This window comes from Triturus cristatus, chromosome 9 (assembly GCF_964204655.1).
Source record: "Triturus cristatus chromosome 9, aTriCri1.1, whole genome shotgun sequence".
Lineage (NCBI taxonomy): Eukaryota > Metazoa > Chordata > Amphibia > Caudata > Salamandridae > Triturus > Triturus cristatus.
In genome coordinates this window covers 736,955,817-737,027,905 of record NC_140592.1, presented here as the reverse complement: position 1 = coordinate 737,027,905, position 72,089 = coordinate 736,955,817, and the positions used below count along the sequence as shown (strand labels likewise).

The 72,089-nt window shown below is 44.7% G+C and overlaps 2 protein-coding genes across 2 annotated transcripts; one reads left to right on the top strand and one right to left on the bottom strand.

The window, feature by feature from the left end:
* Positions 1-17,362: 17,362 nt before the first annotated feature.
* On the bottom strand, positions 17,363-32,882 carry TRMT112 (tRNA methyltransferase activator subunit 11-2). The gene is made up of 4 exons (XM_085625979.1): positions 32,684-32,882; positions 25,458-25,559; positions 21,230-21,322; positions 17,363-17,677 (listed from the first exon to the last, which is right to left on the bottom strand). Exons 1-4 carry the CDS (start codon positions 32,756-32,758, stop codon positions 17,576-17,578), a joined length of 372 nt encoding a protein of 123 aa, XP_085482105.1. The 5' UTR covers positions 32,759-32,882; the 3' UTR covers positions 17,363-17,575.
* Positions 32,883-32,972: 90 nt separating this feature from the next.
* LOC146798679 (peroxiredoxin-5, mitochondrial-like) lies at positions 32,973-68,023 on the top strand. Its single transcript, XM_085625978.1, has 6 exons — positions 32,973-33,144; positions 52,049-52,189; positions 55,136-55,267; positions 65,227-65,265; positions 65,933-65,994; positions 66,749-68,023. Exons 1-6 carry the CDS (start codon positions 33,046-33,048, stop codon positions 66,849-66,851), a joined length of 576 nt encoding a protein of 191 aa, XP_085482104.1. The 5' UTR covers positions 32,973-33,045; the 3' UTR covers positions 66,852-68,023.
* The last annotated feature ends 4,066 nt before the right edge of the window (positions 68,024-72,089 follow it).

The window sequence follows — 72,089 nt, the reverse complement described above, 5'->3', positions numbered from 1 at the left end:
AACAGCATGCCATATATAGTATTTTAATTTTTCAGCTTTTTTTTTTTTTCCAAACGACCCTCTGTTCTGTGACTGGGAAACTCGTGCACACATTAGGATGGAACAGTCAAAGAAAGAGGAATGTAGAAGTGAAGCAGGATGCTATATTGATTTTTTTTTTTTTTTTTTTTAAATACAGGCCATTTTAAAGTGCATGGTCTAGATTTTCTGAACTGACTGAAGTTCCTACGGACATTTTATTGATTTCTATCAGCAAACTGTACTGTGAATTGTATCATTTTGCTTCGTTGTCAATTAAAGTGAAAATTGTACTGTGAAGTGCACCATTCGACATATTTTCCTTTTTAAAGTTCTCTCAGGGAAACACCCCTCTCGATTTCCCACAATAAGTAGGATTCTCCTGCCTGATACAAATCACGCCAGTTTAATTATGCCACACTGCTTTAAAAGATCACACAAGTCTACTTTCCAAAGCTTAGTCACGTGGTAGATTTTCAGAGCGCTGGAAACATTTCGAACAAGTGTAGTGTGGTCTTGTAATGCTTGTGCTTTTGATGTGGGTGCCATTATTGCAATGCACACACTGACTCGAAACTTCCGCTCACCCGTTTCTTCCCATGAAATGACAGATCAGGCTGAAAATAATGGTTTTTGAGTTAACAGTGCTGTCTTCTGGTCACTTTGAAATAGGCACTGCAACATGTGGATTGAAGTCAACATTTATCAGTTAAAATTAGATTGCCTTGGATTCAATGTTCGTTAAACTTTAACATGGGAATCAGTGGCTGGGCCGGGGTAGGCTAGCAGAGAAGCTGGAATTCTGCTACTTCTCCTGTATTAGTTATTTTTTTGAGGAAAGGCTTACACTGCTGCTGACCTGCAGTATCTGTCGTGTAGAAGCAGGTTGGAGCAGACCCGAAGGTAAGAATAATTGTGCTTACGACCAGCCAAGTGGGAGGTCACCCACAGAACCTGGAAATTGATATCACAACTGATAATGGTAGTTTTTGTCCATTTTTAAAGTGCAGCCTTGTAATAATATAGGACAGCACGCTATTTACAGCAAAAAGAAATAGTAAAAATGTGAAACGAAGCAGTACATTAAAAACAAAAGATGAACCACGTTAAAATCTGGAATTTTGCACAATTTAGGCCATGTCTTCAATTATTTATTTTTTTACAATTTCTGGTGCGTTATTTCATTTTCATGTTGCACCACGTTCTCCGGGTCCCATCTCCGGTAATGGGGTAAAAAACAACTTAAAATATTGTCAATTAACAAAAGTAGCAGCAGTGAAGAAAATGAGCCAACAAATATCAAGGTAATTTATTGTTTCTAACCAAAAGAAGGCTGGGTGCAGAAACTAAACACATTTGTTATAAGCACATTGGCTTGCCCTTCTAATTGATTCAATATTAGGGCTGCACGTAACTTACGATGATAACGATATTTCCAGCTCGCTGCCCTATGGTGCCATGATACAAATTTAGCAGCTTGAATACAATGTTAACAGAGAACCTAAGTTCTCCTGGGCAACATGCAGAGAGGAACAAAGATCGCAGAGCACGTGCTCACCAAAAAGCATTAACTTTCCACTCCTAATTAAGTCTAAACGAGTAGGTTTTTCTGACGTGTATGCGTCTATCTGTCAATGGTACCAAGATACATTCTCTGAGTGAACGTGCATTCAACAGAAAACTGTTCATTGAAAGAGATATTTTATTAAACAGAAGTTTAACTATTGTGTGGTTAAAAAAAAGTTGCATGGAAACATATGGCCATTAATCTTGTAGCATTGTTTTATTAAACAACTGTTATCTTTTTATTTTGTTACAAATATCATTGCAATACCTTCATTGCATCCCAATTACTTTAAGGAAGCCAACAGGAAGTACTCCTGAGGTCATGCTTCCCCACCAGTAAACAAATGGTGGGGAGCCACAGCCAACTTCCAATTAGGTCAAGGGAGCCACGGGTCAAAAAAGTTTGGGAACCACTGCCCTAAACAATTCAAGGCTTGGAGAAGTATCTCCCCTCCTGCTCTCAAGTCACACCTTCTTTCCACTCAACAAGACCCACCACATGAATCTGAGCTTGCAGCCAAGCAATACACCCAATGGCTCCTCTCAGCCTTCAACACCTTAGTGCCACTAAAAAATACCTCTAGAAAAAGACCATCAGCTCCATGGTTCTCAGAGGCACTCACACACTCGAAAAACAAACATGCAGAAACATAGAAAGACAGTGGCGTTGGAACTACGACCAAACTGAGAAAACACGCTATAAGGTAGCTCTCACCAAATATAAACGCCTCATAATCACAGAAAAAAGTAAATACTATCTCAATCAAATGGAAACAGCACAAAACTCCACCAAACAGCTGTTCTAGGTCGTAACCAGACTGGCAGGCCCTAAACCTAACCCTTCCATAACTCCCACCCAAACACTCTGTGACTCCCTAGCCACATTCTTTCAAGAAAAAGTTAGCCATATCTATACTACCTTTGCTGCCCATTCATTTACCAACAACCACATCATTGTTCCCATCGAGAACATTAACCCACCCATTTCCACTGAGCCAGGCCTCACCAAGGATACAACTTCCCCTACCCTCCTGGAATTCACCCAAGTCACGCCCCAACAAATCATAGACCACATTTCCTCCATTAAATCAGGATCTCCCAACAACCTATGCCCCCCCCAACATACTAAAACGGATACCAGACATCATTGCCCCAGTACTAGCCAACATCTGCAACTCAATGTTCACCTCAGGAATATACCCATCCATCTGGAAAAACACTGTCATTAAGCCACTACTAAAGAAACACAACCTCGACCCCACAGAAACCAAGAATTACAGACCAATCGCCTGCCTCCCTTTCCCAGCCAAAATCTTCGAAAAAGTGAAAAACTCAGTTGTCACACTATATCAACGAAAACAACCTCTTAGACGACACCCAATTTGGCTTCAGGAAGGGCCACGGCACCGAAACAGCCCTTATCAAGGCCTCCGACGAGATCAGAATGATACTCAATCGGGGAGGAGCCGTGGCTCTGGTGCTGCTGGATATCTCAGCAGCAATTTGACACGGTCGATCATACAACCCTAATCGACTGTGTCTCTGCCATAGGGGTCATAAACAAAGCCAAGGCCCTCCTAACTTCCTTCCTCTCTAACCGCTCCCAATTAGTAACGTTAGGCGACTTCAAATCCCCATCCTTCACCTTCCCTTGCGGTGATCCGCAAGGATCCTCGCTGAGCCCGACCTTATTCAACATATAGGTGTCTGATTTAGCGAGGGTCATCAAGTCTCATTGCATGCGACTCACCACATATGCTGATGACACACAGCTAGTACTAGAGACCAACATTGATAGAAATAAAGTCACGGCAAACTTTCAAACTGGAATGCTCGCAATAAGCACATGGATTGCAAACAACTGCGGGGGCGTGGCTACGACTGGGATGGAGGAAGATGTGTCCGGGTAGAGCTCTGCTGGAGGCTCCCCAAACAGGCTCACACTCCGCTCGCGGGCACCGGAGGCAGCCCTCATCGGGCATCACCTTATCAGGAATATGGCCCTAGCCCCCGAGGTTGTTTTTGTTCTTCCCAGGCCTCGCTCCATGGACTTTGTCTGAGCGGACCGCTCAGAGCCCGATCCCTATGGCAGGAACAAACTAAGCGAGCCCGGGGATTGGCTCCACCCACAAGGCCTCGCAAGATGGTGAAGCACTTTATCTGGATGGCCTCGAGCAGTGGCTCAAACCCTGCTGCTCACTAATGAGTCGCCAGCTGATGGACGACGAACGGTGATGGAAACCCCGGCCTGGTCGCCTACCTACCCTCGCCAGCTGTGGCCCTCAGGTCGGTAATTTTCCGATGAACCGGGCGGGAGTGCCCTGTAGAGGGCGACACTGACTGGTCTGCTGGCACTGCCGTTGCCCTCACCGCGCGACTGTGCTCCATGTGCCCCCGGCAGCGGAGGACACCGGAGGCGGATTTCACCGCAGCTGTGGAGGAGAGTGACGGTGGACGGCTCGACGCCACCGGAGCCCCTGCTGGGCCGGTTCTACCTTTCCCCTGCGAGATGCCCCTACAATCGGCTGCTGTCTGCCGCGACGAGAGGGACGGGCGGATGGCTGCAAATACCACCTGAACTGCATACACTGCCCCCGCATCCATTTCGTAGCGGAGGAGGCCCGTAATTTGCCCGGCCGTTCTCCTACATGTCTCCTGCAGCTGTGTGTTGAGGAGTTGCTGGGGCTTCCGCCTGGAGGTGGTTGCCGTGGACGAGTCCCCCGGCTGAGCAGGCGCTGGTGGAGAGTAATGAACATTGAGGACATTGTTGCTGCCCTGATTACTGGAGGGGAACAAACTGCCTATGCCCATGTGAAAGCTGTGTGGAGGTAACTGTCGAGGGCCTGTGTCTGTCCTGCCTGAAGCCCGAGAGAGACGGAGTTGGCGAACCCTTCTGTGCCACCACCACGCAGTAACACCAATGCCCGTCAGGTATTTGACATTCTGGAACCTGCGCTGGCGCAGAGACGCGCACAGCTGATTTGGCAATTATTGATCTACCGTGAGAGGGCATTTCCGCACCGGCATGCCACGCTCACACGGCACTGTGTAAATCACCTGGGGGGGTGCCCGAAGGAAGGTATTTTGCTGACTTTCGCGGAAAGCTGCGCCACAGGCGTGGGAGAGATCTACCCCTCCCCGAGACAAACATTGAAGCCATCACCTAAAGCAACCCATGTGACTGAGGGATGTGAATGTTAATAGCGTCACTGTGGTGACACCTGTGCACGGTGAGGGTCCCACACCATTAAAAGCCACAGGCTATGAAACAGTTGCTGCTGCTGCTAGCGTCTAACTGCCGTCGCTGCGGGCCCCGTCGTAAGATACATATTCAGAGACATAGTCTCCACATCTCACCATATGCAGAGTGGCACAGGAGTGCACCGACAACTAATGTCGGGAGGTACCCGGGCGCGAACGGGAGTGGCGCAGATCCAGCAGCTTCCATCTAAGACTAAAACAGGCAAAATGACGGAACATAGCCATGCGGACCAAACTGTGAATAAATTAGATGCGGTGCTCGCTGCAGTGGAACGAATGGAAGAAGCCCTCAATCAAACCCGCACCTCCCTGGAAACCAAGATCGACAAGGTGGCCATCGACCTCACTCATCTCCGAGCAGATCACCGGAAGCTGACGGATCGCACTACCGTTCTGGAAACCACTATCGCAGACATTAAACCACAGGTGACCCAGACAGACAAACATGTAAAGGACTTGCTCAATCGAGTGGAGTCTCTGGAAGACAAGGCTGAGGACGCCGAAGGACGGGCGCGAAGAAATAACGTACACATAGTAGGTGTGCCGGAACGCTGGGAGGGAAGGGAGCCGGCCCTACGCATGGAAAGTTGGCTTAAAGACTTGCTACCGGAAGGAATCCTCTCGCCTCACTTTGTCATAGAACGTGCGCACGGGGTCCCTGCAAGACCCCCTCCCACAGGCTCGAACCCACAGCCCATGCTCCTCCGACTTCTCAACTACCGATATCGAGACATTATCCTACAGGAAACCAGGAAGCTGCAAGATATTCAAATAGACAATCATAAAATAATGTTCTTTCAAGACTATACTATCCAGGTGCAGAGGCAAAGGTTTTCATTTATGGCAGTGAAGAAGCGGCTCCGACAGCACAACCTGAAATGTTAGCTGCTCTTCCCGGCGCGCCTGCGGGTGGTGGTAAGTGATAAAACGCACTTTTTCGCTACACCAGAAGAGGCAGAGGACTGGCTAGACACCTTTATTACTGCGGAATCTCGGGATGTCACTGCGACGGTGAATCTGCCGAAACTGAGAGGCCCCTTCCGCCGCCGCCGGAGGGAGAGAAGATAGTCGGGGACACGGACGCCGCCCTCGCCTGCGGTGGGACCACACACGGATTGGATTGTTAGTGGCCAACGGGACGCCCTACAGGCAGTGGCAGAGATCAGTGGCTCTCTGGTGGCCGAGAACGCATCCAATTCCAGTCAGCGGGACCTATCCAGCGATGATGAGAGAATATATGGCCTGCAAAACTCACAGGATTCGACTGACCAGCCGGACGTTACTCCGCAGACAGCTGACTTAATCATATGAACACTGCGAGATTCTATCCTTGATTGAACTGTAACCTGAGGTAATACGGTTTGTAGGTGGGAGTACGCAATAGTTAATGTTACAGTAACATGTGCTAGCCACTGCTGTGATACCGAGCACCACATGGAACGGTGAGAGACTTCATGATACTGGAGGGGTGGGCGGGACTATATTGCGGGCTTTGACGCTACGTTGCCACTGGATTCAAGCAAGCCTGGCTGAAGACGGCTGTAATGCCAGAAACCGGTCCTAGGAAGCTTGTTTCCGGTCCAGGGAAGGCATGGCTTGGCAGTTCGGGGCTGGACTGTTCCCATGAGGCACAGGGTCAGACTGATTTGCATATGGCCATGTCTGAACTGGGGTGGCAGAGTGGGCTAAAGAACGGTGATGGATCAAACCCAGATCTGTTGACTGGGTGTGAGTGTTTGATTGGTTCTGATGCTCCGTCCAACACCACCCCCTTTTGTACCGCTTTGTTCGCCATAAGTTGGCAGGGTATGCTCAGACGTGAGTCCCTTGCTCACTTTGTCACCGGATTCAAGCAAGCCTGGCTGAAGACGGCTGAAATGCCAGAAACCGGTCCTAGGAAGCTTGTTTCCTGTCCAGGGAAGGCATGGCTTGGCAGTTCGGGCTGGACTGTTCCCATGAGGCACAGGGTCAGACTGATTTGCATATGGCCATGTCTGAACTGGGGTGGCAGAGTGGGCTAAAGAACGGTGATGGATCAAACCCAGATCTGTTGACTGGGTGTGAGTGTTTGATTGGTTCTGATGCTCCGTCCAACACCACCCCCTTTTGTACCACTGCGCAAGCATCAGCACAAATGGTTCGCCTTGAGGGTGTCCCTGAGCTGGGGTGCACAGTTTGTTTCCATTATACTGCATTATGCCTGTGGACGGGGCGCCTCCACAATATTGGACACATATCTTGTAAGTTATTTGTACGTAATATGCATCGCATCCCCCTAGATCGTTCTTTTTGACTGTTGCCTCTATTGAGGGTTTGGACGATTGCCAGTTGCATTATCGCCCTTTTGGAATTCTTCTTGTTTAGGTCCCTGTTTTGGTTTTATTATGAGATGCGTTTTATCATAAGCCGCACTCACACAGCGCAAAATGTAGCGAGTCGCTATGCTGGGGAAGCTGTACATCATTGGACTATGTACGCTGTCTATTTTTGCTGGACTGTTGCAAATGCAGAGCCGCTCAATACATTATCCAAACTATGTCTGCATTTAAAATAGGTACATGGAATGTATGGGGCATGCACACACCGTCACGCAGGTATCAGATATACTCATACCTCAAACGACATCACATACAAATTTGCAGGACATACACCTGGCCAAATCAGAAATCCAACGCTTGCACCGCCGCTGGCGTGGCCAGCTATATGCCACGGGGTATTCAGCTTATGCGCGAGGCACGCTGATTTGGGTGCGGCCAGGGGTCCCACTTAAAATTACACAATCACTGGTAGACACGGAGGGCAGATATGTGGTGGTTAAGGGCACATTGGATGGCCGGCAGGTTGTAATTGCATCACTATATGCTCCCAACACGGACCAGGCCCCTTTTTTTTTTTATGAACTGTCGCGCGTCATGGCATGATATACCTATGGTCTTGGGGGGAGATTATAACAGCGTACTTGATGTCTCACTGGACCGCTCCTTTCCATCCCTTCCGGGCACAAACACATACAGTGCCATGAAGGCATTGACTAACTGGGCCAGGCAATGGCGACTTAGGGATATCTGGAGTCACCGTCACCCTCACGAAAGGGTGTACACCTACTACTCCGGTGCTCAGGACCTACATGTACGATTAGACCGATACATGCTTTCGGAAGACCTACGCCCACATATATCCGAAGTTTATTATTTAGGCAGGACACATTCCGACCACAACCCACATATTTTGGAGGTAACATGGGAACACCCTCAGCCACCGATTCCTACCTGGCAGCTGCAGCCAGATCTGTTATTGGATGCACCCTTCCGGGGCCTACTAGCCACGAACATTACACAATATTTTGAAGACAACACTGGCACAGCCGCGACGCCTCAAATAGAATGGGACACGTTTAAAGTAGTGGTCAGGGGAGAATGCCTCTGCGCACACGCGGGCATGCGGAGGCAGTTGGAGACTGACCTCACACATCTTGAAAACGATCTGCTCCAAAGGGTAGCAGAGGAATTAGAAGGCGATGATGGATCCTTGGTGCGAATTAGAGGGGAGCATTCTAGATTGCTAGACCGGCTCCGTAATTTGAATTATACTGCACACTCGGCGCGCACCCTGAATATGGGAGACAAACCTGGAAAGCTGCTATCATGGCTGATACGACAGGATGCAGTCACTACACCTGTGATGGCTATACGAAGTACACACGGCGACATGGTATATACCCAGAGGGCTATACACAATGCCTTCGTAGAACACTATTCCACGATGTACAGGTCTTGTTTGCTGGTTACCGACGCGGTCATATGCGAGTTTCTTTCTGCCTTGACACTGCTGCAATTAACAGAGCACCAGCGGGAAGAACTAGGTGCTCCTCTGCTACAGGACGAAATACGTTAGTATTTTTTCCCTATCAAATGGCAAATCGCCGGGTCCGGACGGGCTACCGGCTGAGTTTTATAAGGCCTATTCAGATATATTAAAACCGAAACTGCTGCGAGTGTATGCGGCGGTCCTTGACGATTCAGCCCTCACGCCTACGCAAAATGAGGAGACACTGATCTCCCTCCTAAAGCCGGGTAGAGACCCTGAAACCCTTGGCTCTTACCGTCCACTAGCCCTACTAAACACAGATATAAAATACTCGCCTTTGCCCTAGCTAAACGAATAGCCCCGTTTGTGCCGGATCTGGTCCTTAGTGATCAAAACTAATTTGTCCCAGCCAGGAGCACCTCTCTCAATATCCGCCGATTATTCAGAATTCAGAAATGCGCAACGACGACCAGGCCGCGATCCGGATGCTTAGTGTTCGACCTAGAGAAAGCCTTCGACTCGTTGGAATGGCCCTATCTTGCGGCAGTTCTACGCAAATATGAACTAGGAGATGGGTACCTGCAGCTGGTACAGTTACTATATCAGCGGCCCACAGTACGAGCCCGCACTGGCAGGCTCACCTCTGACACAATCAGCGTCAGACGTGGAACAAGGCAGGGATGCCCTTTGTCCCCATTGCTTTTCTCTCTTGCCATGGAACCCTTAGCAGCTCTGCTCCGAGAGAGCGGCGTGAACTGGGGTATTCCCTTGGATGATGGTCTTCACACGGTGTCCCTATATGCTGATGACCTACTGCTATACATAAGGGATTTGCATGCTATACCGCCAGCCATACCCGTGATATTTCGTAAATTTGAGGAAGTGTCGGGCCTTCGGGTAAATTGGGCTAAATCGGGAGTCTATTCCTTCCACGAGGATGTGGTCGCAACAGACGTAGTTATCAATGGAGCTGTGCTTGCCTGGTACCCGACCACGTTCAGGTATTTGGGCATATATATTTACAGATCCCCAGCAGACATACTGGAGGGTAACTTGGTGCGTGCCATCTCCTCTATAAGGGCGCAGATACAATTCAGGAAGACCCTGCCGCTTAATGTGATGAGCCGCATCACCTTAACCAAGATGATAGTATTGCCAAGACTGTTATATCATTTGCGAACCTGCCAGTATATGTTCCGGTGCGACTATTTCGTGAGCTGGAGGGATTAGTAAGAGGTATAATCTGGAATGCGAGATGGCCCAGGATAGCACTGCAGAAACTATATGCACCACCGGAAAAGGGGGGCTTAACAGTTCCTCATTTAGAATTATATTACCTAGCTGCACAGCTACAGTGGGTTGCGAAATGGCTGAGTGGCAGGCGACTGAGACAGCATCCTGGACACAGACTCAAATCTACAGTTTTCCACCCACTGGCGAAACACCCTCGCCCGACACAGATCCATATCTAATAGGCTCACAGATGTTACCGGAGGAGCCTTCAACTCACGAAAGACACCATCCCTTACGCTCCGATACTGCCACTTGTCGGGACGCCCAGAGGTCGAGCTTTTGTAACAGATGCAGTGCTGACCCCCTGGGCCGAAGCAGGGGTGGGGACGCTAGGGGACCTGTATGCAGACGGTGCCCTGTTGTCTTTTGTGACCCTAACGGCAGATATCGGTCTGCCGGTGGGTCAGTTCCTCCTGCATGCGGCTATCACGCGAACGCTGACACTAGCATGGGGAGACTTGGGTAGTGAGCCACCGACACATCAGTTGTTGCAATACCTGCATGTAATGGGGGAGGGGTCACATGTGATTCATTGGCTGGTGCAGGCCCTGCTCACGCACGTGTTAAAACCAACACAGAGAATCCGTGCACGGTGGACTGAGGACAGAGGACGACCCTGGACCGATAAAGATTGGGAATGTGTCTTAGCTGGTGCCACATACATACCACGCAATATACGGTTTAAACTCATACAAACATTCATACTACACAGAGTGTATCTCTCGCCAGACAAGATCAATAGATTCTTTAATATCACCTCCTCGGATTGTCCAAGATGCCATCTTCTGGATGCTGACCTATTGCATATGCTGTGGTCCTGCCCCCTTTTACTGTCCTACTGGCACACGATAACAGAGACACTCACTAGTAGTACTAACTCCGAGGTACCGAACATGTGGGAGGTTTGTATATTGGGATTGTACAAGCGTACAAAAGCTAACAAAGTGAGCTCTAGATTTCGCGATTTAGGCCTAATCACGGCAAAAAGATTGATAACCAAGAGATGGAAACATAAAGACCCTCCGAAGGTACCACAATGGTTGAAATCCCTAGAGAACTGGGTGCAGGCAGAGAGCACCACTCTCCATAGGGAAGAAACGGCTGGGCTGCGCAAGTTTCCCATCGCGCAGGCCTGGGATGACATCTTGAAAGCCCTTCTACAGACTAGTGCTGTGTCACACACACCTCCCATGCAGCAGGCGGGAACTGATACCTAACGTGATGATTGGGTGGAGCTGATGGTATGTATATACCTATGAGATGTCTTGACTGTAGCTGCTGAATGGAACAATGGCCCCACAGTCCATCATGATACTTCATAGACATAATTTCAAACATGAGATACCTTAGTGGCCATGCGACTATGCACAGTCCAAGACAAGCAACCTGCATCCAACATGTACACACAGCCCTCGACATGACCTCGCTCGAAAAGCGCATAGTGCGTTAACAGTGCGGTCCTTCAAGTATTGGACATCTCCTTTTTTGTATTTATTTTATCCTTCCTTTGTTATAATTTGGTTGTGGTTAAAAGGTTAAACATGTAGATATCTTGCAATCAGTTGTGATATTCACCTCCAATCGCCTATGCACCACTGTCTACTACGATCCCACTACTAAAACCTAGTACGGACCTTGCATCTCTGTAACACTTGTAATGACTGCAATTGGTTAATTACTGATGAAAAGAGTCACATGTGAGATAAAAGCCGAGCTCCTCAGTTAGAGGAAACAGAATGCGTGGGATGTGGACACCCATGCGAATATGCAATAGCACGCCTGCTCCTAAGATACAGATGTTGCTTGCGTTGCAGATATAAGATGTTAATACCCGGACGTATGGATGTAGCGACACGGTAAAAACACTCTGGTAAGAAGTGCTTCATACACAAATGCTTAGATTGTTTGTATCAGGGTATTAATAAAAAATGAAATAAAGATATTTTTTTTTAAAATGGATGGCAAACAACTGCCTTAAGCTAAACTCTGAGAAAACGGAGGTGATGATCTTTGGCAACCTCTCCCCCAGCTGGTCTCCATCCTGGTGGCCAGCAGAGTTAGACCCACCGCATTCCCCTGTAACAAAAGTCTTGGGTATCATCTTCGACAAGCTATTATTTTTACAACACGCCAACAATGTTGTCTCCTCGGCCTTTTACACCATCAAAATGATAAAGAAACTTCTACCCTACCTTCCATCAAGTGCCGGCAGGACTCTCATGAGCACGCTGGTCATGTCCAGGGTAGACTATTGTAATGGTCTATTCCTTAATGCACAGCAAAAAATCCTAAACAAACTACAAATGGTGCAAAACGCAGCAGCAAGGATCCTGAAAAAGCACCCCCAAATTAAACCCTATATCCAACTTAATACGTCAGCTCCACTGGCTGCCCATCAGGAGCCGTACAAAGTTCAAGGCCCTATGTATTGCCTACAAGGCAGTCCACAACACAGGACCAGAGTTCCTAATAAACACGTTATGCCCTTACAAGCCAACTAGACCCCTACGCTCATCAGCAGCAAATCTGATAAATGTCCCCAGAACAAAAAAAGCATCTTGGGGCGACAGGAGATTCATAGTCGCCACTGCCAGACTCTGGAACACACTTCCCCTTCACATCAAGACCACCCCCTCTCTCCTTGCCTTCCGTAAACAACTTAAAACTTGGTTATTTGACCAATAACTCACTAGCTCCCACTCTCTTTCTTCCTAGCCGTCCGTAGCGCCGAGACACCCAAGGGTATTTGTGCGCTTAACAAATTGCCTAAATAAATAAAATAAATAAATCATCTCGGTCAGTCTTCTCAATACTAAATAGATTTTAGTTCCCGTATTTAAACAAATATGAGGTGATTACAGCGAGAAACATCCTTTATAACTAAGCCGGAATCATACTGTGCCTTTGCAAAGCAGGCAATAGAACAAACATGTCATTATCACACATTTGTTTAGCACGCAAGTTGTAACAACGACTTGCTTTAAAAGGGGTGCATTTGTGGAGTGGTGTTGAATTTAAGTCCAACACCTTCCCTACTGTTGCGCAGACTGGAGTTGGAATAGTAAATTATACTATTCCAAAGTCCAGCCCCCCATCCCCCCCTCCCCGAAGGATAGTCGTTGTGATGACTTGCATACTAATAAAAACACGCTGTAACAATGCATTTGTTCTAATGCTGGCATTGTAAAGGCATGTGTGCTAAATGCATACTGGATTCCGTCATACAACCGATTACAGCAGGGAAGAAGAGGAGATTTACCCAGTTGAGCAAAAAACAAAAATCTTAGTGTCTGCTCAGGGAGTCACCTTGCCATACACACTTGATTAGGGAAATGCTGCAGATGTTTAAAGCAAAAAATGAAGGGGGGGGGGATCATTTGTCAATCAGTAATCTCTGGGCTTATACCAGATTTCTGGTGTTACCAATCTCAATGGTACTATATTTATCAATCTGTGAACATTGACGTACTGGATAGACTCACAAGGAATTGAACATGTGAGAAAAAAATTGCTTACTTTCATATATAGTGCTTCATACTGAACTTCGAAAGGATCGAAATATCATGGTACCATTATCCAATTAGACTTCAAAAGGATGAAAGACCAGGTCAGTCTTCTCTGGATATGAAACTGGGTGTGGGTGGGTTCTTTATCAGACTTCACACTTTTGCACGACACGCACACATATAAATATTATGCTATCCCTAGCCCAAACTCCTGTGATAAAGCACAGCCCTGGCGAAGCACATAGGCCTCACCTTTGGAATCCGGTGTGATAGTTATTTTTAGGTTTCATCTACACTGCGCGAGCGAAATCTGCTGTAAACCAACAAACAAAAAATATATAACATGCTTAGAGCCCACCTATTACTCACCATTGATTGGCTTCTTTGTCACTCTTGTTTTCTTGATTCTTGCTGGTCAGAGTCACTGCATCGCCATCGACCTGGGGCTTCAAGTGTGTCCCTGCCGTGCAGCAAGGACCAAGTACAGCTTCCCGTCTGCGACCAGTCTCCTTCCACTGGTGGCAGATTCCTCCAGATACTCTTTTTTTCCACTTTTTAACATGCACTCTTGCAGAGTGCATGTATCTGCAGTCTGCCATCTTCTCACTGTTACTGCTCCCTCATTTTGCTAATTGGTAATTCTTGTAATAGATAAATAACCTAAAAGAGCTTTGCAACATTATATTCTCAATTGAGTTTAAGCACGGTGTAATCACATAGTGTCACAAAACAAACCTGACTTCAACAATAATATACAACTACCTGACTGGCCAGCTTCCAGGTGACAGCGATGTGTCTATGGGCTTAGGCCAAGGTCAATCTCTAGTGAGTACCGATTTACTCTTGAGGGGCTTGCTGTTTGGAGAACAGCCAAGATCTGATCTTAAACTGCAGACTCCTGTAACCCAAAATTAAACAGCAATCTGGACTGTCTTAATATGAATTAAAAATGTTTTTTTTTTAGTACTAAGTTTTTTTTAATTAAATGCCTCGATGGGCAAGCTTCCATTTCTCTAACCCAGCCTGACGTTTGTACTGTAATTGTGCAGTGGCCACCGTTAGTTTTTGTTCACAGAACGTAACCTAAAAACGTAACCTAACAAATATGTTTGTCTTTTGTCCACATTTCTAATCAACAGTAGAAGTTACAGTTGTGCAACACAGACAGTTAGGGTGAGCAGGTCATGAGGCAATGCAAAAAAAACAAGAAGCTAGTATGCATCTGTAGTGAGTAAAATGACAACAAACCACACAGAGATACACGCTTCACTACATAAAAATAGCTCGATATTAAGAAACATATCGTAGTTCACTGCTAAACCTACCACAGATGTATCCCCTTTTTAAAAAAAGACTTCAATATACACTATCTGCATTTAGTTACTCTCTTGCCAGCCCCGAAATGCGAACGTGCACTGAGCAGCGCCAGCTGGAAAGGCCATTTCCATTTGAATTTGGAGTTCTGCCTTGCAGATGCGTTTAATGAACACAGAGGTTAGCAAGAGCAGCCATTTTACATTTACTATGCCCATGACCATTAATACACAAATTACTAGACATTTCCTACTGGCAAGCAGCAGTAATGCTTAGCAGGACAGAGTTCAGTCGCAAAAGGACTGCACTTTGTATATTCCAATTGGCAAGCGCGATAACACCGCGAGTTGAGCATCCAACTGGCAAAAGGGTCTACTCAGATTTTCATCTGTACATCATGAGCATCATTCAGATGGGCAATCTTAACAGTATTACCATGCCTCAGTTCAGCAGTGTTTGCTCTGGGCGCTAACCAGTTTACTTTGACAGTGTGACCTGTGATAGAGTCTGCATCTGATATAGGCTAGTAAATCTGTATTTTACACAAGCGATCACCCGGAATTCGAATAGAAGAGCGGAGATTTCTGAAGATATTGCCTTTCATTTGACAGTCGGATGTGCAGAGTGCCAATTGCTTGAGTGTGTACACGTGCTATAGATGAAGTTGTGTGTGATGTGTGCTGCTTGACAGTCAAGGACTGTTGTAATCGGCATTCAACCACAACTGTATTCATGCTCTATTTCATGTATAACAACATCTGTCACCATGAAGCAGTATTCAGTAAACGACCGTGTTCTGCGATAAATCTGTGCTTGAGGGCACTGGGCAGAGCTAATGAACTCTAAAGCCGCTCAGAGATAGTTTCAGGCTACATTATTTGGTGCCATGAGACCTTCCCACCCAATCCATCTTAAAAATTTTTTTTTTTTAAACACGCATTAGCAAAGCCAATAGGGTTTGCCTATACGAGATATATTGGCTTTGTCAATGTTTCTGAAATTGCCATTTTAACAGAACAGTGAGTGCTTCCTAGCAGGCAGAAGTACTAGAGCAGGTTTAGAAACACTTTAGTTTTATAGAACACCTCTGGAAAAGTTAATTCTTATCGGTACAAAGAAAATATACTATTGGCCTATAATTATTTTAACAGGAAGTCATAGATTAAACACACTAGGATGCATAAAAATATAAAGAAGGATACAGAATGAGAATAAAATAGCAGTGGGCAAAGTAAAGCATTGGCCACCAGGCCTGGCACTGAAGTGCACTCCTTTGCAAGAAGAAGCATACATTTTATCAGGCAAAATGCCATCAATCACAGTGCAAAAGAGACAACGATTGAAATAAGCTGCCCCATGCAGTGGTGGGTGGAAGCCAAGTGTGAGTCATAGTTAAACACACTAATGGATGCAAAGGGCTGATCCGAAGACCCTCCCTATGTGTATGCATTTTTATTTATTCTTTTTTTTATTGCATGACGCTGGCAAGACAACCAACGCTGTCTCTAAGCCGGACTTAAAAAAACAATGTAGTAAATGGTTAATCATTATTGTGCAAAGCGATGTGCATAATGAAATTTCTATGTTCTTAGTCCAGTTAGCTTATAAATATGTAGATGTGGCTAACCCCTAGTCCAGTGATTTTTAACCTGTAGTCTGGTGACCCCTGAGAGTCTGTGACTGCTTAGATAATTAAACAATATTAGCAGATTAATAATGTGTATATAAATAAAGAAGCAAAAAGTAAAATTGCAAATGTTAAACGTTCTGCGAGTATAAAGGTAGTTCAAATTGGTGGCTAATAATTAAGTCTGGGTCCTCAGATTGACTTGTGGACATGCATCTAAGAGAATATAGTATAGAAAATGGATGGCCTCAGCTGAATTTAGAAAAGCCCCAACCTTTTCATTAAAATGAAAACGTATATCTCTTTATATTTGTCTGTGAATTAAATGAAATATTTTGTCGTTTGTTTGTGTATTTGTTTGATGAATGCTTGTTTCTGTGTTTTGTGGCTCAAATCATCAAAATTTCTTGAGCCGATGCCCCCCTGGCTCCTGTGATGATTAAGTGGCAGTCCACCAAAGTCAAAAGGTTAAGAACCGCTGCCCAGGTCCAAAAACCAGTCACAGGCCCGGCAAAGGCTCTGGATAGTTGGCAACCGCTATAGAGAGCAGCACTCTTGATGGAGATTCACACACTTGGTGTGCAGGAGAAAACTGGACTATGGGACCTTCTGAGGTGATTGGTGTCCAGACAATATTTACCGCAATCACTGCGTCTCGGGCATTTTAAAAGAAGCTTAATGTGATACTAAATAAACACTGCTGTATTGCAAAGCATTATTGGGACTACTGTATAATACTTTAAGTTACCAGAAGTCCCAATACTGGTAACTGAAATGATTCACATATGGGAATCTGAAATATCAAACCGTAGAGAGAAAAAATCTATGAAATAAAATTTAATTAGAGGTGCACTAGGTACACTGAGCGGTAGGTCACGATAATGTCAGGATTGATGTATTGACAGAGTAAAATTCAGGAAGATTATTCCAACCAGAAATCAGTACGGAGTGAAAAATAATTAAGAAACTGTACTCATTACCTTTTTTAATTTATAAAAATGAAACATCTTTACAAAATAAACAAAACAGAAATGGCAATAACCATCAGCAGAAAATGGCAAATATTTAGAACAATGCTCAACTACAGCGTGGCCACTGACTTTGACCAGTCCACGGATGGCTGCACAATGGGGGCAACACTAGCCCGTGCACCTGTAAACCCAAGGGCAAGTTCTCCTGTCCCTCAGCTCTCGTCTTCATTGAGCAGCATGTTTGGGATACCCTTGGTGATTGGAAATTCCCGTCCAGATTCAGGGCACTTCAGTATCCCCTCGATAACCTCCACCTATGCCCCAAGGAAAAAACAAAGGGTTTAACCATAGACATACACCATTCAGCTCAATTCAAAGCAGTGAACATTACAGAGCACTTTCCCTTCATCTGGCTAATCGTTTTCCCTCCACACCAGAGCATCTATGTTTCTGCCTGACTTTCACCTTTTATTTTAAAACAGCATCCATTTAAGGGGCATTTTCCCGGGTTACTAAGGAAGAAGTGTAGTTTACAAACAATGACCAACCTGCCTGCAATTAAGCAAAGAATGATTAGCTGCGGACTAAAATAGAGAGAGCATGTCCATGTTTATTATAAATTCTGGAACAAGCCTCGTAAGAGGGGAATCTCTTCAAAATGTGGTATAATAAAATCAAAAAGAACGTAAAACAGTGTGAACTATGTAAGAAGCATGTCAGTGAGATTAATCTACCCATGGAAGATTACTTCCTCACCCTTAACACCACAAAACTTCTGCTATTGCAGGTGGTTGTTTAGGTCAGGATAGTAAAAAGAAATGTGGTCTCTGCTATTATAATGAGGTATCCATATCCGTGCTGGCAAGGATATTCAATGAGGAGCCTTTCAAGTGAAAAACTACCTTCCTTGTTATTCTTGTACTCTTCGTTCTGGTCTCCCTCTTTAACAGCTAGTTGGAAATTGCCTGCACTGGATTGCACAAACAGATAAACCATTCACTACAACAAATGCAGCCAGCAACCACGTTCCAGTATCCTTCCGCGAATTTGAGGGGCACAGTCACTTGTGCATCACGAATCGCCAAACCCAGTACCCATGGATTTTTACAGTATGCATTATAGCAAATCATATGCTGACTGGGGACGGGGTGGTTTATTAAAAAGGATAGGAAAATTGCAATGAAAGTAATTGTGTGCCTTACTCAGTCGCCCTGCTCTTCTTTCTTCCCACTTTAACTCTGGAGGTCTGACAGCACATATCTCAACCATGCTTAAATATGGGCACTTCACAAACTGTACTGCACAAAAGCTGCTTCTTTCCTGAGAAGATGGGTCCAGTCAAGTAATGCTTTGAAAAAAAAGATGCAGTTGTCCATGTAACTGCCATACAAATGCTGCAATGGGGACGCCCGCGCATGCGCATTTCTTGCGAGAAATGCGCATGCGCGGGCGTCCACGCATGCGCATTTGTCAGAAGAAGTTGGAAACCAGGAAGAGGGAGCCCCGGAGACGCCGCGCTTCAGGTAAGTGTCTTTACTTTTATTTAATTTACAATTAGGGTATGTTTTAAAAGGAGGGCGGGCGGGAGGTGGGTGGCAGGCAGCTACGCTTCGCCCTGGCGTGTGCGTAGCGCTGCCTGCTTCGCCTACTTTGAAAACTGCGAAGCAGGCAGCGCTACGTACACTACGTGGGCGAAGCGTAGTGTCACGCCCAGGGTTACTATGTAGGTAGGATCAGATAAGCAAGTGCACCTTTACTGGTTAATGGAAAATACCAGATTCGAAAGAGGTTAAAAAAAAATCTGACAAAAGCTATCCCCAAGGGAAGTTTGACACTGCATTTTATTCAGCCAATCATCCAAGTGGGAAAAAAAATGTGTCGCCTGATGGTGAAGATATAAAACTGCACTTCTAGAACTCTTATTAACACCTGGAGAACAGAATTCATGCTGAAGCGCAAACACCAGTATTGATAGTAATTATATCATACTCTAATCTTCAAATCATGGTGTCAGCACTATTCCTTTATTAAAACCGAAGCATGACTGACACTTGCCAAAGTCATCCAGTCCCTTATCCACATGGCCTCCAGAATCTGAGTTTGTGCCAACATGTGGAAAGGCTCCATAAGAGAAGCTTATTCAAGTCATCAAGTTCTGTCACAAGCATATTGGCCCCACCGTTTTAGGCTCAAAAAACATACCCGGAATATAATCTGAGTCCTTTTTCATTCTCCAGGACTAAGTCAACAGCTCCAAGAAGCACCTATTCTGTATGTAGGACGTGAAAGAAGGATTACGACGCCTTTGTCCTAGATGATAGCACGTAGGGATCTGTCCCAAGTCATATCTATTCACTAAAGGTGAAAGGACAACAGTGATACTCCAACCAGAGATGCATTCCAAGGATATTCACATAAACCTCATGCACACTCAATATTTTTCAAAGCTAGTTTGTAGCTCCTGAAGAAGCTATTAGAATCTAATAAGCTATTATGCTTGATTAGATATCAACACTTTTTGCCTGATGGAAGGTTTCATTAAACTAATGCTTAGGGGCCTGACTAAGATCTCGTTAGGAAAGGCTCCAAACGGGATTCGGAATCAACAAATCTGATTTGGAGCCTAGGTTTCCGACCGAATCGTCCAACTTTCCAGATAACCAATGCGAGAAAGCCGTCCTAAGTGACCGAATCGGTTCCGAATGTGATTCAGGCAGTCCAACTCGCTCGGAGCCGAATCGTGCAGCTCAATAGGGACGGCTTCCAAACGAGCGAGTACGAAGACCGATTACGACAGCTGAACTGACTTGGTTTTGCCGAGATGAAACGGCTGTGGGAATCAGACTAGTCTCCCCCCCCCCTTTCACCTGGGGCCCTCCGAATCGGTCGCAGGGGGGTATCCATGGACAGGGTTGGATTGGGATCAAAATTCGGCCCGGGCACACCAAAAAAAAAAAAAAAAAAAAAAAAAAAAGAGTGGCCCACATTTGCATATTGCCTTTCCACAAAGCACTGCTTCAGCAAAGTTTTGTGAAAAGAAAGAGGGTGGGGGGCATGTTTTATTAACTTCACATCGATCAAAAAAAATGCACAGATTAGTTCACACTACTGAGCCACACATGAATGCAAGTGAGACCACTTCTGCTCAAGCCCCTTGCCCCCGCTCAATCAGCATACATTAATGGGTCGGCCCAGCAAGAGAAAGGGAGTGATACCTACACCCATCTGCCTCTAGAAAGGCCACTCAGACACCCACTGGGCCGCTGGCAGCATCCGAACAGCACAGACAGCCCCCAGGCTGCCCAAAAATGCAGCCCACAGCTGGAACTAGGCTACCGGCCCTTCGAGTGCCCACGTTACCAATCCGACCCTGCCCATGGGCCCCCCCTTTCCATGCATGCGCAGTGTGGCGGACACCATGGGGTGCCCGCCACAGGGTGCACACATTTTCTCACCCACCCCTTTTTCAATGGGAGCATGTGTTCACGTTGTACACAGGCTCCCATTGTATTCAATGTGAGTCCGACTAAACTGAGTCCGTACACATACAGACGCATCGTAATCAGTCGGTGTGACTCCCGGAGTGCGATTTGTACGGAAAGCATTCCTATCCCGATTCGGTAGGACTAACGAGATCGTAATCGGCCCCTTAGTCTTGAGGGCATTAAAGGCGTGTAATATAAGAATCTGGTCTCTTATATGTGGTGGCGATTATGTGAAAAAATGTGACTGCAACTACCAAAGTTTTACATTTCCCTAATACTCCATCTGTTGAAGGTGAAAATATTATTTTCTTTGAAGACCACTGGACTAGACTGGCAAGAGCACAAGGGGTAGAGCGCTGCCTGTTGATTTGTTAACATTACCTCCAGGAGAACGTGATGTACTTTCCGCAGGAAGTCTTCGTTGCTTTCATAGTCAGTGATCAGATCGCTAGGGAGATCTGACAGGTGGCCCAGCTGTAGAGTGAAAGAAAGAATGAAACTGTGAAAAGCAAAGACATGGTATAAGCGGAATGTTCATGCTGTAGGGCATAGTAGGGATCGCTTTTCACTGAATTATCAAATATGTTAAATGGTTTATGCACAGCCATATTGGAACCCAGAGCCAGTGCATGGGACCTAGTAATGTTGCTAGCTATTGCCTCTGGTTTCTCTAAATTGCTCATTACTCCATTTCCACATAAAATAATGAACTGGATGATGGTAAAAAAAATACAACCATTGCGTGCCTAATATCACTTTCCATAAGACCAGACACCTCCCTTGGTTTACTCACACTACCAAACAATTGAAAGGAAGTGAAAAAAATCTGCTTTGGCGAGAGAGAGATGCACTGAGCCATAATCACTTTATTGCCCCAATTCAATTCCATGGGGGAACGCCATAGACTTGAAGGAGAGTTGGAGGGCGGAACTGAAGGGAGATCGCAGATAGAGGCGCAGCCCTGCCCTACAGCACCTAAGACATTAAATCGTGCTTTGCCTATGTTTGTGTGCAGTATTCAGTTCTAACCTACATTAAAGTATTTCCCTTCTTGTAACATAAGCACTAAGTTGGACATTCAGTTACTGCGCTGCTGTGTGACTGTTTAGTCCTGAGCTCGAGTTCCTCCAGACTACCTCCCTGAGAAGTCTGTCACTGCTCACCACTGCTATCACTAAGAGTCAAGTGCTGAAGCGATTGTACTTGAGTCAGTTTGCAGTGCCATAGTAGGACAGACCCTGGGACAATTGGGGCACATGACCTCTACGAATGAGACCCTGTAGTACCAGTTGACTCCTTGCCCCCCCCCCCCGGGTCTGTCAGCCCCTTCAGTGCTCATGAATATTGGTGCAGCTGCACCAGGACGTTTTGGGAGAGAATGTGGGTACTGGGGTGGATAGCTGGGGCAAGAGTGGAGGATTGGAGCTGGGATGAGGTAGAGGATGAGAGGGGTTGGAAGTCTGGCAACAGGTGGTAGTGTCCTTGTTTGTGTTTAACATGAAAACGAAATTTTAAAAACTGCTGTATGTGAAAAGGAAGAGAGTTTGGGATATAGTAACACTAAAGGATGCCACCTATGACTTTTCGAGCACTCATACAGACCATGAGGGATGTGATTAGATTCACCTTTAAACAGAGGACTACAGCAAATCTCATTTGACTCAAGCAAGGCTTGTGCTGTTCACTCTAGCAAGCCTTAGTGTCTTGTCTGCCACAGATACTAGTGTTCTTAGATATGCTCACTTACGACCGGTCTGGTCACACACATCAGGATTTTATATGAACTGTCCCTGTATAACCCTGCATGCTCCCACAAGCTACTCAAGGTAACGTGTTGGTTGGCAACTTTGCCATTGTTTGTCCCCAGTTCATTTGCCACTGTTGTTTGGTCCACTGGACTTAAGCAAAGATTTTGCAGTGATTTCCACATACTTATGGATGTGTCACATTTGCCACATAAATTGCTGCATTCGAATTACCCTTTTTCACTGCGTAATTTAGTCAACCCTACAGCGTAATTTGATCCTTCAATGCAGCATAATTCCAATGGCCCTGGATTAATGGGAGGGACTAACACACACCTAGTACTGCCTCACTACATATCTCTTGCTTATAACTACTTGGACTTTACTGCTGTACCACTTCCTACCGCCTTTGACAATTCACCCACACATGAAATCTGAATCTTCTGTCCCTAAAGCAAAACATCTTTGTTTCACTACCAAAAGGTTGGTCACTAACAGCACCTTCCTACGCTTTTTTGGCACACCTCTGCAAACTGGACATGATATATAGCATCCACTTTGCTTGAAGGAGAATGCAACACGGAGTTTATGATCAATAAGATCTACTGGCATTGTGTTTGAGTAAGGGCAACCCTGTAGAGTGCATTAATTTTAATTGTGTTTTCTTTAGAGTTGCAAATGAGGTTCTTTCATTACATGCAGGAAGCTAAATGACACACCCATTATCAAAGTTTATTTGTAAGACTAGATGGACTCTGTACATTACAGGGTGCCAATTGAATTTCATCTTGCAAGCATCACTAAACTCCTGTAAATTCTTACACCGTATGACGACTGGGTGTTGCACACTTTGTGAACTAAATCCACCTTCTCTCCTGCCAAGCGATTAACCAGCTCTCTGGCAAACAGCTGCACTCCATACCCTTACAAGGACAAAGCTCCACCTAGGCTATACAGAGGTGCTGCCCTCTTCCTGTCTATGCAAAAACATGCAACCTCTGACACCATAAATTCGAATTTTAATTATAATCCAGGTGAATTTATTATTTTTCCCTGGATTGTAACTTAATACATTCAGACACTTTATGAAATTGTTTTACTCCAAGACATGAAAGCCCTGAGTGAGCTTAATTAGACAATACCTTTCTTGTCTAAATTCTTCTGTAGATTATATAACAAGAACATAATCAATACATAAATGACAAATTTACAATAGAAACACATATGTACAATTTACAGACATAAAACATATTGGTGCTATTTACAAACGTAACTTACTCAGTTCAGAAAAAGTCGAAGCCGCACTCCTATCTAAATAGACATTACAGGGACTTCATTCATTGATGTCCTCACAATGTGTTGATATTGTAAGCCAAAGAGGAGGGTCGCACTACAAACAAGATCCTAGTTTAGGGCCATATGTCATGGGCTCTAAAAATGTCTAAATCCGGGACCAACTTTACTACTAGGCTCTTTTTGCAATTCTCTCTAAGGGGTAGTACCAATGCGTTTCAACTTTCTAGCTGGCACCTCTTGTGATGAAGTTCTTCATCAGGGTGGTATTTTGTCAGAAAGGATCTTTAGAAAAGGAGGACTTGTGGTACCATGTCTGGAGTTTTCAAATCAGCTTGAGCATTCTTTATGCCACAATTAGACCGGCACGTAGCCTGTGGGCACCCGCAGCCTGTGCGTATGAGTGCTGCCTAGGGTCTTCTTGGTTCGGGAAAGAGCAATGCTTCTGGAGCTTTGTTCAAAGACAGAACGCGGTGCTGCTTGTGTAAACACTAACGGTTGCGGGCAGAGACACTGTTTGTCCCGTTAATAATGCCCAGGACTGTTTGTCAGTGCACGCGAGGGCCGTTGTTCCTGGGCATTATTAGCGGGACAAACAGTGTGTCTGCCCGCAACCGTTAGTGTTTACACAAGCAGCACCGCGTTCTGTCTTTGAACAAAGCTCCAGAAGCATTGCTCTTTCCCGAACCAAGAAGACCCTAGGCAGCACTCATACGCACAGGCTGCGGGTGCCCACAGGCTACGTGCCGGTCTAATTGTGGCATAAAGAAGGCTCAAGCTGATTTGAAAACTCCAGACTTGGTAACACAAGTCCTCCTTTTCTAAAGATCCTTTCTGACAAAATACCACCCTGATGAAGATCTTCATCACAAGAGGTGCCAGCTAGAAGGTCGGAACGCGTTGGTACTACCCCTTAGAGAGGATTGCAAAAAGAACCTAGAAGTAAAGTTGGTCCCGGATTTAGACATTTTAGAGCCCACAATGTATGGCCCTAAACTAGGATCTGGTTTGTAGTGCGACCCTCTTCTTTGGCTTACAATATCAACTCATCGTGAGGACATCAATGATAGAAGTCCCTGTAATGTCTATTTAGATAGGAGTGCGGCTTCGACTTTTTCTGAACGGAATAAGTTACGTTTGTAAATAGCACCAATATGTTTTATGTCTGTAAATTGTACATATGTGTGTCTATTGTAAATTTGTCATTTATGTATTGATTATGTTCTTGTTATACAATCTACAGAAGAATTTAGACAAGAAAGGTATTCTCTAATTAGGCTCACACAGGCCTTTCATGTCTTGGAGTAAAACAATTTCATAAAAGTGTCTGAATGTATTAAGTTACAATCCAGGTAAAAATAATAAATTCACCTGGATTATAACTAAAATTCGAATTTATGGTGTCAGAGCTTACATGTTTTTGGATATACTTTTGGATTCCTACCTCTGTACCCCTGAACAGAATCATTCCCCTGTTTTTTTTTTTTTTTTTTTAATAGGCCCTCTTCCTGTCTGGCATTTTCCCAAAGGTGACCATTTGATGCCAATAAGACTATGTCCCAGATACGTACATTGTCCGCAGCCTCCACTAGCGCTTTCCACTCCAGCTTAGGGATCATCCGTGCCACAAACTCTTGATTGAAATCCACAGAGTTCACTTTCACCTCAGTGGCCTGTGTGGGAGAGAAAGGGAAGGGTTTGTTTGTGGAGAATCAATACATTTTATAATTAGAGCGCCCAATTTTATGGTATTTATTTTCGTCTGTATTTATCCACATTTATTTTTTTGTCATCTTATTGGAATTTATCCATATTTATTTTGAGTTGTGGGAATAAAGAGTGTCGTAATGTCGTAGATTTACACATTTAACTAATAAACATGTACTCATATTTCAAAGACTGTTGCATTTTAGTAATTAGCAGCCGAATATAACATAACACTACGCCCACTTGTAAATATTAGCATGATATACAAATATATCTTAACATATGCCTGTATTTAAAGAAATGATCTCATCCTGTTTTTAAATCTCCAAGCTGCCTATCTGCTCAGCTGATGGTGTGGAATTCATGAAGGACAGCATTGAGGTACACTCACAATAAGCTCAATATTCTGCATATTTCCACTTTTAAAAACTAAATACAGACAGGAAAAATATTGTTTTCGGTCTGTATTTCTATGTAAAATTCAGTACAAAAGGAAAACTGGGTGCCTTATTTATAATACATATAGCTATGTCATGACATCATGCTGGGTGACTTGTCACTGTGACGGGGGCTGTATGTGAGGCAAAGAAATCTTCTGGAGCAGTGGTGACAGATACTGCCAGGCAAGCAAGGGAGCGCCATATATGTGGGTGGCTTTAAAAAAACAAGCATTGGCACAGCCAATAGGTCTCACCTTTTGGATCTTGTAAGTGTTTAGTCAGAGCTATTGGCTTTCCCAGTGTATTTAAGCTATGCTGTAGAGTAGTGTGGCTGTTGTGCATTATGTTGCAAAGTTATAATAAAAAGCGTTATAAGCATTTTTGTTACCTTATATATAATTAAAAAGATAATATGAATAACTCAATGACCCTATAAAAAAAATATATTAACATAAGTGTTTTTGAATATATATGAGTAAAAGTGATTTTAAGGCCAAAATGCGACTTCACAAGCAACATTAATTTTTATACAGCGGAATAGCGCAAACAGTTTCATATTTCATATAAACCTGCCGTGGTTATGTTTTCCTTGAGGTTAGAGAAGCTCTGTGCCTTTTAATCAAGAAAGAGCCTTGCACCTCTGCTTAAGGTGTTAATTGGCGGAGGAGAGCCTGTAGAGTCTCCTGCAAAGCAGCGGGCTGAGGAATGTCTGCATTTTACAGCCCATTTAAACCAGTCCTATCTAGTTTAAGAGGAAGGTAAAAGTTGGACCCTGGCTTACAGACTAGTGGTCCCTCAACATTACTGTAAAGAAATGGAAGCAACAAAGCAAAGCTGCTTAGCATGAGAAGAGGCTCAGCAGCTGCTCCGACGGGGTATAGGACATTGGCCTCTTTCTATCTTCCTCCAAAGCCTTGGATGGGTTCACCGTTCCGCCAACCCCATATCCCACACGACGTCAAAAGCCTCCTTTAGATGATTTCCTCCTTCGCATGAAGCCATCCACCAACAATAAACACTATTTCCTAGCCAGTTGCTTTTGGCACGCCAAGGGCACGCCGGTGTATACATGGCACCAAGGAGGCACCAGACAGCCTTCAGCAGGGCAGCTCAGAGCATCAGCTGCATTTATTCACGGGTCAGTTTTAAAAATGAAGGCCTACAATGGGGTTACTGCTTCCCCGCTTGTATGTGGGAATGCTTTATCTCCTGGTACAAGATGGCAAACGACCAAATTCTGAAAATAACAACTGTGCCGAGGTACTCAGGGTGCACTGCACCCTCAATGTAATGTAACAATAATAGTATAGAGGAAATCATGAGTGTGTGAAGCTTCCCTTAAATTCATATCCCCCACAACCGTATCACAAAAGGAAGAGAGAAAGAGAGAGAATAAACATTTCTACTATAGAGTACTGGATGTGGACCTTTCTATCGGAAATCCCCCTGAAACCGAATGCAACAATCTGCCCCACTAGCACCAAGAGGCCAATGAATTAGCGAAATTGGCGCTACCTAAACGCTTAGCAGATGTGTGCTTCCTAACCCCTCCAATACCATTTTGCAGAAGCCTTTGGCTGCTCCCAGGCTCGGGTGCCTGTGCGCGATGATCTGGGTGAAACGATGCCAATGGCTCCCGGAGCTGCAGAAGGTCTCGCTCGTCCATCCATGGAAAGAGACGTCTCCCCGAGCACTCATTAACCGGCCAGCACAGCCCCCGCCCAGCCATCCTCAAAAGCCGAGATTGCCTTGCTGCGCACGCAGCCCTGCTGTTTCAGCAGCGTGCCTGCTTGTTGTGTGATAAACCCCGGGATCTGCTGTGGCGCTGGAAGGTGTGCTCACATTATCTGTAAAATAGATATGAAAAGTATATATCTTTTCAGCACGGTACTTAAACCGGCCCAATAAACTCGGGGAAAGAACATACACTCTGGCTTTAAAGCGCACTGCCAGGCATTACCGAAATATGTATATAAAACACAAAACTGCAAAGAGTGCGGCATGCAATAATGGCCTTAACCACCCTCAGCCAATCGATGAGAATGCTACAAAGATGAAAGGACATGAAAAGAGCAGGAGAGAAGAAAAACAAGCGCGTCCGCATAAGTGAAAGCGACCTCGCTAATTTGTAACATGACACACAACAGATGGCACCCTGCGCGCCGCTGCTCGCTCCAGACAGCTGTAGGCCATGGGAGTGAACATTTACAGAAAAGGTGGGACATGCACCCCGCCTTTGGCCAATTGCTTGCTTTCATTTTTAAAAGCCACACGCAAAGGCCAATGGAATGTGTGGGAGGAGTACGACCCACGCAGAGAAGTCTCTGGGAAGTCTGAAGTGATTTCAGAAGGCCCACTCTAGGCTCGACATAAACATGGTTTCGCTTACACCCAGGCTCTGGGACGAGTGCCTGCTTGGCATTAAAACCAGCCACGTTGGTGCTGAACCCATCGATGGAGAAGCATTTTTAAGGACGCTTGACAGGACTGCGTTACCCGCAGTGTTTGTGGACAACCTGCTTGTTACAGTAAGTGATATTGGGCATAATTTTGTTCATTGTTGAGGTGGCCACAAGCGGTTAATGGGAGAAGGCACGAGAGCAGCCCGTAAGGGAGAGCAGCACACAAGTCTCACAGCATTCTTCGACCAGCGTGCGTGTCTTGTGTGCATCCGATCTCATGCCGGGAAGAGTCACGTGCGCACCGCAGCGCTCATCACCTGTGGCGCCACTGATTGATTTACCGCTATGTTTCTTTGTACCTTTGTTATTTCCAATGTGTGTAAGTGATAGAGGCAGAGTAAGGGGTTGTGGTCTTCTCATAATGTAGGATACGGAAAGAGAGGAAGGACAAATGTCTTAGGGCCCTATTTAGATGTCAACAGACCGGTTACTCCTTCACAACGGTGACGGCTATCTGATCTGCCAAAATATAAAGATTTAAATTTCGGCAGATGGGATATCCGTCACCGTTGTGACAGAGTAACTAGTCCGCCGAAATCTAAATCAGGCCCTTAGTTCCTAAACATCGAAAGAGATATCATCAAGAAATGTGGTGTCAAAAGTGTGTCTTTACTCCCCTCAAAATTCAAAATAAAGTTGTTAAAGAAAAACATTGAACGAGGACTACCTTTCTGTTCTTGTACAGCCGTTTCGTGGGCATAGAAACAAGACTATTATAGTGAAAATAAAAATAACATTTCTGAACTTTACCTTTCAAAGTTACTTGCATTTGTTTATGAATTTTCGATACATAGTCTGAGAACGGTTACCCAAACATTGCACTCAGCAGCTGCACCTTCAATGTTTCTAGCCCAAGCGGGGTCGCCTCAAATTGAATGGGAGGAGTGGATTGCAAATTCGGAAAATTATTTGGAGGCCATGGACAGGTTACAGTTTCGCCCACCGAGGAAAAGAGAATTATTGATGAATGCATTGGGAAAGGAAAACCAACAAATTTTCAAGTTTTTACTGACAGCTAAAGGAGCAGATAATGAAGAAATAACAGATGCTTACGTGGAAACTAAAAAAATACTAGAAGTGTATTTTGGTCAACAAGCAAATATAGTTATGCAGAGGCATACATTTTATACTCAGCCCCAGAAAAGCTATGAAACAGTGGATCAGTTTGTGACTAAATTACAGGAATTGGCTTTCAAGTGCAACTTCAGAAACATGACTTATCAGATAAGAGACCAGTAGATTGTGAAATGTAGGAAAAGATGATGTAGGAAAAGTTGTGGGTCACAAGAATCCCATTCATCAAGAGGCGATAGGGATTACAAAGATATTGGAAGATTCTGACTTGTATGAGGGAAATGCAACAAACTGAACTCGTTAAAATGGAGGAGGTTAATATAGTTAACAGGAAGAAGTGTGGGGTTCTTAAAAAAAAACTGACATCAGAGAGAAGTTTTTTGTTGAGAAAGGAAAAGACAAGTCGAACAGGAATTACAAACAGAACAGGATACAAGGGTTGTTACAGTATGTCATACTCTGCAGACTACAAAGGATGTTATGCACAAGAGAAGGATTTTCACAAATGTGGGAAGAAGGGGCATTTAGCCAAGGTGTACAAAGACATGTCAAAAAATTGTGTAGCCTGTATAAAAGAGAAGATGATATGCCGGAAAGGGTGCTGTACATTTAAAGTAGGGAAAATATGAGAAGGAATAGATCAAGAGCAGAATTTTTAGTGAATGGGGTAGCGATTGAACTAATGGTGGATCCAGGATTCCTAAAGCTTTATTTGACAAGATATGGACTGGGATACAGTTACAATCGAGTAATATACAACCCAAGGGATATAGTGGAGAAGTTGTAAATATCTTGGATTTTGTAGAGTCCACATTCTCATTCAAAGGGAGAGTGGCAGAAGGGAATTTATATATCAAAAGATGGTCCCATCACTCTGGTTTGGGTGCAGCAGTATTTCTTATATGTTTTCCTGGTTCCTAGGTCCAGTGAACAAGTGTTGGTTATACAAGGTGAGGAGGTCTAGAAGTTATAGTTATACTAGACAAATTCACTGATGTTTTCAAGGAACAGGTGAGGACTGTAGAAGGTTATGTGCACAAAATAAAACATGACGAGGGTACTAGGCCAGTAAAGCATAATCAACAGAAAGTTCCCATAGCAGTCCGTGACAAAGTGAAAAGGATACTGCTAGACAAGCAGAATGATGAAATCATAAGAGCTGTAGAGGCAACAGAGTGGCTTTAGCTTGTTGTGGTTACAAAAAAAAGGGGATGGTTGCCTGGATTTGAGGGCCCTCAATAAATGTATTGTGATGGACAATCCCCCCCCCCCTCCAAAGATATTGGAAATGATGTTGTTGCTCAATAATGCCAGATACTTTACCAGGTTAGACTTGAAGTCGACATATCATCAAATTAAACTTCACCCCAAATCTAAGCATCTCACAGCTTTTATCACCATGGAGGGGGTATTCCAATTTACCAGGCTTCCCTCTGGCTTGGCATCAGTTTCTAGCGTTTTCTAGCATATGATGAGTAGATTATTTAAAGGTATGGCTATTCCCCCGCCCCCGGACAACATTCTTGTCCTTGGTTCCACGAAGGAGGAACACAACTATGTCCTAATTAAAGTATTGGAGATCGAGAGTAGCAAGTTTAGCGCTGCATGAAAAGTAACACTATTTTTCTTGAAATAAATTGAATACTTGGGGTATACCATTTCAGAATTATGTTTTACGCCCAAAGAAGACTTTGTCAAAGCCATTAGTTTAGCCCCTACACTTCAGGGGAAAGGTCATCTGCGCTTTTTCATGGGGTTAATAGAATGTTAGGCCAAGTTTGTCAAGGATTTTACTGAAAGACTTACGCTTTGAGGGAGTTATTTTGGAAGGGGTGAGAGGCAAGAGAAGGTGTTTGTGAATATCAAATCGGGAATAGCCAAGTCAGTTATCACCTTTTGATCCAAGAGGGGTGAGCATTCTAACTATTGATGCCAGTGCTCATAGGTTAGGAGCTATGTTGTCACAATGTAAGGATGGGGTAGAACACAAACCTTGTGGCATTTGCATCAAGGTCACTGAATCAGACAGAGTGTAACTACGCTGTTTATGAGCTAGAAGCATTAGCCGCTGCAAGGAGCACCGATTATTTCTGTACATAACTACTAGAGCGTATTTTACGCTATACACAAATCACAAACCATTTTTGAAGGTTTTGCAACCCGGGGGTGTTGACAATGTTCCTGGCAGGTTAGCTAGATTTGCATCTCGCTTGTAAAAGCATTGGTATGATGAAGATTATGTTGCTTGGTGGAGAAATTTACAGGCCAATTGCTTGTTGAGAATGCTGTTGATGTGGGTAACAAACGCAAAACATCACAGGAGTCTGGTGAGATGGTGTGTATAGTGACGAGTGTTGAGGATGCGTTGGCGTTCTGACAAGTTAGGAGGCTGCAGAGATGAGTTTTTACGTGGAGAACCTACAAGTCAGTGGAAGCCTTAGCCTGATGTAACAGCGGAGCATTTCCGTAAACTAACTGAGATCCGCAACTGTACAACTAACAAACCCGTTTGGGTGGAATATGAACTTTATAATGCAACAAATAAATGAATATTTTCGTCTGGGACTTGATATGAGCGATGTAGTGTGAAAGAAGAGGGAGGAGTTTTCCTGCGGGTTGGTGTGTCTTCACTGAACGTTGTGATTTATGGCGGGTGTTTAGCCCTGAAGGGTTGGGTGGTGTGCCGTTGGTTAAGACTTTTATGTATTGGAGTGGGATATCACTTTCTATGAGTGGGCTGTGTCATCCTGGTGTGCAACGACTGGGACGTTGGGTTAAGTTATTGGAGATGATGGATGTGAATGAAGCAAGGCTCTAAAGCTTCCCAGTTTCATGCGCGAGTAACTCGGTCAGTCCAGGTGTTTCTCTTTGCATTCTTCTATGTGTTTTCTTTTATAAAACTGGGACAGTGTTGAAAGAGGGTTCTTGTGTAGAAATGATGGACAACTTGTGACTATAACAGACAGGAACGTAAATAAAAAAAATTAGCAGGAATATGTTACTTAAAAAACTGGTACTAAAAAAAACCTAAGAGCTGTGGCGTCATTCTGACATGCGGTCTCCAGGGTGGGTTACTTACATCTCTTCACCTAGCTCTCTTCTTTGGTACTTTACCTTCAGTCCCAACGGGAAGCCCTGCTTCACACCCCGCACGTGCGAGCTCAGCATGTTGTGCGTTAACAGCTTCATCGTAGCGCCAAACTGCGCTTCTGAGCGTGACCTCTGATCCGGACCTGCTACGAACGGAAGCGGTTATTCTGTAAACATCCCAGCCCGGAAGCAAGAGGCACGGACTACGCATCATCTGCCTGACTAGCGTCTTTGGGCGGGGATAGTGGTAGGGAGTGGTCTAATGAGTGGGCAATGCCTATTGGCATATGTTACATAAATATTTTAGTAGAACAGGGAGGAGTTATTTGGGGGTAGTGTTACGTATAGGGGTGTGGTGTAGAGAAAGCGCATGCCCAATCTCCCCCATGGCTCCGTTAATAAGCGCTCACCGGTCACTCTTTGTACTGAGAGCGGTCAGAGCAGTCAGCAGAAGCTTCATAGCATCCAGAACTATGTCTGCGCAGGTAAATATGACCGAAAAGAGCTTTTTCTGACGGCGGGGAATGGGTGCCGGAGAAGGCACAGGAGAGTAGCTAGAACAGCAGCTGGTATTGTCCTAGTGGGAATCCGAGCAGACGCAGGAGAGATTTGGACGAAACCATTTATAGGGGGTTGTTTCATAAATTTCCCCATGTATACATTCAAATTAATATCACCAGACGTATATTCTATATGATCAAATATATGCTATATTTCAGAATCCCCTGATATGTTAAATAAAAGCTCATGGGGTTCCCCCTACATAGAGCCATTTGGCAAACCATGGGGAATGAGTGAAGCAGAGTCCATTTGGGTGAGGGAGACAGTAGGGAGTTGAAGAGTTTCAGATTCAGTGCGCAGGTAACTTAGCAAAGAGTGTATTAAGGGAGGTGCCTGCAGAGGGAGGGGGAGAGAAATCCTTAGTTGGGGACAAAGCGGGAGTAATAAAGCCACATGTCTTTTAGTACAGGTGCAAGAGAAGAACCTGTATTAGTAGGGAAGGAGAAGAAGCCTAACGACCAGAGCTGCCAACTTTGGAATTAGGGAACCAGGTTCGAGTCACGGCGTCCGCTCAACATCCTGTGATTCTTGGCAAATCACTTAATTTCTCCTGCCTTTAAAAAAAATTCTGCCCTTGTGTAATGTAATCTCATTCACATGCAAAGCACTTTAATTCCTTTGGTTAGTGCTAGCGCTATATAAAACTGCACTGTAAAATACATTACAAGCTGTTAGGATTTGGAGCCACATCTCCGGAAGGGGAACATTGGGACAGTGTCTCTCCCAGTAAAGGTATTTAGTCCAAAAATGGGATGGGGGGGGGGGGTGCTTGTATACCTGTTAATTGTAAAATGAGAGTGACGTTAGAGGTTTGAGAGGGAGATTCCAATAAGGCGAATAAACTGTTTCTTTGGAGGGAGATATAGGTTTGAAAAGGTGAGCACATTAATTCCCATGGAGTTAATTTGTTGTACAGGAGGTTGACTGTGAGCGTAAAGAGGGTGTTACCTGCAAAATGTGGGTGAGTTGACCTTTGTGTGCTTTCTTAAAATATATTGAAGCAGAGACTCAGCATACGGAGGGTTGTGTGTTACCGGGGTCGTGAATATCCCAGTGATCTGGCTGACCCATAAGTATTTACGTATGTCTTCGGTAAATAAATGCATGCCCCGCTTTGTTGTAAAGTAGATTCGTCTTTATTAGTGAACAGACCAGAAACACGCCAACAGTCAGGCGGGTCTCGTCAGGTCCGCTCGGGTTAGGAACCCGTGTACTAAATGTAAAGCGGTTCTGCAATTTAGCAATTATGTAATAACTGCCAGGATTCACACCCTCTGCATTCCAAACATTATCCCATTCTCTATGACCGCACTTCCTTTTCAAATACAGCACGCACATTCATTCTCAAGCCAGGGCTCCGTGTCAAAGCTATGCCGGTACAGGAAAGATCTTTCACATGGGGTGGGGAGATTATCATATTCTGAATGGGTTTGACTGCGGCGAGTAAAACACGAGCAACGCCTGTACCTCAAGAAGGGATGCTCAATTTGGAGAGAGGTGATAAAACCGTTGGAATGAGAAGTTTTGGAGGGAGATAGGTAAATGTTAGGGGGTAGTTCCCATGCAGTCCATGAGAGGAATGGATGCAGTCAGCTGTGAACCGGTTCATGGTGGAGATCTCATTCCTAGACTGGGCAGAATGTCTGCAGGTACAGAAGATATCCTCGGCAGTTAAGACTTAATGTAGAAATAATTTTATATAATCTATTTTTATATAGTCCTCTTTCTTAAAAAAACTTGGTTGTTGTTTCAAGTGTAACCTCGTTCTAAATTATATTCTGATTTTATTAACGTGACACTTAATTCCCTTGATGAGGTGCTGAAGCACACTTGCTGGTGGGTAGCATGCTACCCTAGGATTACTATGAAATGGGTCTCTGGGCTACATGGGTAGTTATATAGGGTGCTTGAGGGTACAAGTTGTAAACAAATTGTACTTATGTTAGCGACCAATGTACATGCCTGAAGCAAAAATGAATTAGAAATAGGGGATTTAAGCTTTAGGTGCTAGTGCATGGATGTCATTTATGCTCCCCTCACCTTACAGTTCAAATCACTACCTGGGCACCATCCGTTCAGTTTGGAACAGGGTGATCTGTCCAAGTCGAATGCTATTGATCTTGCTCAAGCCAGTGGTAGAAAGTTGGATATCTTTTTAGTAAAACATAAGTTTCTATATTTAGCCGGTATTAATACGGCAGCCCTTCTATATGAGCATACATGCTTTAAAATGTAATCTAGGTTACATGACAGTCATAACAAGTAGAATTACAACTGTAGCAATAAAATGCAAACTGCTAATGTAGCAATAGTTTCACACTTCAATTCCCTTTACTGTACGAGTTGCTTTTAGATACCAAGTATGTATTGGGTGCAGTGCATTTGGCATTAGTCATGCCGGATCACTTGCATGCATGTCTATGTAGTTGTAAAAATTAAGTATTGCACTTTTTCTTATAATTATAGCCACACTCGCGCAGTACTCTGTTGCCCCATGTGAAGGTGATCTCTGTGGAGGATATCTGATACGAGGCTGTAATGACCCACATATATTTAAGGGTTCATTGCGACATTTAACTTGTTATATCCTACTGTGTCTTTGTGTTTCTAGTACGGAGACCTCCTGACTCGGGGTCATTATGCTCACTGTCTTAAGTCAAACTTTTCACCTACAAGTCATTGAGTTCAGATGTGTTAGTCAAATTAGTTAAAAGGCAGCAAAACAAGATCACAACATCCAGAATGCCTTAGACTGTCGCTGAAACTGAAGACTGGAAACTGTCCGTAAGGACCCGAAGGTGGTCACGCTAGTTTTTGTCATGAAAATGACAGCTTTCTGGCCAAGCTCCCCAACTTTCAAAAGTAATAGAACACGCACTACATGGTGAGTGAAGTTTTAGCGTTCTTCAGAGGTATCACTCTCTGGTCGTTGAGTGACGAGAGTAATACAAGAAAGTAGCGTCTCCTGAGTTAGGAGGCATCCACCCCTGAGCACTGCGTTTCGCGACTAGCAGTGCTTAGGGGATGCCGCCTAACTCAGGAGACGCTACCTTCTTGAAGTGTGCCTGTGTCCCTGCGCCTCCTAATAGAAAAGTATTGGGGTGGTAAACAGCCCAGCTCTCCTCTGCTATCAGTAGCAGGAATACCCAGGTACTGCCAAGTGTGCCTGTTGCAACAATCTCAGCCACTGGTTTGGAACCTGCAACTTAACTGCCCTGGTTTTTTTTTTTTTTTGCTAAATTACTTTGTCAGCAAAAGCGCCCTGAGGTGTTCAATACTTTCTGCAATCTAATATAGCAGTTTTAGAGGTGGGTGAGCCACTGAAAGCTCTAGCATGAAACCTGGCTCAGTTTTGGGTCCTGTTGGAACGTTGAGTCCATAGCTACCTGAGCTTTCATGTGGTTTCTACCTGCTGCACTCGCTGTACCTAGAATGTATCGTTACGGCCAGAGCTTTCCAGTTTGAAACCAGGTTCGAGTCTCCTCAAACGCTCAAATTACTGTGATTCTGGGCATTCAATCACCCCGTGCCTTAACATCCAGTTTGAACTATATAAAAACTGAAGTAAAACGGTCAAACAGGTAGAAGCAATGGACAGATACTCATTTAGTGGCTGACTTGTACAAAGTGAAACAAGAAAACCTGGATAAATAGTGGCTTCCTTGCTAAAATTGTGTGATCTTGGTCAATTTTATTTCACCCAAACGACTTTTTCTTTATAATCCCATATGAAAGCACTTTCAATTGCTTAATTTCACAATACAGCTGTCCAAAAACGTTGTTTCCTTTAATAGACTATGTTTCTCTAATAATCCGGGAACACATACAGGGTTTACATGTCAACTATTTTGCCTCTTGGTTCACTAATGGCACTGCCATGTTGAGACTGGGGCAGGAATGGTTTTAAGTTAATGTTTAAAAAGTATTACTTTTAATTAGTTCTTCCACGGTACTATGTGACATATTACTGTCCAAGCTTCCAATGTTAAAGAAATACACTTTTTGAGTTTCGAAGAGACATTATCATATTTTACGTGATATTTGTTGTATGATTTACATAGCAAACATTTTCAAGGCCCAACTTGTACATTGGCTCTAAGAGCCAAGCCAGACCCATGGCTTGGCTCTCCCTTCTAGTTTGTTTGCTCGCCTATCTAAGCAGTTCATTGCTAGCCAGACTGTCTTGGCACAAAGTTCAGTAGTGGAAATTGTAGCCCTAAAAAACCACTGAAGTGTTGGAAGAAACGCTTGATTTAATCTCTGCAATTGGCGATCTTTTGGGGCGCATTCCAGTCCATTTTCTTTGCCCACTATGCCGTTCTAGACCGAGACAAACCATATGTAAATCTGTATCAATCCTGCTCTAGTAGGAACAGTGCAGCCCAAACGGTCAGGCCATGTCCCTTCCAGACAAGAGCACAATCAACCCTCAGAACAAGAGTGCCACACACCATCCTCTGCATGTCTCTAGAAATCGATTTACCAGTTTAAAATGCTTTTATCAGAGTAGCAGCATACACAACTAATAAAAAATATTTGACTTTTCCCCACTCACTGAGCCATTACAGAGTTTAGTAATTGAAGACTGGTTTTAGAAAGAAAGCTGTATTCAACAGCACAAAAGCTGAGACTAGGACGTACACACAATCGTTTTTGTGACAACTGAAGGTTCAGTTAAAATTGAGTTGACAGATGTGTAGTTACAGTTCACATATCTGGTCACCTCTAACACTACCAATGCTTCTTCCGCATTACATTCCCCACTCTTACGTTAGCGGGTTAATCTATAAGGGGCAATCCCTGAAAGCCTCTTGTCTCAGTCATAAAGTATGTTTCCAAGGGAATCTGCAGTTCTAACAGCTCTCCCCATGGGGTGACTAGTCCTTTATGCTTTCGTAAAGTTTGCCACACTTAATTTCAATTGTCATTGAATTCCCGCTTCTAGTCTGATCATGATACATATCCGTTGTGAAGCTAAGCTGAACTGTTTTCCGCAATCCTTTTGTAGACACAGTTTCCAGGTAGCCACCTTTTTTAATTTCTTTGCTTCCTTGTAGCTGGGAAAGTACGTCCATTTAGCAATTCTACCTAATTTAATCTCGCAGGGCGTTTTTTTTTTTTTTTTGTTTTTTTTTTTGTTTCCTTCATACGGTTTCACTTCCTTCAAACTCTATTTCTACCTTAGATTCTCTCTCTGGGGAGACTCCTTTGCCTATATATTATTTTAGGTACAAGGTGGGGTTCAGATCTGTTACTGTGCTCAGTAGGACTTACTCAGTTTCACACCTATGGATGAGAGCTGAACTTGCCTCGCGGAGGGAAAAACATGTTTTGCTGGGTTAGAGAAGCACAAATCCTAGATTTGCTTAGAAAAGCAGTGGCATCCCCTCCCTGTTTTCTGATGGCATCCAACGGCAGAGTGTAATCTCTGCTTGTAAAGGAATGCACCCATACCTGTACCACCCCTCCTACTACACCAGGGTTGCTGGCAGCTAACAGATAGTACAGGGAAGCAATCTTTTTACCTGCACCCTGGGTGGGAATAATCAGTTACCAAATAATATCCTACTTCCCCATTACGCCCCACCTATCTCTAAACTGCGTTGTGTAGTGTTTTGTTACAGGGTTCGCTTTTGGGGAACCAGGAGACCATGTTCTCGGAATCATCGGAGTCCATAGATGGCATAGTTTGTGAGTCTGCAAAGGAGCGCATTCCCAGAGGGTTACCTTTGTCCTCAGAGTCTGGCAACCTTCATGTCCTTAGTTCCTGTGTCCCTGTAGCCAGGCGGGAGCGGTTTAGTTCGCTGGGGTGAGTTATTCATTCCTTTCAAGACTAGTTTCTGGCCACTGTTCTGAAACCTACACTCCTTTAATGTGCTGTATTGGGGAGAAAGCATAGCAGTGATGGGATTAGTCCAAGGCTTTCTGGGCCCAATAATCAGAACTCCTTCAAGTATGGGACAGGCTGCCTTCCTGCCTGCAAAGCCCAGGAAACTATTTGATACAGGAATTTGCGGCCCCTCTGTTAGGAGTGCTCGGAATTTCAAAAGCGGCCTGGAATATTTTGACTCTGGAGGGCTTCCCACCAATGACCCAAATAAGCATTAATGTTTCTTAGCCTTGAGCCGGTACTTTGTACTTAATGTGCCTTTTAAAGAGATTGTGCACCAGCTCTATCGGGTCTCACCAGCAGGTGACGCTGATATGCCATTAGAGAGGAGATCAAACCCCTGCCCAGAAGAGGCCAGTACAAGGGTGTGTTGTGCTAGTTCAGTGGCTGATACCATGTGTGGACGGTATCTCCAGAGTGAAACTCTTGTAAACCACAAGGATCTTTCTGGCCAGTGTTGAAAGAGGAACCCACAAACAGTAGTTGAAGAGGGGCAAATATGCTTGATATGGCGCGAAGTATGACCTGTGGAAGGTATGTGGTGACAAGATTGCATCTGCTTACTCGGAGGTAGAAACATTTAGGGTCGCTACTCAAAGGTGGAATGTCCCGGAGTGACTGGGAGGTAAAAAAAAACAAAAAAAACCCTTCTTTCCTTTGAGATTCTGTGGACACCACAGGAAGGAAATGGGAGGTTATGCAGCTGTGCGCTGACAGTGGCTCCCTGTACCAATGTTGTGACTCTTGCCATCCCTTTCTTGGGCCTCCTCAGTTTGGTCACTTTCTGCGCACATTTCACCTAACCTTCATCCTCTTCCCCTGTACCCGCCCCTCAAACTTGCGCCATAGAAGTAGTGATTCTAGTATTGTGCTGTAATGTTGTTAATCCCTGACCACCTTTAAACTCCTCGGGCTCCAATCCCTTTTCAGTTGCTGTATCCAGGACCTGTTGCTGCTTTTTAGGTCTCACTGGCTATCGCGTAAGCGATAGCTCAGCGAGACTATAGTAAGGGGCTCCCAAAAGTGGATTGCATGACGAGCACGCGCACAATGGCGAGCACGCGCACAATCGCGTGCATCGTGCCGCCATGCAATCCATTTGGCAATCTAACTTCAAAGGGTCCGCTCCCCCGCCTGGATTGCGCTCCCCCCCCCCCCCCCCCCCCCCCCCCACCAAGCGCGCCACGCTCCGCCGGGCTTGTCTTGTTTTTTTTTTTGTTGCATATTTATATAGCGCCAACTCGAACCGAAGGTATTGGAGCGCTTTACATAGCACCGTATTTACATTACACATTCAGGAGGCGGCAGCGCAGCAGACGGACCACATTCTCTCTCTCTCTCTCTCCTGCCACGTATTCCATTACATGCATTGCCCTCTTCTTCCTCTCGTTCCACTTTGTTTGTTTGTACCATTCGTTCTCTGGCCTCTCTCTCTCGCAGCTTTTTTTTTCATATTTCCCTCCATTTCTTTCTCTCTCAATCTTTCTGTCCATCTCTCTGTTTCTCCCAACCACGGTCTATTAATTCTACTTTTTTTTTTTTTTTTTTTTATACTCATTCTTTCCATTTCCTCCCCAGCTGTCTGTCTGCACATATTTCTTCCTCTGTGTATATTCTTTCTTCTATGTGCTGTCTGTCTCGCTGTCCACCTCTCTCTCTCCGTCTTACTTAGCCCCCTCTTCTCCATTGTGTTTCCGCTTCCCCCGTACCCCCTGCTCTACTGGCCCCCCCCCTCCCTCCATCTGTACAAGGGGGTAGGGGATCAGATAAGCCCCTACAGACACTAAGGACGCAATAGGTCACCAGGGTCAAAGGGGAGCCAGCCTTTCCAGGGAAGAGAACAAGCGACTAAAATACAGATTCCAGGTTGCCTTTGAGATAGATGGCGCCTTGTTGCATCCTCACCAGGATATTTTCGATATCGGAAAGTATCGGAGCATCAGCAAGGCCCTGCAAGCCTCTTCGCCACTCAATATCACTTTCATATTTAGCCCCAAAGACAACATATAACTTGGTAACGAACAATGTTTAACTCTGCAAAACAACGTTGGCATAGATGTAAGCACAACATCTTTCAAACTCTTGAAAAGATAACTTTTTAGTACTTATATATACAATGAACTTGACCCGGTATCAGAGCGCTTTACATAGCACCAGTTACGTTACATGAGGACACATTCATTTTTGTTAGGCACAGAGAGTTTAAGTGATTTGCCCAAAATAACAGGATGTTCAGCGTCATTGCCGAGACTCGAACTCGGTTCCCCGATTCGAGGTCGACCGCCCTAGCTGTTAGGCCAACTCCTCTCCCGTTTTAGAAAGATAAAGCAAGAGTGATACGCTACAATAAAAAACTACTCTGGCAAATGAGGACATATGGTTGGACTACTTCACCTAGAAGCAATATCTGCTTACAGACGAGCTGGTCCGGGTTTTAGACTCACCAGTATGTCTTCTGTTAGGGATAAGGGGGTAAATCCATCAGCATCTTTTAGCCCAAAAACACTCCTAGATGTGGCTTGAGTGAGTTGTGAAAAATGAAATCTACTTAAAACTCAGAGAAAGCTTAAAGAGTTTGCCTTCATCTTACCACACCTGTCACCCTGGGACCAATTGTTGCTCTTTTAAAAATACAGAATATTTCTTATTTGATGGCTGTCTGAGGGGAAAAAAGCAAAAACTGTATTTGGTTTCTCATAGAATGGCAAAACACACTGTGCAATGAAGTGAGTTGTTTTTCTAGAAATGTCATCAACGAAAGTACAATTGCAGGCTTAAAGAGAAAATAACTGTTCACTCTTATGATTTGCTTTTTTATATCTGGCCTAAAGATAGCTTTAGCTGTCTTGCTGGTCTTTGCTTTTCCCAAAAAATAATGATGCTCCCTCCACACAGTACAAGATATTGGGTCGTCCAGCTCCAGCCATTGGATAACTTCAATTTGAGAGACTGCATTTAGCTTTTCACAACACAGCCGCTGAAAAAGAAATCCCCCTTTGTTAAACAACTGCAGGGACTTGTATTCCCCAGTGGCTACTAGTATCTATGTATAGTAGGGTGTCATCACTTTAATAAAATATTTGTTTCTTAAATTGAAGCCTATGATATCGACTCACTATCTTAAACCAGCTTTGGCATATTTATATTGGATGGAAAACAAGTATAGATTAAGATCTTAAAAAACAAACGCGTATTGAGCCATGACATGCAGTCTTTTAAATTTTGAGACATCATCAAACTTATCGCCGATCCTTTCTGCCGAACTTGAGTAAGTCTCTTCGTGCCCAACTTGCTCTTCTTTCTGTGATTTTTATTTACTATATTATTTATTGTTGCATAGGCGAGGAGATGTGAGCCGCTTGTCGAGCCTAGGTTTCTGCATTCTTTGTAGTTTTGCCGTGAACGGCATATGTGCATTCTTTTTGTGGCGAGGCGCATGCCTTTGGTTTCAGCTTTACATAGTACCAGAGTGTTTGCGATTTTGTCTGTGTCGCTCTTCGGCAGTGTATACGTTTGTTTCCATCTGCATTCATTTTTGAGTGGCACATCCCTCCGCTTCAAATTACGGACTGCAGCAGAACCGCGCACGCTAAAATATATGGCTCTGATAAACCACACTGTATTCAGCTAGGCTTTGGTTGGGTTGCATATCACACAAACCACATGTCTTTGTCTCTGCAGACAGCATACGTTATAGCCCGGGTGTCCTACTGCGTCATTTGGTGGAGGCAGAATGTTTAAAATGTGTGCAGTAAACGTCACATTTTGTAACGCGCACTTGCAATGCAATAGGTCTCGCAATTGCGAGATTTAGAGCTATTGGCATTGTAAATTACAAGGCCTTTTATTTATGTTTTAAAAACCAAAACATAAAAGTAATTGTCAATTACAATGCCAATAGCTCAAACTCGCGTGAATGCGAGACCTATTGCATTGCAAATGCTTGTTTGACTTGCTCCAAGCCTCCTAGGTTGGCCAGCTTAACTTCTTTCTTGCGCCCTCCACTATCAGCAGTTTAATGACTTCACCACTTACCAAAGTCGGGCTCATTTTGAATCACAACTGGGCATGCACTTGCAAAGTCCTTAATTGCAGGTGTGGTGGTGGTCCTTGTGGCACTGTGCCCATGCTCCAACCCAGCACTGGAAACGTGATCTAGAGTTGCATGTTCTGAGGACTGATGGGTATGAGTTGTGAAATACTAGACTTTCACCATAAATATTTTCAAAACATTTAAATCTTTCCTTGTCTCGCCTCAGTCATCCTGATGCACTTTGAAAAGAAAAAAAAAATCCAATTTGACGTTGGCCTGGTCCATCTTGAGTTTAAAAAAAATTGTATGTATGATAAAACTACTAGGACTTTTAACCCAACCCTCTTCAGCCATTTTGTTGTCATTTACATTTTTAGGTCTCTCCTGCGCACGCGCTGCTAGTGCATGCACTCTCACTTGCGAGATGTATTGTATACACAAGGGGCCTGCAGCCCGCCCATTACTTGCCAATGGCTGGCTTGATTCTCTCCCATTTTCTTGCTTCTCTTTGGTAAGTGCATGGGAGCTTCACTTCCTTTTTCTATTCGCTAGATGATAGACCAAGTATAGATTAAGTTTACTTGCACTGATACCTCTACAATTGAGGCCCTTTAAAAAATATATTTTTAAAATTCTTTATTGTTGCTTACACCTGTCCTCCCCATCATTGATTGCGTTTCCCCCCCCCCCCCCCCATTCCTTCCCGCATCCCTGCTAGACCTATCCCACGCTACCTCCCACTTTGCTGATGCTACTTTTTTTTTTTTTTTTAGGCCTCGCCAGGCGTTGCAGTGCAAAGCGCTACTCGCTTGGCTAGAGATATGGTGAGAGCAGATTTCAGAAGGGGGCTTGGAAGCCCCGCCCATCATTTTCATTGGGTTGCGTCAGCATTTGTGCTAAACGCTGGCTTCCCATTGAAAAGGATGCTTTTTGGCCACTGCCCTTTCTCCCTTTCGTCCGGACTGGATTGTTTGCTTCACTGCTGGTGTGAAACAATTTCTCGCCTGCCATGCTCTCCACCCCCTCCTGCTCCTCACACTGGCTCTCCTAACCCAGGCTGCTGCAGGCACAGATTTGTCAGCCGTTCAGTTGACTGATTATGATTGTCACTGGTTGTTGTGAATCACAGGGGGGCTGGGAGGGGGGGGGGAATCACTGCCATAAGCTCTATATATTATATTTTATTATTTATGTGTTTGTTTGTTTTTTTGTTTTTTACCCCTTCGCTGCGGCGCAAATTCCGCCGCGGCGCTGGGGGGGTGCGGTGTGAGCGCGGCGCCGCCATGCTTGTGACGGAACCACGCCGTCATGAGTCACGGGCGAGCTGTGCTCATGACGGCATGGTTCCGTCACGACTCCGCCCACTCGTTATTTCGCCCGCACAGGGAATCAGCGACGCGTGGGCGGAGCGGCGACAGCATGACGGAACCACGCCGTCATGAGCACACACCGCCCGTGGCTCATGACTGCGTGGTTCCGTCATGCGCACGCAAGGGGTTAATCCACATCACATCTGGAGGTCAGTCGAGGGGGCCGTGGCCGGTGCGGAGGTGAAAGCTGTAATCACAAATTTGCCATTATCCCCCAACACGCCGACTCTTGGAAGTCGCTCCGAGTGAGCTCGGCGCACTGAGTGATGGCCTGGGGTTCCCACGGCTCCCCCGTGGGCAGGAGGAGAACGCGCAGCGCAGTCTGCTTATGCAACAAGTTTGTATATTACTGCAACTGCTGACCAATCATTGAGTCGGACAATTAACTTAAACATTTTACAATTTGGGCACGCAATGGTCTTCGTTTCCCTCAACTATTAAATCATGTCATTCCATTAAATTAGTCCGAAACTACAGCCACAGGCAACTCTGCCCCCAGCAGCAAACACTCTCTTTGCTTCAAAAGAAGCCCTGAACTAGTCTCCCCACCTGGTCCTGAGCTGCACCCCAACCCCTTGCACGCCCATTTAGCCGTTAATTGTGTCTGTTATGCAAACGCGGCCTGGGTTGGTTTAATCCATGGAGACTGAGGGGTGTCAATAGCCCCCGGCTCTCCTTTGCCACGGAGTGGGATTTGACTCTCTGGGTGGAGGTTTGTACAACCTTTAGGCCTCAGCCTTCCAAAGCCACGCTGGATTTGTGTTCCAGGAAGTAATGCTCCCAGTGTCCATTACACTTTCGGCAGAGACAGCAGCCTTCGATTACCACAGAGAGCAAGCAATGCTGTACAGTGTGAGAACAGGATTTTTGCTAAGTGCTCATTTTTTGTTTTAACTCTGATGCAAATTAACAACCTGAGGATGGAGTAATTCATTCATTCTTCAGCAGGGGTGTGGGAATTTGTCAAGCTTCATGTTTTTGGGCAAAATGTTGTAATTTCGTCTAGTGCGCACATGTTTTGGCTTACGACCTGCTGCACAAAAATCGCCACTTTTACTAGAACTTACGTAGGATACTTTAATGTTTAACACCAAAAATGGTTCTGCAGAAATCAATTTTGCAGAGAACAAGCCCTAGTTCTTAAGGCCTCACTACAAGTTCAGGGCTAAACTCTAAACCCTCTACAAACAGAGGTCTGCATAACCCCAGTTTTTCCCTTACATAGTCAATCCGGCTTATAGTTAGCTGAGAAAAGGTCTGGAAAAACAGGTGCAACATGCAGAAATCGGTGTGCTACATACCAATTCGAAATGTTGTGCCTCATCTCCCAGATAAAATCTTGGACCCCTCCACACTTGGGGACAAGGGATTTCCTCGGTGTTGTCCATACCCCACTGTATTCCGCACAACTTTTAATGAAGGCCAAAGCGCTATAGAACTCGAATATCCGATGCAAAGAACATTACAGCCATAGAAATTGTTTTCCACGAGCACCGTAGATAATATTTTTATCAAATTTGTATTTTCAGTGTTATGACCGCCAAAGGCCCTGATTCTATATTAAAAAAAAAACAACGCAGCTTTTGACTATACCATTTCCTTCTAAAAGGCAATATTTCTCTCCATGTGTTCCCATACCTGGAGTGTCACACAGTTTGGTGCTCACTTTCACTCCATATTAAAGAACAGTAAATGTTTCAGCAACCAGGCTAATATGCTGCATTGCTAAATACATATAAGGTCCCAAAGGCCCGATGCATTGCAAATGCTTGTTTTACTTCTGTTTTTGCTTTGCAGTTTTCCATGGTACAAACACAATCCATAGATATTTGAGCGCTTTACGTGCTCAACAGTTAAATTACATAATGACACTAATTTTTGTAGGCAGGGGAAGGGTAACTGATTTGCTCAGAATAACAAGATGTTGAGCCAACGACAACACAAGAACCTGAGTCCCCCAGCACCAGACTTGGCAGTTCTGGCCATTACGCCACCACCTCTCCTCTAACCATTACTGCAGAAGATCGCCACTTTTAGTTATGCTGAAAGTAAAGGCAAAACTACTATGTTTTTTACACTGTAATTACCTCTAATATACACAGCATATATTTATCTCTAAAACCTCCTGTATCGTCTTTGAGCTAATTGGCAACAAACCTTCAGACTACACTCTTTGCTAAAAAATTGCATTGCATTTAAGAGCTGAATGACTCTTAACACTTTACTTTTAGCCTCGCCACACTGCTCATAAAATGGCTAAAAGACATTGGGAAAGCCAAAAGCTCACGTAGGTGGAACCTATTGGCTTTGCCAGTGCTTGTTCTTCCTCCCACTACAGCATGGGGCAGTGGGTCAAGCCCACTTCAGCCTTTTACAAAGTCTGCTGTTAGTGACATCTTTGCCCTTTCACAAGAATATTCACACGCACACTAGTCCCCTCGGGGTGGGGTTTTTGTTAACTGAGGTTTCAGCAGCTCCCCCAAACAAAGATGTAGAAAGTCAAAACTAAATAAGCATTGACAAAGCCAAGAGACTAGCTGATAACACCAGACCTATGGGCTTCGCAAATACTTTTTTTTTGCCCGTCTTTCTTCTACCCCTATATAGGTTTTTTAACTTCCTTAAAAAGAGATGATTTCACTTTTTTGTCAAGGCATCAATATCAACCCAATTGCTTTTCTGATATTTTTCCTAGGATTTTTGAGGTTTCCTTCAGGTCTCTTGGTGGTTTAAGGAAGAGACTTGTCTAGCTTTTTCATATTCCTTCCATTCGCCAGCGTTTCTTCCACCCATATCCAGTTCACCTTGGCTCATCCCCCTTTTGATTTAGCTTCACAACATAATGAAAATAGTCTTCTGCTGTTCTTTGTGTGAGGGAGAAACTGGATCATCCAAATCAAAAGGACGAAGTTTATTTGAGTGAATTAAACAAGAATACGAACCCCAAGGGTGGTGATAACTTGGTTTATTGAAACAGAGATCATACAATTTATCGGGTACCAAGGATTTTTTTTAAGGTCGCTACATTGCCCCACCTATATTTAGTGCCCCCAACAGTAGAATTAAATCTTGACTTAGTCAAATCGCATAGCGGCTTGACAATCTTGTGTGGTGTATTATCTTGGCACATGTGCATCTTGGTCTCTGTGCTGTTATGTTCCTCTGTTGTGCAATACACTGGAACAGCTGCTCTCCATTACACAAGCAGTCCCTGGACGAAACGGATGTGTAGTGTGATGTGCTGTCTAATAATTTAGACTGACAGCTAGTGACTTCCTAGTGGACTACTGGCCTAAAAAGCCCACCTAATTTAAAAATAAAAAAAGTTCCCATCCTTGTGTCTTGCAGTAACATTATCTTAACCGATGAATGTTGCCTCTATGGTAAATTTGCTAGTGGTTTGATTATTACTTTTTAACTGCCACAAGCAAATGGGGACAACCTGTCAAATGAAGTTTGCCCTACAGTAGAAGGGAGATAGTGTTAATAATTTTCAACCTATTGCTAAATATTTACATTACACCGTGGCATAACGGACTTTACTGCCTAGTAACCACTTGGAAAACAATATGAACTTTTCTCTTCTAATGCACTTAGCCGAAACATACATCAAAGGCTTCGTTTATTGGTTTGTTAGACTACTCTGGGCGAAGCAGAACACACAGTAACTTCTTTGAACGCATCTGTTCACTTCCTTGTGAATTCTGCCTTTTTCTGTTGGGCGTGTGCAAGATTTGAGTGTCGCCATAGATGTGATGTATTGTGAAATAAACTTTCAGTAACAGTATGCCATATCCACAAGTCCTGAACTGTACAATGGTCGAAGCTGAAGTCACTCACTGATTACCTAAGGTTGGCTGACTCTTGTTTAATTTTCGTCTGCTTACTGCTGGACTTAAGTGGATCGTGCCATGAAGCAGCTTTTGGCCTCCCATCACACGCCTGAACACATCCCCAAGTTGTCATAAATCTTTCTCTCATGAGCGAATGTTCACTTCCGCGTTTTCTGGTTTTTTTTGGTAAGCAGATGTATAACCTTCAGATCCCATTGGCTGGTATTTGGAATGCCTTTGGGATATATTCAGGCACAAAGGTTTGACAGTGAATCCAAACATTTACTGAAGAACAGTGCGGTGGCCATTAATGGTTCACCAAGCAGGACTTCTTAATTGTATCAATGTGTTTTTCAGTGGCTTCAGTGTGTCAAAAGTTTGAAGAATGTCTGGGCGTCTAAACGAATGTCCTTCATTTGCCCCAATTCACCAACACCCGCAAATGTTACAAAAACTGTGGGATATCTGAATAGTTCCCGGCCTTCCTGAACTTTTGAGACCTATTCTAGTGAGTGATAATTAGACCTTTTATGCGAGGGTAGTTTACCTTGTCAACATCATTTCCACATTTGTATTTTTTGTGTGCCAAATGTTCACATAGTTCTGTACAGATTTAGAAGCTGCACATTAACCCCTCTGAAGGCAGGATTTATCATTTGGTGCACCAGCGTCTGCATCTACTCTGAACAGACACCAGTTAACTGTTTTGAATTATTATGTGGTAAAATGTCAGTGTTGCCATTGTCTGGGGCAAATACATCATATTTTAGTGGTTTATCTCGGGTATTTCCGTGTGACCTGGCTAATGCTTTTTCTGGATTAATGACTGTCTGGTATTAATGACAGAATCCCTTGATTATCGGAAATAAAATCATACCTTTCTTTCTGAAGCATCATATCTGCTCTAGGGTATTAACCCATGTAAGTTGTCTTGAGCATAGTATGAATGGTAAATTCACATCTCCTGCGATCATAGAGTAAAAACTCCTCTCCAGTACAGCAACATGAAGTGAATATACTGCTTTCATACAGTTCTCCTTTAGGTGTGCTATATCTAAGGGGCTGCTTTTCACCTACCTCTGTTGATGCCTTTCCGAAAAGGTCTGCTTCAGCTTTGTAAGTCCTGGTTGCTTTTTATGGTCGGGCTTGACAGTGCAGCTGTTACTAGACAATTATGTGAGGACCACCAGTAGAGGGCTTTTAATTCTGTCCCAATATTGGGAGCCAGGTGTGCATGTTTTGATTGGTCAGAAGTTGTGTGCTTCCACAAAAAAGTTCTCGCCCTCTTAACTGCTATGATCACTTTGTTTTTCCAGCTCCCTGAGCTTGAACTTTAATAGCATTACAATGGTGTGTGTGCCCCTAAAGAGTCTTCGATAACGAGACAATGTGCAACGTTTCTCTCTTGCAGCAGCGCAGATAGGCCGTAATTAATGTCCATGGGATTTTAGGTCTCGCTTGACCGTGCAATCCTAATCTTGACCTTCCGGCATTGACGATGCTTGTTTAAATCTTGCAGTACACCGCTTCAGTAAATACCTCGTGTCACCAGTTCGTCCACAAAGTACAATAAGCAATTCATGGGGGGGGGGGGTGTATCTGTGTGTCTTTCGGCCAGCCAGTGTCTGCTCCTTGATGTGACTCCATTGCTTACACAACATGTTAATTGTTAGTTTATTTATTTTATTGCTTGGGGAGTGCTTGCTGTTTGGATGACTAGCCTGTCATTAAGACACCAAGCTACTCACTAATCACCACCCTTGCCTGTATTTGTTTTTCAGTATTGCTCCGATACCATGGTCTTAGATTTGCCTTATTTATTTATTTTGTTCACAAATTAGAGATGTGCAATACACGGAATTTAAACCGCAACGAAAACACTGCCACCTTTGTCAAATGTATCTACTATGTAATAGCTTTTAATTTTTTTTTGTGCGTCTTCAGTTTAACACTTAAATGCAAACTTCATCGTCTGGCTCCTTGTTTCTTAACCCCGTTTTTGGAGAATACATCTTAACTCTACTACCTAGTCTGTTCAGCAGAGGGGCACAACACCCATCTTTCATACTGTTGTACCCAAGAGGTTGCTTCATTATGGGCCTTTCTTTATGGGACACCTGTAGGCAACACACAGATTTGCCAAACCACTACCAACCACGTTCGATAACGAACCATAACGCCGATTAGATTTACTAACACTTGTTTTCCTAAGTGCCTTTAACTGCAAATTGTCTCCGAAGGGGCTCAAAGTGTTTGCTATGGTTGTTTGTGATCTTTGCCATAAAATTCAAATCCTTATTGTTTTGTTCGAGAATATGATCCTTGAGTATACCCAGCAGGGCATCGGAGGCACAAACTGTGGTGGACTGTCACTCCTTGGGCTCCTGATAGTGTGACAATCATCCCCCTTTAAAATTACTTTTTGTGTTCAATCTTAGGGGGCTGGTTACATTTTATCTCGTATTTTCAGGTTGAAGACCAGTTAGAGGATTTTCATCTAATTGTGCCTTTTGTGCTGGCTTGTTGTAAAGGACTTTGCATGGTCCTCCTATATTCTGTGGGTTGAACAGGTTGAGAAGTCTAACCTCGAGTTTCTCATTCATTTTTGCTATATCTTGCAAAACACATACGCTCATTTTTCTGGGTTAAGCATGCTTAATACCGAATTGCTGCACACAATACATGACACAAGCCGTTTCCACAAACAAGAGGCACCCCTCCCTCTAGCACGCTTATAGAATTCAAATATCTAATGTGAGACTCCGACTGCTGCAAGCCAAAAGAACGGCCTATTGTTAAAGCTAAAGAAAGGCAGTGGACCAGTTTGTTCGACCCTCATTGTGAAGATAGTTATCACCTGACTTACCTGTTTGTCCCCTCCCACTCCTATGTCTGGACTCATATGCCCAGCAATCTCTTGGTGCATGGTTATAATGAGGTATAAGGCATATCACTCAGTAGCGACATTGTAAGCTTGGTGTTTATTAGCACAGCAATATAAAGTATTTCTTCAGACATTGTCAGGGGTTCTTGCCGTTCCCAATATGACATGAACATCACAATTTAGCAGTAAAGCCCACACTAGTTTGATTATATGCCAGAGAGATTGCATAGTGAATTAGTTTTAGTACTTAATCTGGCAGCTTCTCTGCCAATGGATATGCCTTACTCCAATATGCTTCTCAATGGTCTGTGACAATTGACTCTGGGAAGAAGGGTGCAAGGGGTATTGCCACATACTGTGCAGCATACTAGGTTTCCCAGAAAGTCTGTTTACTTCTTCATACCGTTTCTCCATTAATGTTTGTAAACTGTCCACCCCAGCCCTGCTGCCACTCGGAGCCACCACCTCCACCCAGTTGACTCCTTACGCTTTCTGCCCCATCAACTGGCATCCTCGCCCCACTGCCTCTTCGTAGAATGCCAGCCTTGCCCTCCACCACAACTCTCTGCCCTCCTTGCTGCCTCAATCGATTGCTGTCCATGCTAATTTCCCCAGATAAATTCACTGCCTATCGCCCTTTCCTACATGTTGGGGCCAGAGTGGTCTCCTCTTGGCAGCAGGGCCGGTGTGAACTCTTTGGCTGTGTGATGTTCTGTAAATGAAAGCACTGAAGTAGCTAACGTTTTACTTGTGGATTGCAGCCGCCCCCCTCTGTGGATCCACATGCCACATCCTCATGCTCACACTTTTCCCTCCAGTTGCAGGTTGGAGATTCGGTGCCTGATGTAGAGGTCTTCGAGGGCGAGCCGGGCAACAAAGTCAGCGTGACAGAAGTTTTCAAGGGCAAAAAGGGAATCCTCTTTGGCGTGCCTGGAGCTTTCACCCCTGGCTGCTCCAAGGTGAGTGAGGGCCTGATGTGTCTGCCACGGAGTGTTGTGGTGAATGCTGAGTTTGTCATCCGAGGGGCCTTGGAAGTTGGCAGCGTGTGTGAGGGCTAGTCTAACAGTGGTTTCAGAGAACTTCTTGGGTGACCACTGCGATCATTCCCAGTTTGATGGGAACATGAGATATAAACCAATTGCTATCCCATCCTACCAACCCCGTGGTTATTTTTCATCATTTAGTGACGGAAAACTGTCCTGTTTCAGTGGTGGTGCTTTAGCTGTCTCTGTGAGCAGAAACCTCTTCAGTCCTTCCGCTTCCAGGCCACAGGCTTCTGAATGTCACTAGGTCTGCCCTATTTAGGAAGCGACTCTTCGCCATTCTTTTTTCCTGCCTGGGTCACAATCCAATCCCGACTTGAGGTGTTTTTTTTTTTTTCCTGAAATGAGCGGTCTGCGTGACATGATGGCCCACTCGGCATGCACTTTTGGTGAAAATGCACTCCCAAAATCGACAGAGCTGACGAATATGGCGGGCAGACCACGAAGTTGAGTACTGGGCATACAGATGGGGAAAGGGGGAGACTCCACCTTCAGATCCTATTCGCTCTCTCTCAGCTGTTTTATTGTTCGAGCTCGATAGACGTATAGATGTGTATCTTTTTGGTGCTTCCAAAGCACTCCTCTGTCCTAGGTATGCGCAATATAAATGCAAGAGTAAACAGATGAACAAATAACTTGTACCTGGCACAGCGTGCCAGGCGTGTCTACCTTATCCGTAAGGTAGCGTCTTCCAGTCAGACAGGTCTCACAGTTTATAAATTATGAAACTCTCGGGGAGGGGGTTGGGAGGACTGGGTGAGGTTGTGGCACAGAGGCAGTTTCGTCTCACCTTGAGATAGCAAAGTGCTCCCAGACTGTAAGCTGCTTTACGAAAGCAGGAAACAGTTCTCAAATTATTTCATAACGCCCCAGGAGAGTGTCGAAAACCAGTCTTTTCCTCTGCCCACGGGTTCCAGTAATCTGCTACAGACTCCACCCTGTTACTCCAGTGAGTTTATTCTGATTTTCCTGTTCCTCTTTGCGGCCGCTTTTAGTAACCTTATTACAGGTGTTTTGTCGCTTTACATGAATTCTTTTTATTTCCTTCCTTGAAAGATTTGTAAAGAGACTAACAGTCACAAACAAACGTTCATGTTCTGGCGCTGCTGGCTGCCTGTCCCCTCCAATTCTCTTTGGTCTCTAATTGCCCTAATACTCATTATTTGCAAATAATCTCCAATCCCTTAATGGGCATGGCAGTTTTATGAAAAGTCAGACCTTACCGTTCACTGGCCCATGGTAAGGCTTTAGCTCCAGTATGTACAGGAATTGGTTGTGCTGCAAGTTGCTGTTCTCCAGCTTCTTTGCCCTCATAGGTTGGAGAAGGTTATGGGTGGTTGCATCTTCCAGATGCCTTTAGGGCGTGGTTGATGTGCAAGCAATGCCCACTTTTCTCTGAACGAGTGGGGTAGCCACACTTATTCCCTTTCATCTGTAAATGAAGCAAGGCTTTGCGTATAGAATTGGGATGCTTGTTCCAGTGGGTTACATGTCGCAATTGGATAGACTACCTGACACCAGATCGAGGTAGCCATCTTTACTCCTCCCTGCATCGGAGTGGTTAAGTGTAGAAAGGAGTTTCACACTTACCTCCTCTGCTTTGTGTTGGGTCTTAGTCCATGGAGTTTTGGGATTTCCATTGGTAGGGAATGTTGGGGGGTTTCCAAAGGGCTACAATCTTCTGCTGAAGGATCAGTTAGAGCTGGACAGTGGTGGTTTTTGATTCGTCCTGATATATATTTTTTTTTAATAAAGTTTTACCTGGACTGACCACATCCTTTTAGTGGCAACGAGGATGCAATAGGAACCCACACGTGCAAATTACAATAGATTACATGTGGAAGAAGGTTAGGGTGTCAGTTGGAGATTATGTGAGGATTAAGAATTCAAGAATTTTACCCAAGGGGAGTCTAGTTTCAATACCTACGAAGGTTTTGGAAGTAAGGAACAGTGTGGTGAGATTAGAAGACGGTAAAAAGAGAAATTAAGGTAAGATCTCGGTTGCACATGTGGGGTGTGAGATTTGATGGAGGAGGGCGAAGGTGTGGTGAATGATGAAATTGATAATGAAGGGGTGCGTAGGGTTTCGCAGAGAAGGGAGTTGCCGAACAAATTTCATGATTATGTTTTAAGTTAATGGAAGTGCATTGCCATATTGGTGTCATGAATATTTATTTTCTGTTTGCAAATCTCATGATTGTTTTGTTAAGATGTGCATTGTCGTGCTACTGTCATGACTGTTCCATTCCGGTTTTGTTTGTTTTGTCTTTTTGTATCTTTGGGTCAGGCGGGCACACATGTTCAGAGTTCTTCTTGGTGGTTTTTGGCACTCTGGTCAGGTGTGCACTATTTGTTCAGAGTTTCCAGTAGTGTATTGTAATTTATTAAGTCTTTTTTGGTGATATTCTTAGTTTTAGTTTTAAGCTAATGTATCAGTCTCCTCATTGTTCATGTTCTCATTTAACATGAACGTTGCTGTTAAATGTTCTAAGAGGGAGGATGTGTTGGGTCTCAATCCATGGAGTGTTGGGATTTCCATGGGGACAGAATCTCCTGCTGAAGGATCAATGTGGAGGTGGCGGTTGCTGTTTCTGATTCGCCTTGCTAGATGCATTCAATCTTAATAAAGCTTCACCTGGACAGACTGCGGCCTTTGACTTTCCTGGCTGATACTCGAAGGCAGGTGGGGCTGATGCCAGGTTGAGGAATGTGGAGCCCGTGACAATGGAGTGAATGAGTGTGGTCCTGATGCGTTTCCTGGTGCTGAAGCCCTTCTTATGAACCTGAGAGGGAGGAAAAGAATCTCTGATCTCTATTTTTCCATCTTAACTTCCACCCCATTCTTTCTGTCCTATGGACTAGACTCACCTCCCTGGTTATGTGGAGAAAGCTGAAGAGTTGAAGGGGAAGGGCATTGCCGTCATCGCCTGCATCTCTGTCAATGACGTCTTCGTGATGACTGAATGGGGCAAGGTACAGCATTCTGAAGGCAAGGTGAGTGTGACATAAGTGCTCCACGTAAAGTAATATATGCCTCTTACAATTGAAATGTGTTTCAGAATAGCAACGAAGGAGGAAAATAAGGTCTGAAAAGAGTAATGTTTCAGTTTTTAAAGGTGAAAAAGTGGTGAAAGTTGTAGTGGAAAAAAAGAATTACATGATTTTGGGATTTTGTATTGTGTTCAAGGCACAAAGTGTTGGGCAGAAATTCTTCTTTAATAAAACCTTGCAGCATACCGAGCCCATACTAGGTGCTTATTTTTTGGGTCCAGACGCTCAGAGGGTTGATCACTCCAGAGCTCTTGAAAACAAAGCAGAATTGTCTTTCTCTCCCATCTAGCCCATGACAACCCACTGTTAGGAAGCTGTTTTTTTTTTTTTCTTTACATCCCTAACCTACTACGCTACAGCCTTTTTCTAAAACACTAAGCATCTAGAAATACAAAGAAACAAAAGCAAGGTGAGTAGATTGAGCATTGTGCATCAAAGGATGCATGAAGGGAGTGTGACTGAGGATCTCCTCTCCTCAGATCATAGGAGAAAAGGACATTAGACAACTGGGTGCCGCGTAGTCTTTGGACGCACCTAGGAATGTTTCCCAGTCTCCTTGTACCTCTCCTTCCCAAGGGAGGCCATTACAGGTCATACAGCATTCTGCGTGATGAAGTACACTGCCTTTGAATCAAAAGTGCTGCAAGAACAGGATTGAAGACTTCTAAATCCATTTCTGAGAAAACAAACTTTCATTGAAGTTCTGCCACTTGGGTCTGTGTGAGATGCGCTACTTCCAAAGTAAGTACAACTGAAGGGTACAAAAGGAGATCACTTTCCTATACATTGGGAAACACAAAAAAGCATCTGTACTCGGACAATTGGTTGAAAGCCCCCCTCCGACTAGAACCAGTATCTCAAATGACCATGGGAGATCAACCAACAAGCTTTTGGCAAGTCTTACTTACTTCTATTGAACCGTCGCATTCACTCAATTATCCATCATAGTACATATCTAAAACCTCACACTCGACAAATTACTTTCTTCAACAAGTGCACACCGATTTAAATCTTACCATGAGTTGTCCGCTTCACCCCTGATGGCTCATTACACGGGACATTACCAGGAGAGGCAGGCACCTGCATGCATGCTACCAACACCACAGTTCACTCATTAAGGCCGACTTTCAGCAAAAATCAACATGCCTTCAGACAACCAGAACTAGGTAGCAATGCACCTTCTAGCTCACCAGGCGCTATACAATGATGCACATTACAGAAACTCTGTAGCTTTCACAGGCCACGCCAGCAATACATGCAACATTCAAATACCTTAATTTGCCCCACCTGATTACCCTCTATGCTTGTCACCTCCTAATACAACCCCTCCCCGATTTAGCTCTATTCTGATCCATGATGTTGTCCTCTCTGGATGAGTCCACTGTTGCCAATGCCAACTGACAGGCACCGGTTCGCCCATCTTATCCACAACGTGCACCTCTCAACCTGAATCGCAACTGTGCCATATGCCAACCTACTGGCAGTGAGCTGCCCAATGCTGCTTTTCTCTCCTGCATAACTACACTACTGTTCAAATATGCATTATCCAAAACCTGGTCGCACCCAAGCATGCACCATAATTCCTGTAGTACCTCACTCAACATCTAGCACCACTCTCAATAGAAGCAGAAATACTGCACAAACTATTTTCATAACAAAACGTGCATGCATCCAACACCAACAGTGGTCTGTCCTCCACACACGGCACAGGTCACATCAAATTTGCACGCTACCAAGGCATATCTACAGATCACACCTACAATGTGCCATCTCCTCTATTGCAGCACTTCACTCTAATCCCAACCCTGCCGCCAGTCTCTCCCCTTGGTGTCCTGACTGCATGCCCCTTCAGCCAGGTGGCAGTGATACTTCGCAGTCACTCCAGAGTGATAGAGCTTGGACAGAACGAAGAGCTAAACGTTTGCATCCTCTTAAATGCTCTTCATGGGACTCCACCAACTTGCAAAATCGTAGCCTACACCCTCCAATACCCTTTTGTTAGAATTTTTTTTTTTTTTTTTACGGGTGAGTTCATCCACATTTTGTGCCAAAGGTTGTGATGTTTTCACCTTGATCGGTCAGTGGCCGTCTGCCTTTTTCCAAAAGCTGCTGAATATGGGAGAGGGGTAGTTTCTTAATAGTATAAGAAGACTAAGGACTACAGAAACTCGTGTCGAGCACTGGTCCGCGTGGGCTGGAAGCATGCCATATTTTCAGGACATTAACTTGTCATAAAATATTTATACATTTAATACTTTTAGGAGTGATTGGCATAGTCCATGGTAAGCCTTAAAACCATTACTCCATCCCTCTTTGTCAACCGTTGGTCTCCCTGGCATTAGTCAAATAAGCCAGTAGTTTACAACATTTGGTTTTGTGACCAAAGGCCAAACCCTGATTAAACACTTAGTAACTCGATCGACAGTGGGCAGTAATTTAAATACCAAAAGATTTTCTCTAGGTGGGTTAACTGGGAAGGAGCGAAGCAGCAGTAGCTGTTGGAAACCATGCCACTAGAGAAAATCTGCTGGAGAGCAATGTGGACATCATCCAACTTTTATGCCAAACCTACTGTCTGGTTGAAAGTTAAACTAGACCAAACCTGCACATTTCTCAAAGTGCTGAGAAGTACACCGCCATTTATTCCACCAGCGCAGATAACCAACACTTGGTTCAGCCCTCCTTACAGAAGTGGTGGGGCTATGGATGGACCATGGGCCTTAGTGGAGGCCACGCCCCCAGGGATCAGATACCGGAACTGGCAGTTTGATGATGCCTAGTCTGTGGAGTGGGACACTGGGTCCATCCCTGTTGTAAATTTAACTAGAGTAATTTGGCCTTTTGGATGGAGGCTATTTAATCGCAGGCACCAGGCAAGGGGCTGACTTTCTCCTGGGATTCAGCAGAGTAGACCCATCCACCCTCGAAGAAGGCGAGGAGTAGACTGGGGACACCAGGGAATATTTGTTGCAGAGGCATCAAAGACTTTCAGGAGGTCCGGCTGGATGTGACCGTAAACTGGGCTCCTATCAAGCAAGCATTGAAAAAAGGCAATAGGTTTCGCCTATGTCATGTGTATTGGCCCTGTCAGTTTTATTTCGTTTTTTTTTTTTCTTTAGCCCTGTTGCACAGCAGCATGAGATGTTATACAACATGCCATAGAGTCAAGGGGGGAAAAAAATGATGCCGCCAGTGTTCACCCATCTTCCACCCCCCCCCCCCCCCCCATCGCTGCTCTACATCATGTTTAAAAACATTAATCAAGCGAATAGATCTAGCTTCTGTGAAACCAATGCTAGTTTCTATTTTTTCTTTTTGTAAGTGAGCCAGTATATCATTCTTTCATAAAATCCACAAATGTGCTGCAAAAGGTAGCACAGAGGCAAAACTGATTTTTATTTATTTTTATTTTTTTTCTCCTCGCGTGTTACTGCAACTGTGCTTGACGATTTTTGGAGTGTACAAACCATAGCCCTCGGTATTGCATTTTTTTTCACAAAGCCAAAGAATTTCCCCCCCCACCCCGTATGGTGGAAACAAATATTTTAATACGATCAAGAAAGACCCTTAGTGATATTTTTACACTATCATTTTTGCCCTGTATAGATTTATCCGTGAAACTGCATGTCTGAGGGGAAAAATGTAATCGGCATTTTAACTGAATGTGTTGTCTTCACTTCAGTCTACTCTGCGCCACTCTGTTCCGCTCTGCACCACAACACATTATTCTGCTTTATGCCACAACACTTTACTCCACGACTAATCTATGAAACTATGCCACGACACTATTCCACTCTTTACCACAATGCTGTATTCCACTCTACCACGACATTCTACTCCACTCAACTACTAATCTATGAAACTTTATGCCACTGAGCGACACTCTAATCCATGACCCTCTTCTCTATGCCCCAAATTTAAAGATATGCTGTAAAACAGCCACGATGGTGTATAACCTGGCTAAAACACATTGGCAAAGTTAATCACTCTTGCATTAGTGAGAACTATTAGCTTTGCCAATGCTGGTTTCTGTCCCTCTCATTCCCTTGTCCATTACATGTTCCCCGCCTCTTACACCCCCACTGGCGTCTCTTCTGTTTTCTGACAGCACAGGTGTCCTCCGCATATATCTGGTTTCCTCAGCCTTTCATCATCTGAGAACGTGCCCCTCCTCTTCTCTCCTGTACCTGCTGTGTCTGGTTTCCTTGACTCCCTGGCAGGGCTGGCTTATGCCGGCTTCCCTTCTGCTGGCACAGAGCAGCAGAAGTCCCAGACACTGCCAAGGCCTGCGACAACTCTGGCGCATGTGCACGGCTCAGCTCCACATATTGAACTTTGAAGTAGTGGTCAAAAAGACAGGCCGCCTTGTCCTCTCCTCCATGACTAAGCTAAGACCTTTCCCTCTGCCCCAGATTTACGGAACGCCTTTTGCCTGACCGGCTGTGTGATTGCAGGCCAGTCTCTTCCATCCCCAGTGCCACTGCCCTCTTAGCTCAACAGCTGCTCTGAGTGACCTTGAGCAGATCATCTTTACCTCCCTGTGCCTTGGAGTCTAGTGGTGCTGGAACAATTTTCAGAGTGAGGGTACTGCCATCATTGTTACTTCACCCAAGTCCTAGGGATTGTGGAAAATCCAAGCGTCGCACAAAGCAAATGAGCCACACCCAGCAGGAGAGTGGCAAGGGTATGGAATGCAGCCGGTGGAGCATTTTGGAGCACACTGCCGCAAATCTATTACTAAACCATGGTGTCATTGCTCACTCATTTACAGACCACACATTGAAATGGCAATTTGCAGTTTTGCTGATTAAAAGTATATGGAGTACAATCAACGTGTGCAAATTGCTTTCAGTGAATAATTTTCATGTCACAAGTGTCTTGTTTTGTTTCCACCCTATTAAATGTTTGTTCCATCACACCTCAGCACAAATTATACTTTAGAATTCTTTCTTAACTACTAATATATTTTGAAATATCTATGCAGTCCTTGTACTCCGTTTTGGATTGTGTGGTATTTTGAACACATGACCTCAGTCTTGTGTTTCACGCTTACTGTACTCTGGCAAGATTGACAGTTCATTTTACAAAATTATCTTTTTGCAAAGAACGAAAGATCAACCCAAATCTTTATGTTAAACGGATAAACACATTTGCCAGAAACGGAGCCTGACATTTGACCTGTCTTTGAAGCACAGCATTTACCTTCTGAACTCCAGCATGGCTGTTTCTCGGGGTGCTGCACCACGCCCCGCGCCTCTACTTCCAGCGCCTGTTTGTAACCACTGCTTTGCTTTCCCGGTTCTTCCCTGTGCCTCAGTCTGTATTTTTGTGCCCCCTGACTGCATAGGTGATCTCATGCTAGGCCCTGTCTCTCCGTGTACCTTTAAGCCGCTATCTCCCTGTGTGACGTCAGACCACTCACTGCACCTGCGTCCATCCATGATTTAGTGCTGTATTCGTAGTGTGCCTCGGTCTGCCCCAGCTCCGCATTTGTCTAGTGAGTGCCTCACCTCACAGTACCTCAGTCTGACCCCAGCTTTGACCTCCATGTTCCTCGCGTCTCCCTGCCTCAGTCTAGCACCGCCTCGGGAGCTGGCTGGGTGTGATCTAACCAGAGCCGGTTTTCCCTGCCTCCTCAGTTCCTTCAGCCCTAGATCGGCTGCAGACACCATGTAAACTTGTGCTAGCCCCTTCTGTTTTCCTCATTCTGACTCCAGTGTTACCCAATCAAACCATGCAACGAGTCCCCTCGCACCTTCATGATATGCTAATGATCTAGGGCATCGGGTGCCTCCGAGGGGGAACAAAATGGTTCTGTGAAATGAGAGGTAGCACAGGGAAGTGATCAGCTGCAGTTTATTCAAAAGACCGAAAGCAGTCCCAAACACCCATGCTTCCCTCTGGCACCACCATCCATCCTCCACTGTGACACAAAGCATTCTATTAGACCTGACTTTTCAAGCCTTTCCTCCCCCATTTTATTGTAAGGTTCTATGGGTGTTTTGGACCTTTTTTTGAATGTTCCTGTTTTAAACTGCACAGCGACTATTTTAGCATCCCTAGAAGGTTTTCTAGACATACTTGAATATATTTTATATGCGAACGATAACGCCCTAATTTTCATTTTTAAATCCTTTCATCAACTAGCAAAATGCAGTAAGGCACTCTGCTCTGCACCACAACACATTATTCTGCTTTATGCCACAACACTTTACTCCACGACTAATCTATGAAACTATGCCACGACACTATTCCACTCTTTACCACAATGCTGTATTCCACTCTACCACGACATTCTACTCCACTCAACTACTAATCTATGAAACTTTATGCCACTGAGCGACACTCTAATCCATGACCCTCTTCTCTATGCCCCAAATTTAAAGATATGCTGTAAAACAGCCACGATGGTGTATAACCTGGCTAAAACACATTGGCAAAGTTAATCACTCTTGCATTAGTGAGAACTATTAGCTTTGCCAATGCTGGTTTCTGTCCCTCTCATTCCCTTGTCCATTACATGTTCCCCGCCTCTTACACCCCCACTGGCGTCTCTTCTGTTTTCTGACAGCACAGGTGTCCTCCGCATATATCTGGTTTCCTCAGCCTTTCATCATCTGAGAACGTGCCCCTCCTCTTCTCTCCTGTACCTGCTGTGTCTGGTTTCCTTGACTCCCTGGCAGGGCTGGCTTATGCCGGCTTCCCTTCTGCTGGCACAGAGCAGCAGAAGTCCCAGACACTGCCAAGGCCTGCGACAACTCTGGCGCATGTGCACGGCTCAGCTCCACATATTGAACTTTGAAGTAGTGGTCAAAAAGACAGGCCGCCTTGTCCTCTCCTCCATGACTAAGCTAAGACCTTTCCCTCTGCCCCAGATTTACGGAACGCCTTTTGCCTGACCGGCTGTGTGATTGCAGGCCAGTCTCTTCCATCCCCAGTGCCACTGCCCTCTTAGCTCAACAGCTGCTCTGAGTGACCTTGAGCAGATCATCTTTACCTCCCTGTGCCTTGGAGTCTAGTGGTGCTGGAACAATTTTCAGAGTGAGGGTACTGCCATCATTGTTACTTCACCCAAGTCCTAGGGATTGTGGAAAATCCAAGCGTCGCACAAAGCAAATGAGCCACACCCAGCAGGAGAGTGGCAAGGGTATGGAATGCAGCCGGTGGAGCATTTTGGAGCACACTGCCGCAAATCTATTACTAAACCATGGTGTCATTGCTCACTCATTTACAGACCACACATTGAAATGGCAATTTGCAGTTTTGCTGATTAAAAGTATATGGAGTACAATCAACGTGTGCAAATTGCTTTCAGTGAATAATTTTCATGTCACAAGTGTCTTGTTTTGTTTCCACCCTATTAAATGTTTGTTCCATCACACCTCAGCACAAATTATACTTTAGAATTCTTTCTTAACTACTAATATATTTTGAAATATCTATGCAGTCCTTGTACTCCGTTTTGGATTGTGTGGTATTTTGAACACATGACCTCAGTCTTGTGTTTCACGCTTACTGTACTCTGGCAAGATTGACAGTTCATTTTACAAAATTATCTTTTTGCAAAGAACGAAAGATCAACCCAAATCTTTATGTTAAACGGATAAACACATTTGCCAGAAACGGAGCCTGACATTTGACCTGTCTTTGAAGCACAGCATTTACCTTCTGAACTCCAGCATGGCTGTTTCTCGGGGTGCTGCACCACGCCCCGCGCCTCTACTTCCAGCGCCTGTTTGTAACCACTGCTTTGCTTTCCCGGTTCTTCCCTGTGCCTCAGTCTGTATTTTTGTGCCCCCTGACTGCATAGGTGATCTCATGCTAGGCCCTGTCTCTCCGTGTACCTTTAAGCCGCTATCTCCCTGTGTGACGTCAGACCACTCACTGCACCTGCGTCCATCCATGATTTAGTGCTGTATTCGTAGTGTGCCTCGGTCTGCCCCAGCTCCGCATTTGTCTAGTGAGTGCCTCACCTCACAGTACCTCAGTCTGACCCCAGCTTTGACCTCCATGTTCCTCGCGTCTCCCTGCCTCAGTCTAGCACCGCCTCGGGAGCTGGCTGGGTGTGATCTAACCAGAGCCGGTTTTCCCTGCCTCCTCAGTTCCTTCAGCCCTAGATCGGCTGCAGACACCATGTAAACTTGTGCTAGCCCCTTCTGTTTTCCTCATTCTGACTCCAGTGTTACCCAATCAAACCATGCAACGAGTCCCCTCGCACCTTCATGATATGCTAATGATCTAGGGCATCGGGTGCCTCCGAGGGGGAACAAAATGGTTCTGTGAAATGAGAGGTAGCACAGGGAAGTGATCAGCTGCAGTTTATTCAAAAGACCGAAAGCAGTCCCAAACACCCATGCTTCCCTCTGGCACCACCATCCATCCTCCACTGTGACACAAAGCATTCTATTAGACCTGACTTTTCAAGCCTTTCCTCCCCCATTTTATTGTAAGGTTCTATGGGTGTTTTGGACCTTTTTTTGAATGTTCCTGTTTTAAACTGCACAGCGACTATTTTAGCATCCCTAGAAGGTTTTCTAGACATACTTGAATATATTTTATATGCGAACGATAACGCCCTAATTTTCATTTTTAAATCCTTTCATCAACTAGCAAAATGCAGTAAGGCACTCTGTCACTCTGGGGCCTTTTTCCTGCCCATAAACTCATTCAAAAATGAACAAACCAATATCTGAGAAGCTAAGACTGCGCAGTAGCAGCCCTCCAACCTGAACAGCTTATTCAGGGTTCCAGAAATGGGTTGTGCGTTGGGCAGGAGCTCTGTAAAATCCTAAATGCCTGGAGTCCTATAAAGAGCAATTTTATTTTGAGTTTAATGAAGTGGGGGTGTTAGAATGCTGTAAAGAAAAAACATCCGTTACATCCTGTGAAATATGTACCAACTCTCAATCAACGATATTGTCAAAATTATGACCCAGGTAGTACCACAAAAGGCGCTTTGTCCTTGACTTCTTCTCACGGATTGTTAGTGAGGCCACTGTGCGTGATTGTGGCAAGAGGGTCCCCAATGAGTCTGACTGTCCTAGTGTCTACCCTGGATACGGTTATCAAGTGGGGAATGTATAATCAAACCCTTACATTTTTAGGTCTCTGCTGGCGTTGGAGCGCGCATGCACTCTTTGCGTCTTCTAGTAATCAGCTTAGTTTGGGAGAAGGGGACTTGAGGCGTGCCCCTCATTTTCATTGGGTAGCGTCAGCGTTTATGTTAAAAGCTGGCTTCCCATTGAAAAGGAGGGTGTTAAGTTGCCTCCCTTTGGCTTTTTTGGACGGGCTCTCCTGCTTTCCTTCTGGCGTAAAAGGTTTCTTATCTTTATGGGGCCATGTGTTTCATACTACTCACTTCTACTCTCGCTCTCTCCTCTCGCTCTCTCCCTCTATGTGCACAGCTATCTATCTATCCTTGAGTAATTACAGCCATAGGCCATTTTCTTTTTACTGAATCTAGGTGGTTTGAGCAGAAGATAACTTGTACTCTATAGGTCCTTATGGAGCAGATACCTCCTGAGATAGTGGGCTAGGTACTTTGGTGTGTCATAGCCATCACAAATTAAGATTGATGAGATGATGGTAAAAGTTTCCTGTTGAAGAATGCTCGTTCTTCAAGTACCGGGTCAGTGTTCCCGGCGGTGCTTTCATCCCATTTGAGAAACTACTTTTGCTTGCTTTCCCCCCCCTCCCTGCCCTGTAAGGACACAACGTTGGTCTTTAATATATGCCTACACTTTGGAGTAATCTCCCAGTAGATTTCGTTTGTGGTAACTCACTAGTTGTAGTGGGCTAGGGTAGTCCGTTCACCTCCTACACTCAGCATAGGTCCTGAGGCCTGGCTTGCACTTCTGCTGTGGAGTCTTGGTGTAATCTCCCGTTTCTTTTCTTTCCCACAGGTGCGAATGCTGGCTGATCCCACTGGGGCCTTCCCAAAGGTATGAAACTCGAGTACTCTTTCATTGACTTGCTCTGTCTTCTCGCCCACTGCCCTCTTCCCTGACATTTATATGATGGGGGGGGGGGGTGTGTGAGTGAGGACTGAAGGATCAGGAAGTGACCCCTGCTGGTGCTACATCTGCGAAGAGAAAGGACAACTCTAGGTCTACAGTGGTAGCTTTTGGCAAGGGCTGTGAGTGCTGCTGAAGTAACAGCTCCTGGGGGAGGGTGAGACCAAACAAGCTCTGATGGAGGTATCTATTGGCAGTGTATAGGTTTGCTGCTGGAGCAGCCCCATTCCTAGAGAGGCAGAGCCAAGTAGTTCCATTAGACTTTGATATCTTCTGGGAAGGGGGCGCATGTTGCTAAGAGTACAGCTCCTGCAGAAGGAAAGCCTAGTATTACTCTTGTAATGGTACTTTCTGGCAAGGTATTAGGGGTACTGCTGAGGTAACGCACCTCCTCGGGAGAGAGGGGTAAGTGCCCCTCCTATAGGGGAAGAGCTATGAAGGTGGTTGATACTTTTTCTGGGGTTGATACTTTTTCTGGGGTTGAACAGCTAATCTGTACTGATACAGCAACGCCCTCTAACCGTGGCTCAAAATGCTGCTGAGTTGAGTTCTTTTATGTGTTTAAATTTTGTTTTTATATATTTTTGTTTTGTAGGCAGCAGGTCTGCTTCTGGATACGAAGCTGGTGCCTCTTTTTGGAAACCAGCGATGCAAGAGGTAAGCATTATAAGACTGGAAGTGAAAGTGACCACAGTGTTTACGGGGAGGCCATGGTAGCCAGTAAATACTTACACCCTCCTCACTCCCCACTGAAAAGCATTTTAGTCCATTCTTTTGAGAATATGATTATTATGTAGGACGAAAAATGGAAATACTTGTTCTGAAAGTCTACATTGTTACTTAAAATGTGCTCAAAATATGAGGAGCGATCTTTCAAATTTGTATATGGTTGACATTAAATCAGAATGTGTAAATGCCCGAAGCTTGAGTCCAAATGTAATGTATACTTGATTTTGGATCAGAATTAATGGTATCTTGGGCTACTGTGCTGTGACTCTCTCCTCCTCTTCCCCCCCCCCCTACTTACAACTTCTCGCTAAAGCAGTATGATCAAACTGGGATGGTTCTCTAATTTGCAGTAGGTGGACACCTGCAATTAGTTTTTTCTTCTAGTGCATATACTAAAAGCTTATTCACACTTGATAGTAAATGCACAAGTCACGATGTGATGCCATTGGTGGGGTGGTTATTGGCATTGTGGAGGAGAATGGGTCTGCCTGCAGGCTTAATTTTTTTTTTATGACCTGCTTAAGTCCCTATGCTTTCTTTCCAGGCACAAGCAAGGTGCAGACTGGCATTATGTATCCTAAACGATGTGCCAAAGTATCACAACATGGGCCTTTTCAGAGTGAAAGCACCTTATCTCATACTGTTTGGAATTAATGGCCTCTTCCTCTGTGCTCTTCCTTAGGTTCTCTATGGTCATCGATAATTGCATTGTGAAGTCTATCAACGTTGAAGATGGCACCGGCCTGACCTGCAGCCTGGCCAACAACATTGTGTCTCAGCTCTGAGCGGTTGTTAGCAAACCTTTACTCCTCCCCACTATGCAGTCTAGAGCGTAACTGGATGTGCTTGCTTGCGTTACAATCCTTTACTGACCTACTTACCTCTTCCGCTGGCTCTCCTTTGTTTCTCCACCAGTATCGTTGTCCTCTTCAACTGTTTGCTTCTCTCGTCACACCATGCTGCACTTGATGGCCGAGGGCCTTGAACAGTACAGAGAACCTTGTGTTACCGCTCCAAGGCTATTTAATCAGACTCCTCTTGCTGGCCAACGCCCTCTTCTCTAATTGCGTCAATATTTTCAAGCATTTACATCTGTATTTAACGAGGATCCTGTTCAGTGCCCGACACCGGGAGTTGGCTCATCGCAGCCTTTGAATCTCTTGAAGATCTAGACTCATAACGGGGCTGTTGGATCATGCGTTCTACTGCTTGGAGGGCTAGTAGCAGCATCCAGGGTGGGCCATTCCTGCACGGTTGGTGCAGTGTTTGGATGGGTTCAACAGCACACCTTTTACGTTTCAGATAAAATGGTAATTCTCAAGTATGTTCACTTTTTCAAAACGAAGCACTTCTAGATGTGAGCAAATTGGGAGGGGGGGTCAAATTACTGTTACTTTTAGGAAGGACAACCGCTTAATGCTAACAATACAGGCACAAAGTATATATTTAGAGTGAATTTCGTTCACTGGACAGAAAGCTAGGTTTAATTGTACCAGAATGGGACCTTGTTGCAAGTGTAGCCTGGTGGCACTCTGTTTTGATGAAGAAATATTTATGCTCCATTTCCGACGCTTAAAAACCGAACGAGGGTCCTCTATTGTACGCCCTGTTAAGGTGTTTACTTGGTTCTGGTTTAGATACCTGAGGGAATTCAGATGCTGCCCTCATGGCCACAACCTCTGTCTTGTGGTGTAGGTTGGAGAGAGACTTGGCACAGTCAGATGCGTTTTAAACCTTTTACTATTATGTTGCTGATACTGGTGGGCACGTTGACACTGATGACCGGGTTGTATGTTGCACTAACACTGGCAGTGACTGATTTACAGCAAGCCCCAATCTCCCAGCTCCCTTGTGGCATGGTATTGTGGCGGAAAAGGGTACTTTATAAATTCAAATTTGGACTAAAGTATGTCAGATTTCATTTGCTCTGCAATAAACTGGAAATGGCTCTATACAATATGCTCTGTGTTTTATTTTGTGTTAATGGTGGTACTTGGGGACTGGTGTGGAGGCCCTCATCGAACCGGGCAGGTGTGCGGACATTGAAAATTGCCTTTAATGGAACTGTTTGTACCGGGGGGTGGGGAGCGGGTGGGGGGGGCTGGACTGGGAGAAGTAACTTGGGGATCATATGGTTAAAGACCGAACCTGCTGATGCTGTTATGCTGGGGCTTCTGTTTTGCCTCCCTTTTTTTTTTTTTTTGTTCTATGGAACTGTTTAAATACGGGCGGTGGTCCTGAGACCTATAAGTTTTATCTTGCTTCGCACATGGGGGTGGCGTTTGATCCTGTTCGCTGTACTCACAATTGGCGGGGACTCCGAGTAACTGACTAATTGCCTGTGTGATATTTCATTTATGACATGTGCTATGTCTATACTAACGAAATGCCAATAAACAGATTTCATAATAATGGTGGTTCTTTGTGACCTGACTAGGTGTATGATGGTGGTGGGGAGCAGATGTAGAACTAAGGAGCGCTCTGAAATCAGAAGGTGTAAATTCCAAAGTGCTGCTCAGATGAGCGGCTGCAGGAGGAATGTCGAATTCCAGATTTCTCCAACGAGGAGCTACTGGTAGCTCAACAGCTATGTAGCTCATGTGTGCAGCGCAGCCTACTCATTTATAAACACTTGCGTTTTTTAATTAATAGATGTATATCAAGATTAAAAAGCCTTTATTTGAGACAGACATTTGCATATTTTCAGAACTCATAAACTGATGTTTGGAGAAAAATGTTGGAATTTCCAAAATATGTTTAATGACGATATGTGAGTGATGAATCGTGCAGCGCTGGAGATATTTGTTACTAAAATGACCTTGGTGCCAGTGGCATTGCAGCTGTCATGTATTTGCCACGTTGAGGCATTCCAAATTGAAAGGTGTGGTTTTTTTTTTTATTTTTTTTTTTTACACATGACTGTTGGCAACCCTACCTGGTGCACCCAGGTAATCGTTGCTGATCATCTTGCATTGGGTAGCCGCTAAAGTAGTCTTATCTGAGGTGCTTACTGGTTTAGCACTAATAACATTAGTGCAGGATGATTTTCATTGAACATAAGTAGCTGTTATTACAAAAAAGGTTGCACACCCCTGTTGTAGCCTCTCTTGCTTCCTTCAGCTTACGTTACTTCAGACTGAGCCCTCACTGAAGGAACCAGACATTAGTCAGTGGCACCTTTTCTGAGTTGCTTATCCATAGAATAGCAACATTACAAAATACGAATTGTATATTATTGAATTACCAGTTCTTGGCTTAATGTGCATGTGTGGGCTTGAATCTCCTCCCCCCTCACCACATGGTACAGAAACACGCCTCAAGGAAGTTCTCGGTATGGGCAATTTTATTTTAGTGTCGAGTCTCTATTTGCAGAAACATATAAAACTATTTACACACAGAATAGGTTTGACCTTGCATGATACGCTCCACAAATCGGGTATCAGTAAAATCTTTGAACTTCAGAGGTTTGGCTTTTGCTAAGATTGATAGTCAAATACACTGAAGTGGAACACGAAGCAAATTTATCTCTGGGGGCTGGAGTGGCGATGGCTTGGGGTACTGATACGAGGTATATAGCCTCTTCAGGGTGTATGTGAGTTGTGCCTGAGCACAGCTGACAGCAGAACCCTCCCTGGTGGTGATGTAATATGTGGGACAGGAGGTGAGCTGTCAGGGGACCCTCTGGAAGTGCACTTAGAACTGGCAGTGTTTTAGGGATGGGGCAGCTCTACCCTTATGGTAGTGAGGTTACTGCTAGGCTACATGTCACCAGGGTGTTCAGGTCTTCCACCTGGTACTGCTGCGGCTCATAGGTGGGTGATGACGGACTCAGCAAAGAGGTAGGATCGGACTTAGCCGGTGCCCTGTCCCTTCTATCCCGGGGCACTGCTCATATGGTGGTTTACTGCATTTGTCTTCCCTGCCTTCAGTTTAGAAGCTGCCTTTTGGCAGCTGCTGTGTGGGCCAAGCTTCCTGCATTGGCTGTGGTCCCACGCAGCACTACCGTCCCTGGACTCTTGTGCCACATCACCTTGGCGGGAAGGCATGCAAATCTTTTCGTTTGGGTTCTCAAATCCGCTTTATTAAGTTTACACCCACATCTCTCTATTTACACCCAGCTTCAGTCACTGTCTCGCCACCATTCAACACTGGATGGCTCTACGGTCTGTCATGTAAAACTCTTCCAAAACCGAGAGCGTGCTTTTTCTCTTCTACAGCTGCCATCTCCTAAATCAACATGATCTACTTTGCCCCCAAAAGGTTGAAATTTGCCCCCTCAGCCACAAACCTCGGGGTTCTTCACAACCCATGAATAAAAATGTGATCCCACATGATCAACACGAACTCTGCAACCAAATGTTACATACACAGGATCCCACACTCTGATCAGATTCATTGCATCCAAAGTACTCTTGAACTCCCCAGCATTCCGCAGGCTTCACTACTGATGATGCTTTGAATGGAGCCTCCTGAATGCTAGTTTACAGCACTTCGCAGAGCCCAGAGCTCTGCACAATCTACCCAGGCATGCTTCACGCCATCTCCGCGTTACAACAAACAAATGATGGACGGAATGCTGACCATGCATACATTCTCCCCCAGTCAAGAGATCTGGGTTAAAACCATCGTTCTTTTGCCCACTACACCACCCCAGTTTAGACATGGCCATATGCAAATCAGTCTTGACCCTGTGCCAGATGGGAACAGTCCAGCCCGAACTGCCAAGCCATGTCTTCCCTGGACCGGAATCAAGCATCCTAGGACAGGTTTCTGGCTATCAGCCGTCATCAGCCAGGCTAGCTTGACTCCAGTGGCGTAGTGAGCACGGGTCCCACGTCTGGGAATACCCATCCCACTTAGGGCGAAAAGCGTTACAACAAACAAATGATGGACGGAATGCTGACAATGCAGACATTCTCCCCCAGCCATCTCCGCATCACCGAGCAGACTGACTCTTTATAAATTAGGACCATAAAGAAGCTGCTAGCGCTTGTATCCATGCCTGTGAATGGCATATGCCTGTAACAACCTCTCTGGCACCCTGTATAGCTACCCACCTTCCCTGGAATCTGTGGTCTTCTCATTCTAACCTTGTCACCATCACACCGCCCTGTCGGCTTCAGTTTCGTCTGGAACTTCCTCCCACCTGGCACTGGGGAAACCAGGGCACTAAACTGCATAGTAACATCCTCTGCCCTAACTCCGAGGGACACGGATGAATACCTCCTCTTATCGCACTGATTGTAAATATAGATGGCAGGCCTGGTTGCTAAAGTGAATTAGAAATGCAAGGGTTGTACAGATGTAGGTCTAATTTACTGTTCTAATAATAGAAAGATAAGAGAACCTAGCAACTTTGATTGTGTAGTTGGCCCGTAGTCCCTTTGTTTTTAATCTTTCTATATATGTTCTGTTGCTTGGTGTCTGCATCCCTGCCTCAGAGGCTTATCCATTCCGCGTGGCTTGCAGGAAGAGTATTGTGGAATTATTTTTCCATTACAAACACTGCCGTGACGAAACTGGCCAAGAATCTGCCTCTGAATGAATTGAGGAGAAACATAATTACTCATTGCTGCCTCCACACATAGCGGTGATTGGCATTTAACCCTGCCAATAGGCACACTAGGCCTCAGGGACTTCTCTGTACTTGGGTCTACAAAACCTGCTCCACTCTTCAATGTAGTTGTTCACCTCCCTTCAGGTCTCCAAGCCTTCTGTGTTGCCTGTTGTATTGGCTGAGACATGTTAGCTGCCAGTTGGAAGGGCAGAGAGCAGGCCAAGTCTCGCTTCCACTGTTAACCTAAGCAAACGCCAAGGGGGTGTTTTTGTGTGATCCATGATTTGTTTTACACTTTTTTATTTATTTTTTTAAACCAGCATGACCATGGGAATTCATCTTCCCTGGCAGCAACCTGGAACAACTGTTTAACATTTCTAGGCATTATGTTGGCAAAAACGCATATGAAGCGTTTGCTATTGATGCTGTGCACCATAACAGTCAAATTTTAAACTGTTTATTGCGA

Bases quoted from the DNA above. Each gene is read 5' to 3' on its own strand.
- TRMT112 (XM_085625979.1), bottom strand. From the start codon at position 32,758: ATGAAGCTGTTAACGCACAACATGCTGAGCTCGCACGTGCGGGGTGTG. The intron at 25,560-32,683 runs GTAAAGTACCAA...TCTCCCACACAG, and splicing joins GCTTCCCGTTGGGACTGAAG to GCCACTGAGGTGAAAGTGAA. The intron at 21,323-25,457 runs GTACGTATCTGG...TTCACTCTACAG, and splicing joins TAGTGGAGGCTGCGGACAAT to CTGGGCCACCTGTCAGATCT.
- LOC146798679 (XM_085625978.1), top strand. From the start codon at position 33,046: ATGGCTCCGTTAATAAGCGCTCACCGGTCACTCTTTGTACTGAGAGCG. The intron at 33,145-52,048 runs GTAAATATGACC...TTTTCCCTCCAG, and splicing joins CCAGAACTATGTCTGCGCAG to TTGCAGGTTGGAGATTCGGT. The intron at 65,266-65,932 runs GTATGAAACTCG...TTTGTTTTGTAG, and splicing joins CCACTGGGGCCTTCCCAAAG to GCAGCAGGTCTGCTTCTGGA.